Source organism: Diospyros lotus, chromosome 2 (assembly GCF_014633365.1).
Source record: "Diospyros lotus cultivar Yz01 chromosome 2, ASM1463336v1, whole genome shotgun sequence".
Lineage (NCBI taxonomy): Eukaryota > Viridiplantae > Streptophyta > Magnoliopsida > Ericales > Ebenaceae > Diospyros > Diospyros lotus.
The window spans coordinates 17,491,102-17,563,190 of NC_068339.1; the positions used below are offsets into that span (position 1 = coordinate 17,491,102).

Below are 72,089 nucleotides of genomic sequence, written 5' to 3' on the forward strand. Positions count from 1 at the left end.
TGAACGACAGTCTTGAATCCAATAGAGTTAATGACATCCTTGGAATGAAGACCTTATGTCCTGCATTATTTTTCGATAAAATTTTACCCTTTAGAACATAGTTTCCAAGTCTTGTGACAATAAGCCTTGTCCCATTGCACAACCAAATGAAATTATCAATATTTCTCAGCAACATCATTAGAATTCCAACTTTCAAATTCAACTCATGATTTGACACCCCCATAACACCTAATATTGTTAAAAAATTCTGGTGAATGAAGATCTCATAATAAATCAACATTTGTATTTGACTTGCAACTCGTATCCGAATTTAAATAGGTTTTTCCTTCAATTTGGTTTAGAGAAATCATATACTCGTTGATGGATTCGACGACATCAAGCGTCGACACTAGTATGGCCCTTTCTTGCAAATATGATATATCATCAACATGGTCTAATAAGGAAGGATATGTTCTCTCTACAACTGCTTCAAGTAAATTATCGGACCCATTTATTAGAATAACATATGGTATTTCGATAGATGCATGACTATCGTTTCTACCACCTAGTGTTCCATCACCAATTTTCATAATTTAATTGGAAAAAAATTTCAATTCCATTGATTGATCATCATAATCAAAACCTTGTAACCTCATGTTCTTTCTCAAATTCAATACCTTGTAGTGTTTCCACAGATATGAGGAATTGATAGTTGCAAGAATAATGTCTTATATACTCCTTTTTGGGATAATCGGCATAATCTGTCTAAAATCTCCACCGTACACCATTGTTTTTTTCTTCAAAAGGTTAATCCTGGCTCAGTGGATTGGTGAACCTTAAATATCCCTTATACTTTTGTCCAATGCCTCAAATCAGTATCAGTTCATCATAATGAGCTTTGACTTTGCTATTAACTCTACGAGCGGACTTCTTTGTTTAATATTGCACGTTGAATCTTTGTTAGAATTAAAAGGAATTGCATACCTCGAGTATGTTGTCTTACCACCTGGCAAAAGAAGAGATGTTATGCCGCTAAATGCCACATTAAGTATTATTTCTCCCTTTGATCGCAATCCAGCTAATAGAGTTTTCCAAAAAAACATTTTTTTGCTCCCTCCATAATTGTACACAAAAAATACACCTCCCTTATCAGCTTCTACAGAAGGCATTACAGTTTCATAAACATTTCTCTGTTTATCCATTAATTTTTGCACAAAAACCTTGTGATCTTTTGCCAAATCTTTCCTATCATACCTAAGCTCATCCTGAATTAGCCTGTTTTTAGTGAGTGATGCATCGACAGTACAAGGAAAGGGCATTGATGAAAAATCACAAAGACTTCTTCTAATGCTCCTCAATATCTTCTCAATATCCACGAGAGTGTAGTTTTTAGTTTTTTCCTCGCTCAACTCCAAACCTATTTATTACCAAAAACAAATGGAAAAAAAATTATTATTATGGGTTAAAAAATGATTAAAAAAAACGTGCATACCAAAACCCTGAAAAAAATATGATGACATTTTACTTTGGTGGTTCAAAATGATTCTTCGTCTATATAGAATATCGTCTAAAAGAAATTGCTAACATTGTTGCCATACATATTCAGGTCTTGCCAAAGATTCTGACATCAAGAGAGTTGAGAATAGAGGCACATCAATTAGATAGAACAAATAAAAGTCGCATAACATTTAGCAACAAAAGCATAAAAAAAAAATACCTAACAAAGTACGATAATAATGATGACAAATAACTTGAAGATTCTTAAATTCATGTAACATATTCTCTTGAATTCTAAAAATGTTTAGTAGCATTTGTTCATGTAATAGTATAGAATAACTTAGAGTTGTTCCTTTTTTTTCTTTTCCATTTTTAGACCCAATGCCTTAAAACAATAAAGTTTCCAATTCAACAGATGACTGATCCAATTTCTTCTAATCATTAAACGATGAAATTATAAATACCATAGCATAGAGGCATATGAATTAGACAGAATAGATAAAAGTTGCATAACATTTAGTAGCAAAAGCATTAAAAAAAAACACCTGACAAAGTACGATAATAATGATGACAAATAACTTGAAGATACCCAGAACAACCAACTATAATAGAACCTTAAATGCTTAAAGATAAATGGTCTATTTGCTTGAGAAGATTCTTTAATTTGTTTATATTTAGTCATTTTCAACTTTCACAAACTTGCAAAGCTTATTGCTCGACAACTATGTGGACGAACCCTCGTCCTCGTTTGGAACACTGCTACTCACATCATCGCACGAAGGGGGATGAGAACGCTTCGTTGGAGTCTTTTTCGGCATGTTAACCTCATTGTTTGAAACAGACCTTTGTAAAAAAATTTGAAAAATAATACCGATTAGAACTTTAAGAATGAAACCCATATAATTGACAGAATCGACACATTGTTGACATTTCAAGGCAAACAATACCTTGGAATCAACATTAATAGTATTTTCCATTTTTGATAGGAAGTCGGGTTCGTATTGATGTTACACATAATCAAACAATCATTTAGGGGTGATCATGTGCGTTAATCAAGAAACACAATAAATGATGTGAACTATAGGTAACCTGATTCTCGATGTAATTTTTTATTTGATATTTCATGATTGGGTCATTGTCATCAGTAAGTCTTATCATAGTGTACAAATCATCAGTTCCAAATAAAATTTGATCTCTTATGTGAACCTTGAACAGTAGCCTCTTATTCACCAAAGTCTCTCCCTCGCTCAAACAATAATCTTCCGTACCATCATATTAGAATCAAATTTAGGCAAATTAATGTAAACAGTAATTATCATTCAATAAAGGAAAATATTTTGAAGATAAAATATATCTCTCTCCCATGCCAAACGATCTTTTAGCTCACTTGCAAATTTCCCAATCAGTTGTAGGCACTCACAATCCCACAAAAGAAAACTTGTACTTCCCATTCCATCAACAACCTAACTCGTATCTTAAACCTAAGATTGCCTGATGTGTTGAACCTTCCACACTCCTCGCAATAGAAGCACTTTCCATTTTCTTTAACTTTTTTTGCACATTTCTTACAACTTATGTAACACCCCGCTTTTCTCTTACCGAGCGTGTCACTATGCTGGGGCCCAAAATATACATAATTTATTTTTTTCTTTCTTTCCCGGTACATAACTTAAACCTTAAGTACCGAGTCCCGAACAAAACCCCCAACAAATCATTTAAAATGCGGAAGCAATAATCAAAATCTGATATGGTACATAATCAACTCACTTTATTTATAACGTAAGAATTCGTACCATAATTAACATCATATCCTCAATATTGAAATACATAAATACATGGAGATTCAATAATATTCTAACAATGCTAAATATCAATAAAGCGTCAGCTAAAATATATCCGAGTCAGCTCGCTGAATCCATCGGCTACGCCATCACGTGCCGCCATATCAAAACCTGGTCCTTGCCCTAACTGCAAGTCTAAAACTAGAACATGGAATGTTCCAGGGGCATAACTCATTAGAAGATGAAACTTCTAGTGAGGGTCCAAAACATATATATATATATATACGAATGCATGATGCAATAACATGAACGACATTTGCCTTTAGTGTAACTTCCCTGGCCCGCAAGCCTTGCTAGGAATCCTAGGCAAATCCCGAACATCTGCAGGATAAGCCTAACGTTATTCCCTCAACGCCTTTGAGGAATTACGGCTACACTCTGGGGGCGACATCCCATTCCCATGCACAAATATCAATGCGACAGTAATATCGTGTCATGCAATTATCACGACTTTTCATGTAATATGACAAAATGAATCATTTCTTTCATAAATATTATGCATATATAAGCAATCATATATTTCATAAATATCATGCATAATAAACAATCATATCATGTAGGATAACAAAACTTACAAAACCATGTTTGGTATAAAATTACTCATAACTTAAAACCAAGTTTTTCAGTAGAACACTCACATTTGCCCTAAAGATCAAGACACCTTGAAAAGCGTGCGTCGCCTCAATATGCGTACATGCCTTGATTTTCGTGCCAACTCTCAAAAGTTACACCAATCACATCATCTCGATCTCCTCAATCATAAAATAATATTTAATTACTAAATATCCTCAATATTCCATTTATTTCCTTTTATTTCCTATTTTCCTTCATTTTTCCTTGTAAAAATCCCAATAATTACATCAACACTATTCCCTCAAATCTATCTTCACAACAATTCATAATATGCTATAAACTTCAAAGGAAAAATACTGGACTTACCCGGATGATGTGTTTTCATGCAAAATGAGGTTCTTTGGCTCGAAAACTGAGACATCGGGAATCCCAAATTCAAATCTTTTTACACGGACCTCCGTAAAATAATTTTCTGGATTTTTCCAAGATTTTTTCAGAATTTTAGAAAGCTCCACGCGCCCGTACGTGCCCACACGAGCTAGGGCAAGTGGCGGCGTGTGAGGAATAGCACATGCCGGCCACGCGCCGGTCATCTTCCCCGGCCACGGCAATGCCGACGATTTGAGATGACTCCACCTCCTTGCTCGCCTCGACCAGTCGATCACGATGGGAGGGTTTTCAGGCCGAAAGGAACACCGAAGCACCCTCAACCAGACGGCCAAAGCCTCGGCTTGGCCGTCTGCCTCCTTTTCCGGCGAGGCATCAAAACCCCACCAAACCTTCACCAAAACGCATCAAATTCTCCAGAATGCTTTTTCAAGCCATGGGAAACAAAAGCCCTATGATTTAAGCCTCCAATTCGTTCATTAAAGTGCCCGATTTGAAGCTCAAACTTACCCATTTTCGGCCAACTCGAAAACCCTATTTATAGGCATCTTCGATGCTCCAAACGCTCGAGATTGGTTAGCCCATGAGCCTTAGAGCATAACCCTACCCCGGATCGATCTTGAACAAGTCGCATCCGACAACCAAAAGCATTTTACAGGTACTCGATCGCGTGGCCACTTTCGGTGGCTTTTCTACTTTTTCCGACCACCACGATGGCTGTTGTCGGCCAGGCCTTTACAAAAGTTGGTCCCACAACCACCCTCGTGCTATCCCTGTGGCCAATTTCGGCCATGGTCGACCAGCCATGTGCTGGTCATTGGCCAACTTTAAAAAATTACACTTTGGCCCCTCAACTTTTGGTATTCTCATTTTGGCCCATTTTCACTTAACCCTTGAACTTTTCAATTTTACCATCGAGTCCCTCAAGTCCTAAAACATTCATTTGACCCTTGATGATTCCGAAAAAATATCGTTTCGGCCTCCCTCTAGCAATTTCTAAAAACTGCACTTAGGCCCGAATCTTCGTTTTGGCCCTAAACCTCTTCGTTTCTTCCTGAAACCACTGAAGGGTTGTTTCTTATGAAAAACTAAAGCCCCCTCAAGCTTTCGTTGACTTCCGGGAAGTCGTCTACAATAATTCGGTATTGCAGCCTAAATGACAGTTGTATTTTTGCTGTACCGAAAACTGTTCCCGATCCAATTTCTTTCGGCACCATAAATCCTATCTCAGGGTGCTTGTCAATGCCACATCATTTTTTTGGCATCTCGGCTCCAGGGCACTCCCGGTAGTCGATTTGGTCTATTTTTCGGGTTATTCAGATACCAATTTTCTCTGAAATCCCATTTCTCTAATAAATTGCTTCTTTTTAATTAACCCAAATTTCTCGGGTAGTACAAATTAGATACCACCAATCTCGATTTGATTCAATATCAATAATTATACAAACTACCCAATAGCAATCAGCCTACGCTTCGATACTTTGTTAGATGGTTGCATTGTGTGTAGTGTTAAATATACAGGCCTAACAGATTGAAATTACCTCAGTAGACTCAAGTAATTGTTCCATTGTTTTGACTTCACACGTTCCACTCTCTAAGTCATCAGTTATAGAATATGTAGATGAAAAATATGTAGATGAAGAAGAAATTTGACTAATCCTTTGTGAGAAACACTCTACACCGTCCAACAACCTAAAGTTTTATAACAACATTGGTTATATACGATAACAAAGCATGATAAATGAATGAATTATAACAATAGCTTTGAAGTGCCCATACTTATTTTGGAAATCCTCAACCTAAAAATCTTGAGCGGTGACAAACACATTCGTTAGGTAATATGTTCTTATAATCCTAATTTCTCTTCATATTTTAAATTAGGTCATCACTCTCCCATGCCACATGTTTAATAGTCTAAATAGTCGAAATTTAGAAATAAGGAATTAGCATATATACCCTTAAAAATCTTTGTGTGACACGTCTGAAGTAGAAGAATAACAAGTTCATATTTAGCAACTTTAAGGTGAGAGTTTACTAGATCAACGTGATCACCCCAGATGGTACATGGAAGACGATTTTTTCTAATTAAGGAAAATCTATTTACTAAAATAGATAAATAAACGTGATATATAGATGAAATGTAAGAATTTTCGTATTCCAAATCTTCTATCACAACATCAATTGAATTGGTATCAGACGCAGATGATGCGTGGACCTGAGCACTATCCTTAGCTACAATTTCCCCTATCAAATCTATTTTTTACAAAAAATAACAATAATAACGTGAACCATAGGGTTAAACAATGTGAAGGTAAGAAAAAAAGAAAAGAAAAAAAACAAAATGTTAAAATTAAAACATACCAAAGAGCCGTGTCTAATCCACGTTTTCCTCACTAATATATCATTAAAAGCTTTAAAAGCGAATATAGTAGTAAGAAAGGTTTCGTCGTGCAACTCAATTACTTGGGTTGTTTTCATAAAATTTAACTTGTATGTGTGCGACGTAGTCTTGAATTTCATGGTGTTTTGAACAACAACAAAGTTCCGCATGACATAGACTAAGTTTTCACGGATCTTATTCGTGAAAGAACTTATAAGAGTATTTTTTATACTTACATGCATCCTTGTTCCTTGTGAACATAAATAATCGATATTTCTATGATAAATGTTTGAACAACAACAGTGTAAGAAAATCATGATATTTTATCTTTATATTGCAACAACAGTATAAGAAAATATTATATTTAATTACAGGGTAAAAAAATTCTAACTGCTATTGTTGTAGCCCGGAAACTAGGACAATAAAATTTGTTCAAGGTAAGGGGAAACCGTCGCTCAATGACAATAGAAATTCAATGAACAATAGAATTTGTTCAATGTTCAATAGATTAGCCAACATGGGAGTCATTTCGAAAAGAGGAAGCTGGGCTCTTCCGGAGAGAGGAAGCTGAGTTTTTCCGAAGAGATGAAGCTTCTCAAAAAGAAGAAGTCCTCTCGGAGAGAAAGAGCTCTCCGAAAAGAAAACTGGTCGAAAGAAGGCTTGCGGAGAGATCGCCAGCCTTGTGGAGTGACTTTCTTCTGGAGCTCTTTGAGAGTTGGGGGCTTTTACTGTAATGGTTCTTGGAGACATTTTGATCGGCTTCCGTAGAGAGTTGCGATTCTCTTGGGAAGGTCTCCTGGAGGACCCGGATAGGGTAGACGTTTTATCGGGGGAATCAAAGGGGCTTTGGCTACTTTTTCGGAGAAACTGCGATCAAAGATGAACGTTAAAAGAAGGAATCCCCGCGAAGACCCTCCAATAAGCAAGTCAGCACACAGAGGGTAGATCAGTTACCCAATGTTTCAGTCCTCGCAACTGTGTTATGTCTCGCCTTTTATAGAGGTCTGGTGGTGAGTCAACTATACGTCTCTCAGAAGGCATATCTATAGGATGATTCTTACCCCCAAGGCAACATCCCTAAAAGGTTCTCTCGGAAAGAGCCTCTCCGAGATCCCTCTCGAGAGCGTTTCTTGGGAAGGGCCTCCCCGCGAGACCTCTCGGGAGTCTCTCAGAGGCGGGGTACAACAACTATACATGACATTTGTGTATATAACCTTGTAAATAGTAGGGAAAAATAATAATATCAATTTAAATAGTAGATCAAAAACCACATAAGGAGTACTTCAAATAAAATGAATGAATATATATCGAAAAAAATATTGTATTTAATTGCACTCTAAAAAATCCTAACTGATATACATGACATTTATGTATATTGCATTGTAAACAGTAGGGAAAAAAAATAATAATATCAATTTAAATAGTAAACAATAGGGAAAAAAATAATGACATTTGTTTTTACTATGACATTTGTGTATATAGCATTATAAACAATAGAGAAAAAAATAATAATATTAATTTAAATAGTAGATCAAAAACTACATAAGGAGTGCTTTAAAATAATTAATGAATAAATATAAAAAATAATAATATATACCATGAAAATAATAGTATAAAAAAACATTATATTTAACTAAAGTCTAAAAAAATCTTAACTGATATACATGACATTTTTGTATATGGCATTGTAAATAGTAGGGAAAAAAATAATAATATCAATTTAATTAGTAGATCAAAAACTACATAAAGAGTAATTCAAAAAAAATTAATGAATACATATAAAAAATAATAATACATACTGATAATCCTAACTTAAATGTGTGCAACTTGCCACGTAAATCTTAATAAAAAAAAAATAATGATTTAGATAATTGAACAAACACTACATAAGAACTGCTAAAACTAACAAAGATATAATAGGCGCACATTCTGCCAATAAGAGGGAAAAAAATATATCACTGTAATAATAATAATTTCAACTGGTATATAGTTGGCATGTATGCACGACACTAAAAAATTCGAGGATATCGGGGTTATCTAATATATATATGATTTGATGCTAATACTTTACTTTGACATTTATTAATGTTAACATTAATATTTGCAGGTTGATTTACAATTTAATAAGTGGATACAGCAATAAGGTGACCGAATAAAATCAAATAGATGAACAAATGAATACTATCAATGAAGAACATTCATAATTAAATGGGATGTAAAAAGATAGAATAGGTGCGACTATTATCCATACAATTTTTTTACACACATAACAATAAAAAAAAAAACTTACCTCATGGTCTATTAAGACCATTCCTTGGAGTTAATCTGAGACTCATCTTCGAATCTTGACAGATCTCACTTGCGCACCACGCGTACTTTGATTGTCCAGTTAGCTCGAGTAGAATTCACAAACTTTAGCATTTGGAACAAATGAGCCATTTCAAAATTGGATACAATATTTACGTCAGGTGATATGAAATAGAACTGAACAATGTGTTTATCTCAGAAAATGATTGTTATGGTTATGTCAAAATGAAGTAATATTTCAAATGAAATAGGATATATTTTACACATATGAATTTATCTGCATAATTACAAATGGAGAAACGTGTAACTACACAAAGAATAAAAAGGGGGAATTGCAAGAGTTGTGTTCCTTTTGATAGAAAGTAACACACAACATTAGTTATTGTTGATATACACTTTTTAATTTTCAATATCAGATAATAGAGTAGCCTATGCATCAAAATTGAACAGTCTATAATTTGAATATTGTATAATACGTTTTTAGAAGAATTCAATAACATGTTTTTAACTAGAAGGAATATTATTTCTTGAAAAAAAAAAATTAAAGACAACTTTTTAGTAGAAAATAATGTGCTTATCTTAGAAAATGGTTGTTACGACTATGTCAAAATGAAGTAATATTTTAAATGGAACAAGATATATTTTACACACATATGAATTTATTTGCATAATTACAAATCGGGAAATGTGTGAGTACATAAAGAATAAAAAGTGAGAATTACAAGAGTTGCGTTCCTTTTGATAGAAAGTAACACACAATATTGGTTATTACTGATACATATTTTCTAATTTTTAATATCAGATAATAGAATAGCTTATGCGAGAAAATCAAATAATGTAGAATCTGAATATTATATAATATATTTTTAAAGTGATTCAATAACACGTTTTTAACTAAAATGAATATTATTTTTTTAAAATAAAACTAAAGGTACTTTTTTGGTGGGAATCTGTACGTAGGAATTCTGTTACTTTAATATATATATATATATATTAAGATTAAGATTAAGATTTAAAGCTAATAAATGAAAAATTAAAAGATTAAGATGAAAGTTTGATATTTAAAAAAAATAATATTCGTTTTATTTATCCCCTTCCCTGAACTGGCAATGTTGTCTCCTCGACGCTGTTACACGCCGGTCGTGTCTCTCTAATTTCCAGCCCAACAAAAGGTCAAAAGACAGAAAAGAGCTTCCACACACTGAGAGAGAGAGAGAGAGACGACACAGTAGAAAAGTTGCAGCCCATCTCTCCCCGATGCGAACCCCTCCAAAAACCCTGCTTTTTAGCATGCAATTATACATATAAAAAGTTATATACCCATCTTGAGAGAGAGAGAGAGAGAGAGTAGTGGGAATAGTGTTCCAACAAAGAGTGATGGCTGGGTACAGAGCGGAGGATGACTATGACTACCTCTTCAAGGTGGTTCTGATTGGAGATTCGGGTGTTGGCAAGTCCAATTTGCTTTCGAGGTTCACTAGGAACGAATTCAGCCTCGAGTCTAAGTCTACAATTGGTGTTGAGTTCGCTACCAGAAGCTTGACTGTTGATGGCAAGGTCATCAAAGCCCAGATTTGGGACACTGCTGGTCAAGAAAGGTCACTTTCTGCTCCGGGTTCTCTTTACACCATATAGATTTGTGGGGTTTATGCTTTTCTAGTTAATTTCTGTTTTAGGGCTTCTATTTTCTAGTCTGCTTAGTCAGTTTGATTTTGTGATCTGGGTTTTTCTTATGCTTCATAGACTTCGTGGATTTGTAAATATTTGGGTGAGGGTTGTTCTATGTAAGGCTTGGGGATTGTTCGTCTGTTTATGACTTGGGTTGGTTTGGTTTGGTTGGTGTTTAATTGGTGCAGAGAGATCTGAAGAGTTTAGGGCGCAGCAGTTCTCATCTATTCTTGATCTGGATGTGCCTGTTGATCTAGGAGACTAGCCTGTTTAGAAATTAAATTTATGGTACTTGCTTTTGGTTATGATGGTTGGAGGAAGGTTTGAATCTTGATTTGTTTCATAGATTGATAGATCTTGTCAATAAACTGTTTGGTTCTTCAAATTTTCCTCTTATTTACCTTCAATGAGTTGGAAAAATGAGGTCAGATGACTAATGTTCCAACTATTGTTTTTGGACTACTGTAAGTATGCTCTTTAAGATAGTATGGGGCTGTTTAGTTGTGGAAAATGATTTTCTAGTTTCCATCTCCAATTTTCTATAAAGTCCCTAGTTTTCATTGTCCATAGAAAGTTTGGAAAACACGTTCAAATGTCAAATGTTAGAAGTACAAAAACTAATTTTTAATCTAAAAAATATGAACATATGTTAAAAAAAATTTGTAGTAGAGAAGGAGAACCGCTTTTTTCCAAATCCCCACATTAGTGAGAAAAATTTGGAAAACTCATTTTAGGAGTTCTCCAAATCTCCATTTTTTATTTGAATTTTTTTTGTTTTGTTTTTGAACATGTTTTCTAATTTTCTATTTTCTGTGGAGTAATTTTCCGAAAAACTGAGGCTGTTTTCTACAACTAAACAGCCCCTGGCTCTTCCTATAGATGACAAGATCACAGCCAAGTTCTTTCAGTCGATCAATCTCTTAATTGATGTGGCTTTTTCTGATATTTGCAAAAATTGGATCAACTTGAGTCTAATCCGTTGGATTTCTTTGATACTTTATATGCACAATGTAGTTGGTTCAATCTTATTGTGTGTTGGTTCACACGTGATGGTTTATGTTGTGCCTTTCTTATGGATACCAATGGGATGCAACTGCCCTGGAATTAGGTACTGCTTGCTTTTTACACAGTGCTGAACTTGGGTAAAATTCAGGAGCTTAAGACAGTTTGAATTTGATAAAAAGATCGACTATTGAGGTTGACTTTGGATTTAGGGAAATCCAAAATATTTACCTTTTGGGGCTGGGTTATTTAGTAAAATGAATCATCGATTTATATTCCTTGCATTACAGTGAATCAGATGGTATAGATAAAAATGCAGTCAGACATGATTTACGAGATAAAATACTGTTAGGAATTTGGATCGAATACAAACCACAATCAAATCATCAATCACACACACGAACACAAAGTTTTATGTGGAAATTTTGTGTCTAATCAAAATTTTGGACGGCCTCAAATGGTTTCCCAATTAGATACTCAAGCTTATTTAGCCTCCCTAAATGGTTCAAATGAGGTCTACATGAATGAGCTAGGTTCTATGTCTTCTCTCACAGATTTTGTTTGGCTCGTTGATTCTGGAGCCACAAATCATATAACTTCTAGTCTTAGAAATCTTTCACTTCATTCTCCTTACAATGGCAGTGATTGTGTTTCTGTTGGCAATGGTAAGCAGCTGCCGATTTCTAATATAGGTTTTGGACGTTTGTACACTCAAAGTAAACCTGCTTCTTCTATTTCCTTACCTAATGTTTTGTATGTTCCTAACATGAAAAAGAACTTAATCAGTGTCTCTCAACTAACTAGAGACCATGACCTTGTTGCCGAGTTTAATTTTAGTTCTTATTTGATTAAGGACAAGAGTACTGGGGAAGTGCTACTCCAAGGACATCTTAAGGATGGGCTACCAGCTAAGTTCAGCAATTGCTTCTGCTGCTTCATCTTCTCCAGCCTAGTTTATTGAGTCTCAGCCTATAGCTAGCAGTACATCTTCTTTGCAAAGTGCTTTTTCTTTTGAAAATAAATGTAAGAGATAGCTTCTATTTTGTCATGGACTGTCTCCTAATGTTCAGTTAGCATGTAAAGAACAATTATATCGTAGATGGCATGCCAAATTAGGCCATCCATCTTCCAATGTACTACACTCGATTCTTAATAAGATACATCTTCCTTCTTCTTGTTCAAGGGCCGTGTTTTTTGATTCTTGTAAAATTGACAAACTTAGTCAATTACCTTTTGCTGATTGTCCAATTACAATTACCAAACCTCTTGAATTAGTCTACTTTGATTTGTGGGGTCCATCTCCCGTTTTGTCCATTGAAGGATATCGTTATTATATCATATTTGTGGATGCTTATTCATGATGCACATGGATATACCCATTGGAACTTAAATCAGATGCTCTTTCCATTTTCAAAATCTTTCATAAACTTGTTGAAGTCCAATTTCAAACCAAGCTTAAAGCTTTACAAATTGATAATGGGGGAGAGTTTACCCTATCTTTATACCTGTGGGATTCAACCTCGATTCACATGTCCTTACACCCATCAGCAAAATGGGGTAGCAGAATGTAAACACAAGTATATTGTGGAAATGGGGTTAACTTTGTTATCACACTCTCATGTGCCACTCAAATTTTGGGTTGAAGCCTTCCGAATAGTAGTATTCATTATCAATTTACTGCCTTCTTCTACTCTTAAATTCCAAATTCCGTTTGAGCTTCTCTTTCACAAACAACCAAATTATCTGATGTTGCAACCCTTTGGCTGTGCTTGTTTTCCTTACTTGCACCCTTATAACAAGCACAAATTTGAGTTTCATTCTACTAAATGTGTTTTCATTGGGTATAGTCATGTACAGGCAGGGTACAAATGTTTGCATCCATTTGGTCGAGTTTATGTCTCTCGGCATGTTCAGTTTAATCCTGATGATTTTCCATTCATCTCTTTGTTTTCTCTTGGTTTTGTTTCTAAGTCTTGTTCTCCTAGTTTTTCTACTTCATATTTTGAGTCTATTCCTTTGTCAACCTTTCCTGAAGTAGCACAACCTGAGTCTTCCTCCTTGTCAAACTCAAGTCTCTTCTCAATCCACAAGATCTCTTTCCAATCAGGTATCTGATTCTTCTATTAATCATGTATCAATTTTACCTGTACCTCAATCTTGTTCTCAACCTATATCACATGTATCTAAATACACAGCTCCACCTCTTCCTTCTATTCATCCTATGCTTACCAAGTCCAAGGCCAAACAGCTGCAATTAAATTCTCCTCATGCCCTCACCAATTCCTTAGTTCCTAGTTCTATACATAAGGCCTTTTTAGACCTAAGATGGGTTAATGCTATGGAGGAGGAATTTACCGAATTGAAACAAAATGGCACTTGGGAGCTAGTTCCATATTCTGACAGTATGGACCTCATTGGGTGTAAATGGGCGTATAGGGTTAAGTACAACCCTGATGGATCAGTCCTCAAATTCAAGGCTCGGTTGGTAGTCAAGGGATTTCTTCAAACACCAGGAGTGGACTATATGGAGACCTTTAGTCTAGTAGTTAAAGCTCCAACCATACGGGTTTTATTCACTTTGACAATTATCTTTGGTTGGGATATCCAACAAGTGGACATTAACAATGCATTTCTGAATAGTGATTTGATTGAGGAGGTATATATGTCTCAGCCTGAGGGCTTTGTGAATATGAATTGTCCCTCACATGTTTGCAGATTAAGAAAATCCCTTTATGGACTTAAACAGGTCCCTAGAGCCTGGTATACAAAGTTGCGATTGGCTTTGCAGTCATGGGGTTTTGTGAGGGCAGTGTCTGATGCATCTCTGTTTGTTAAACGCACCTCTCAATTTGTCCTATTTGTCTTGATCTATGTTGATGACATTTTGGTGACTGATTCAGATTTGCAAGCTCTTTCGACTTTTATTCATGATTTGGATAAAAATTTTGCTCTCAAGACTTTGGATTCAGTGCATTATTTTCTTGGGTTTGAAGCACATAGAACTAATGTTGGAATTTATCTTACCTAGTCCAAATATGCACTGGATTTGTTGGGAAAGGCTGGTATGATGGATTGTAAGCCTAGTAATACTCTTATGAATTCATCTAATTCTTTGACTGAAGAGGGTGAAGTGTTTGATAATCTCTCTCTTTATCGTACCATCATTGGCTCTCTTCAATATTTAACATATACTAGACTAGATTTATCCTTTGTTAAACTTAGCCAGTTCTTATCATCCTCTAAACAACAACACTGGGTAGCCTGCAAGAGACTTCTACGGTATGTTAAGGGTACCTTGGGTCTAGGTCTGTTCTTTGCACCAGCTCCTCTTGATTTACCTTTGGTAGTCTATATGGATGCGGATCATGTTGGTTGCAAAGTCAGCAGGAAATCTACAAGTGGGGTATGTGTTTTTATTGGTCAAAACTTGATTGTTTGCAGCTCCTAGAAGCAAATAGTAGTGGCTTGGTCAGTTGGAGAGGCTGAATATGGAACTATAGCCCAAGGGATAATTGAAATTTTATGGCTGCAATCACTACTCTCAGAGTTGGGTTACAGTTGTGGTCCTACTCCTATAGTGTGGAGTGATAATATGGCTGCAAAGAGTATTGCTGAAAACTCGGTTTTCCACTCCCGCACCAAACACATTGAAATTGATGTTCACTTTGTGAGAGAAAAGGTTGAAAAAGGTGCTGTTGAAATTCGGTATATGCCTTCATTACATCAGTTGGTTGACATATTTACTAAGGGATTACCTAGTAGCAGATTCAGGTTTCTATGTGAAAGGCTCAATCTAAAGAAGTCACCTATACAATCAGACTCAAGCTTTAATGGCTCTTCAAGCAAGCAACCTGACGGAGGAGAGTCACAATTGAGGGGGAATGTAAAAGGAAGTGTTACTTGAAGCTGTGTCTCTACTGCTTTATGTTGTGCTTTCTCCTCTTTGTAATTATATTGTACTGCTATATGTTGGTAGTCTTAACTAACGTAATTTCTTATGATAGTGTTTTGTTTTGCGCACTTTATGTTTGTGTGCCTTTTATCTGCTTAGTCGTTGAGTATATAATCAACAACTCTTCTATTCTTTCTAATTCTTGATCATTCTAAATTCCAGATTTCAGTTCTCAAATTCTTTTCTTTGTTTGCCCTAGTTACTAACCCTGTGCATACTTTTATAGTTATAACAAAAGTGATATTGCCACCAATGTTCTAAAACGCGCTAGGCGCTAGTCGGGTTCTAGATTGGGGCCTAGCGCCTAGGTGGGGCCTAGGAAAATTGTTGTTGTTGTTGTTGTTGTTTTTTTTTTTTTTTAATTTTTTGATATAATTTGATATTATTTTTAGGTAAATCAAAGTTGAAAAGACAAATGAAATCTGGAAAAATAAGTGAAATATCCAACATCTAGTAGAATCGAATTGCAGGTTCAACATAAACATGTGCGAAGAAAAACTTGTTGATTCATAATGAACTTCTTAGGATGATAGATGATGAAACTAACAAAGACATGCTTATATTGGGGTGTGTGTATAATGGCTTATATTGGGTCATGGCGCACACAGCAAAAGAGCTCTGCACGGTTGACGTCAACGGCGATCTCGTGGCAGCCCAGATACTAATATATCGTTGATTGATCCTTGATGTCCGATTGGTGTTGGCACTGACTCTCTAGTCACTACCATGCACTATTTCGGTCTCCTTCGTTCACTACTCCTTCGTACTCCTTCTTCGGCAATTGAAGCTTTGCATATTGTTGCATATGGCCGGATTTGCCGTCCTGAGCCTGAAACCTTGTCAGATCTGGTGTGGATCTCATTAAAATCAGTCAGATCTAGTCTTTCCATCTTTGGAACAAGTCTGAAACTCGTTGGATCTGGTGTGGATCTTGTTAAAAATTAGGCGGCTGGGCTTCGATTGGGCCTGGCGCCTAGGGTGTCAATTTGCATGTATTCGTGGCGGGCAGGGGCCGCCTAACACCTTGGCAGCGGCCGCCTTTTTGAACATTGATTGCCACTACAATAGTGATATAGTTGCGACTAATTCCAAAGCATTGAGCACCTATTTATATATCTAAAATCATCTATAGATGTACACAGAAAATTATATCCTGATCAGAAAATAATTCATGAGGATATTCCTTCAGAAGAGATAAATCACAGTCAAAATTGAATTTGATAACATCCTAATCATAGTCAAATTTGAAGTCATAGTCATGGTCAAATTAGGAATTCCAATCTCAGTCAAATTTAAATTCCAGATCACAATTATAACAAATACATAAAACTCCGCAAGCATGTATAATGAGGTAGATTTTGAGTGCAAGCTCTGACAAGATGTGAAGTCAATTAATTGATTGGAGGAAATGGACAAATAAAATGGAGATTGGGTGGAGCAACATTCAATTTAGGGTTGAGGATTGAGACTGCGGGACGTTGGAAGTTGTCTGGAACCCAAATTAGAGTAATGGGTTTATAGTAATCATAGCGTTGAGATGATTCCAACGGCATGGCCGATAAGCAAATGGATAATCCAGCAATAGAAACCCAAACATAAAATGAGGTAAATTTATCTATGAAATATGATGAAACCATGATGTTATTTGACAAGACAAGTCAATGAATGAGCAAACATGATCTTTGAAAGATAGAATGATTTGTGACATGACTGGACTTGATAGATTGAATAAATAGTGGATTGAGTGATGTTGGAGAGAGAAAATGAGGTTGAGGGAAAGAAATGAATGGCAGGGCTTGGAAAGAGGATGCATGGCTATAAGACATTGTGTATGGCTTGGGATATGTGATGACTTGAGATGAGAGATTTATGTTTCAAAAGCCAAATAATGGCTTGAGTGTAGGAGAGGTTATGCAAGAGATTGCGGTTGTCAGCAGGAGAAGTAAAATGAAAAATTTTGGTTTGTAAGAGAAAGGGTATGGCCAGCTATGAGGAAGAGGAGATTTGTCTCCTCAAATGTACATGTGCACGCACACACACATAGAACTTGGAAATTAAAATAATGGAGAAATGGATTTTCTAAAACACCAAAATTCCTTGCTTTAGTACTAATATAAAAAGGGTATTTGACATTTGAGCCTGCATTCTCCCATTTTGCAACTGAGAGGGAGGGAGTCTGGCCTGAACAATGATGTTTACATGATGCATAATTTATGGAAGCACGAACAATGTTGTTTAAAGGGCATCAACGTTAGTTTTCTACTCTCATTACATGAAACCATGGCCATTGGTAATTTTTTTGAGTCCTGGTAGTACTGTTTTTTTACCATGTTTGAGTTAGTCAACATTGAGCATGGGAGCTGTAGATCTGGGTGCTTAGGATGGTGAATATGATGAGAAGAGTTTACTCCTCCCATTGACTAGTTGACCTTTTCATGCTCATTTCACACATTCAATGTGATTAGATGAATCTGATTCTCCCAAAGGAAAGGAAATAAGTGGAGTGAAGAAGAAATGGAAGTTTTGCCTTGAACGAAGATTTTGGTATTTCGTAATGATAATTTTTGTAAAGATAAAAAACCATAGCATGGGAGTGCCAATGTGCCATATAGATTGTTCATTTTGCATTTTTGAACACAAAATGAGGACATATATGTAACTCACGTTGAACTGTTTTGGATGAAGGAAGATTCATTTGGCACGTAAATCCTTAAATGTTTGGAAAGGTATTGTTGTTTTAGTGAAGAGAATGACTTCTATTTTACGGAGAATTCTTGTGGATATTTAAAGAGTTAGATGTATGTTCTGAACAAGTTAGGAAGGTTAACACACAAATTTCAAGGTTTTTGATATTTTTGGAATCTGGAATTCAGCTTCATTGAGCCATGTTTGAAACCAAGGCTCTATGATTTGAAACTTGTGCTTAAAATTGGGTTGGAAGCAGAGGCATGCTTTGAAACAGAGGAGTTACTTAGGGGGGGGGGGGGGGGGGGGGGAACCCTTTAGGAGTTGAAAATACAGCTTGGGCCCGTTAACTCTATGCTGCTTTTTTTTTTCTCCCATCTTCTTCTCTCTCTCTCTTCGCCAAATGCTCTGTGTGCGCATGTGTTTTAAAATCCGAGAATGGGGCCTTAAGTTCTCTTTTTATACTAGTACCAAAAGCAAGGGTATTTTGGTCTTTTGAAACACACACACACACACACACACACACACACACACATATATATAAATCATGAATTATATCTTATCCTAACCAAGGTAAAGTTGGTAGCATAACATTTATAATGTCAATTGACTTCTAGATGCCACATTGATAATATGAACCCCATGCAAAAGAATAGTGTGGCAAAATTTTACATCGGGTGCCCTTCCTAACCCGACCCTCCAGTGATGGCATTATGTATATAGGACAAATTGACTATTCATCCTCTGAACTTTAGACATTTGCCTAGACATCCTTGCAATTTATTTTTACCCTCTAGTGAGGGAATATATATAGGATAAATTGACCATGCGCTCCCTGAATTTTAGGCCTTTGGCCTTGACACCCTTGCAATTTATTTTTTTGTTGAAAAGGTCCTTGCACTTTAAATTGGTAGGACACCCCTTCTGTTAGAAATGATGTTAATTGAATTGAGGTTAAGTTAACGTAAGTTAAATTTAAAACAAAAAACAAAATGAGATTAGGTTTGGGAATGATTGGAACAGTTGACAACGATGGATTTGGATAATTGGTGGCCACTTTTGATTTTTTAGATTTTATTTCTATTTGTTTTAAATTTTATTTTATTTAATTTAATTTAATCTTAAGTTAAAATGTCATTTCTAACAAAAGGTGTGTCCTGGCAATTTAAGGAAAGTACAAGGACATTTTTGATGGAAAACAAGGTACAAGGGTGCCCTGGCCAAAAGTACCAAAGTTTAGGGAGTGTATGGTCAATTTATCCATATGCAAAGTATATTTTAGGAGGCAAATCTCCTCTTCTCCATAGCCAGTTAGACGCTTCCTTTACAACACTAAATTTTTCATTTTACTTCTACGCCTGACCACAATCTCTTAGATAACCTCTCTTACACTCAAGCCATCATTTGACTTCAAATGAGAATCTCTCTCTTCAAGTCATCATCACATTCAAGCTATACACAATGTCTTATAAAATTTTATAAAATGCCTACACAACACTGATCACAGGAAGGATAGAGGTTTTAATCTATTTTATTTTAAATAAGTACAAGGAAGTCTAGGAGCTAGTTACAATCCCCTAGGTTGAGCTTTGTAGTAAGTCAAAAGTAGAAGAAAATCTACTACATTTCCTTGAAATCCATGAAAAGTCTAGATAGGATTTTAATCCATGAACAAGCCATTTAATGCCCTCTATTGAATGAGATAAAAACAAGGAGAGAAAACCTTTTGGTTTATTAAGAATCAATTACCCCTTTTGTACATAGACAATTGAAATAAAAAAGGAAAAGGTTAAAACAAGTCTATCAACACAAATTATGCCAATCAGACAAATCGTAGTCCCTAATTTAACTATCATATTCCCGTAAGTTAAGGCTGCTAATTGCACAAATTAAGACTATCAATCCATATCTACCAACAGAATGTCCTCTATTCCGTTCCCTCCAAATGCACATCATCAAGAAAATAGCTGCCAAGGTCCAAGACTCTTAAGGTCACAAACAAGAATGTATTTGACCCAATCAAATGCATTGACTAGTTTGATTCTATTGAATGATAATTTTTTTTCACTATTTTATTGTGGTTGAAACCATCAGTATTTTTTTAGAGCTCATGCATTTTTCAGCAATGTGTTTTCTTAAAGAAATTCTTGTCAATGCAATTAATTCTCTCTAAGGATTATCTTCTTTACAATTGTTAAAGTCTTGACACCTTTTAAATCAAGTATCTAAAATTGTAGTACCCTTATGTTACCATCATGTATGTTGTATATGTAGAATTTTATCCATTTTACTGATTTCCATTTAATTGGGTGGGTAAACATTAATCTATTTGCCTATGAGGATGCGAGGCAGAGAAGGGGCAAAAGAAGAAGAAGCAAGGAGAAGAGCAGGAACTGAGGAGGAGTTACCAAAATGGTTATCTAGCAGGAGAGGAGAAGATAGAAGAATAAGAGAAGAAATAAGTACAGATATTAGGGGAAGGGGTGTGCGTGTTGGTTTTTTTTTGGGGGGGGGTGGGGGGTAGGGTGGTGGAGGGGAACAAAGAGCTAACATATCTTCCAAAGGATTAAGTTTTATTCATACTTAAAAATAATTTTCAATTATAATATTCAGTTATATTTAAATGCTAAAACTTGTAAAACAACTAGAATTCTTTCATAACTGAGGAGGAGGTACCAAAATGGTTATCTAGCTGGAGAGGAGAAGATAGAAGAATAAGAGAAGAAATAAGTACAGATATTAGGGGAAGGTGTGTGTGTGTGTGTTGGTTTTTTTTTTCTTTTTTTTTTTTTTGGGGGGGGGGGGGGGGGGGGGGGGGGCAACATATCTTCCAAAGGATTAAGTTTTATTCATACTTAAAAATCATATTTTTCAATTATAATATTCAGTTATATTTAAATGCTAAAACTTGTAAAACAACTAGAATCCTTTCATAACTGAGGAGGAGGTACCAAAATGGTTATCTAGCTGGAGGGGAGAGGATAGAAGAATAAGAGAAGAAATAAGTACAGATATTAGGGGAAGGGGTGTGTGTGTTGGGTTTTTTTTTTGGGGGGGGGGTTGGTGGGGGTGGTGGAGGGGAGCAAAGAGCTAACATATCTTCCAAAGGATTAAGTTTTATTCCTACTTAAAAATCATATTTTTCAATTATAATATTCAGTTATATTTAAATGCTAAAACTTGTAAAATAACTAGAATTCTTTCATAAATAATCCTGTCTAATGTATTAATTCCAATACCGCTTAAAGTCTATCATAAAATCTGACACTTCAAAGTATAAAAATAAAAGCTTTATCATATAAGCAGATAAAACTAAAAATCTTAATAGAAACCAATCATGATCTTATCTAATGTTATGCTTGATATTCTTATCTAATGTAATGTACTATCATAAAATTTGTCTATGGATTTTATTAATACGAACTAATCTCCACAGCACTAAGGTTGTAAAAATTGTAATCTTATCTAATCTATTAATCCAATACTACTTAAAAGCCTTTCATAAAATTTGTTAAAACAATAATATGACCTCCCTCCCTCTATGACATAAGCAGATAAAACCAAAAATCTTAATTGATGGGTCCCACTTGTCTTGACTGCATCATTTGCATGTCACAGTAATGTTTCAGTCTCCTGACATTTGTGCTATGGAGAACCTGTTCATTCTTGGATCTTGGGTTTCTAATATTGTGTTATAGAGGTAGGGGATTTATTATGTAAAACAAAATATCCAGCATGCTTGTGTTATGAGCTTGCCAGAGAAAACTTGCATTTGTTGGCTTCCAATTCCATCAGTTAATTCATATTAGTCATCTGTATTTTGCTGACCAGCAAATGACAACAGTTATTGTCACCTGCTAGGAAGCACAGATATTGACATTTTATGCAGACACAACACAGCACTGATACCTTGTGTGATTCTTTTGAATAAAAACTGGGTGAGATACAATAAGGACCCACCCATCAACATATTAAACCTTAATCCCTCTGCATGGGATTGGCTACATGAGTTCCAACTCGGCAATCATCTCTATATAGGCCATATTTTCTATAAGGATTATATAACTCATATCCTATCTAAGAGTTTTTGACCAAGTTTTTTCTAGCAATTTTGCTAAAGTCCAATTCCATTTCACCTGCCCTCCTCACTGGTGTTGAAGTTGCATTTGTCCCACATCTCCAAGTTCCTGGACTGTTATGTTATTTATATGTGGTTTGGGCACCCTCCTCTGAGCTAGCTTTTAGGAGTGAGTTCTACCAATGCCCATTTGACATGGTATTGGAGCATGCTTTTGTTTGCGGTGTTGGATTTGGACTCTGCTCGTATGTATTTGCACGCTACGCGTGAGGGAGGGTGTTGAAGTTGCAATGTCCCACATCACCAAGTTATTGGACTGTTATGTTGTTTATTTGTAGTTTGGGCACCCTCATCTAAGCTAGCTTTTAGGAGTGAATTCTACCCAGGCCCATTTGACAACCAGAACCTCTATTCTTCTTCTTTTCTTATAACTAAATCATCTTAATTGTATTTCATGCATCTAATCTTCAATAGGAGTTAACTTGTCCTTATTATGAATAATCTCATTCATCATGGCATCCTCATCTCTATTGCACTCATATTTTGCACATGTCGGTGATTTAGCGCCCAACATTTAGACTTAGACAACAAAGTTGGTTTTATAGCCATCTTATAGAAATTTCCTTTCAACTTTGCTAAAAAATTTACTATTGTATAAAATGCCAGGCACAATTTTCCATTTATATGAGAGGGTGGAAGCTTTACCACCAATATTGTGGAAGTGAGGTTTGCAATTGCTTACTAATTGATATGTACTAGGTGTTATGCTTTGCCAGAATAGTGAATATGTTGGAGATTGTTGCCACCTTCTTGTACTTGGTTATGTTGGAGAGGTTAATATGGAGCTAGGGATCAAGGCTATGAAGCTGCCCTTTGGCTGTTAGTGGTATTTTGGTTCTATACATACTGAAATATGTATGCATTATGGGTTCATCTAGTTGAATTACTGTTTGCATGAAATTTTTAACTTCTAGCTATGATAATACTGTAAAGAAAGATCTGCGTGCATGTGGTTCGGAATGGCAGGTGGGCTTCACGTCTTGGTTTGTTTTTTCCTATTCTTCAAACTTTCATGCTGCCATAAGCGTTGGTACCATTGGTGAGCTGTGAGTGCCATAATACACCCACACCCACCCACACACAACACATACATACACACCCCCAATTGCCAGTCTCTGATTCACTGAAAGTGCAATTTTGATTGTCGTAATTAGTTTTTTGCTCTGGTTTTCAACTGATCTCCAATATCAGTGAAATAAATGTATCCTTAACCAGATTGAATGAACTGATTCATCATGTCTGCTGGTAATATATATGGCTGAAGTACGTGCCAATTTGATTAGAGGTAGTTGTATTGTATTTTGTTGTTTGATATCCACCATCCTGGATCAGATAACATATGCTTTTACGTGTTGATAATTTGGAGTAGCTTTTGTAGAAGAATGAATGGAAGACGTTGCTTTGTGTATGGGGAAGAACGCTTTTGTTGCCCCAAGATGGTATTGTATGGTCAAACGATACAACTTCAAGTAGATTTTGTGGACTTGGTATAAATTGTGCTGTCAATTTAGTAAACAAGTTAAATGGTTGATGATTGCATGGATTCTCAATTTTCTATGGATGCTCCCTTCAATTTTGTATCTTCATTTCTCTTGCTGATTATCGTTGCAAAAACCATTGAATTTCTTAGTACAAGTTACCCTATATTCTTGGGTTTTGACAGCTGCTCATCGCTTTGCTGCTTTCAGATATCGTGCCATCACAAGTGCCTACTACCGAGGCGCTGTGGGTGCACTGCTCGTGTATGACGTGACACGGCACTCAACATTTGAAAATGTCGAAAGATGGTTAAGGGAGTTGAGGGATCACACTGATCCAAACATCGTTGTCATGCTGATTGGTAACAAATCAGACCTTCGGCACCTTGTTGCCGTTTCAACCGAGGATGGGAAGTCGTTTGCAGAGAGGGAGTCCCTCATTTTCATGGAAACTTCGGCTCTGGAAGCAATCAATGTGGACAATGCATTTGCAGAAGTCCTCACACAGATATACCGCATCGTCAGCAAGAAGGCCATGGAGGCTGCCGAAGATGGAGCAGCAGCAGCAACTGCTGTGCCTTCCAAGGGTGAGAAAATTGATGTGGGTCAAGATGTTTCGGCCTTGAAGAGAGTTGGATGCTGCTCAAACTAGGGTTTTGATCCGAAATTGATTGCTTTAATGTGATGCGGCTGGTTTGTTTTGCCGCATGATCTGCTCGTGTAGAATTTTTGCAAAAGATGGTGGCTACATTAGGAGGAAAGCAGGGAAGGGATTGCTTTGTCTATTCGATATATATTCTTTTGATTGAGCCAGACCTATTTCTATTTGTCATCTAATCTATGGTCAAAGTAGAGCTTCATTAGGAATTTCTCTCCATTGCTTTGGTTCTCTTGGTGGCTACTGGCTAGGATATCGCCTAGTGGTAGGTTGGTGGTACTATTAGGGAGCTTCTTCTTGTTTTTAAGTTGGACTCTCATAAGTAAGTTTTAGCGTCTCTTATACTCTATGTTGCATGATACTCTATGTTGCATGGAAACGAAAACGTTTCTGATAGGAAACGGACATTTTTCTAAAAAAATAAGCATAAATAGGGTTCGAAACGAGAATAAGAAACGTTTCCGAAACGTTTTGGAAATGGGAAAATGGCACCTATGAAGTGTTTCCGTGTAATATAGTTTATACTAAGACTTGAAGTACATAATTTTATTTATTAACAAAAAATAGACGATGTTTTCAAGTCACGGGTATCTCTTTGCGAGCGTCTACGAATTATGTTTATTTACAATTTTTGTTTTTTTTTTTTGGGTTGAAAAAAGAAGCTATTTTTATAACTTAGAGGCGGGAAGAATGCAACTTCTTATTCCATCCAATAAGCCACAAGCAGTAAAATTTTCTTCTTTAAAGGAAAAATTAATTCTTATTCATAAATTTAATTTTAAATAAAGGGAATTTAAATTATGAGACAGATGATCAAAGCGGGCGGTGGCGACCTTTTATTGGTTAACACACTCCACTCCACTCCACGTTACACAGGTTAAGACTTAAGACATCTAAGTCAAATATATAAAAAAAAAAAGAAGAAGTAAAATAAAGGAAAAAGCACCCCATGGTTATTGAGCTGCTCCATGGTTGTTCATGCGGCGTACCCCGACGTGGCAGCAGATCTCACCCTGTAGTGGCTAAATTGCACCGCCGGCACTCCTCCTCCGCCCTCTCCAACACCCGCCGCCGGAACACTGCCGAGCACTCCGGCAGCTCCTCCAGGTCTGCGAACAGCCACTCGTCCTCCTCCTTCATCGCCCCTTCACCCATTCTTGGACTCTCCAGCCAGGTAGACGTCGTCGTTGCCGCCGCCGCCGCCTCAACTTCCCAGTCGGAAAACGAGTTGAATTCGTACCCTCCGATCAGATTCGCTTCTCCCAAATTGGCAAACTTCTCGTCTGGCTCAAGCTGCAATCGACTTTCACAGGCCGTCGTGTTTTTCGAAGATACAGTTGATTGTACCGGTATAGCGTCGGCGGTGGAGGTCTCTTGATTGTTGTGGTGGTGGGTGTTTCTGGCGGCCGGCCAAGGGTGGTTATGCTCGCACGAATACGTAACAACCACCATGTTGGGATCCGCGCGGCTTCTCTCTACTTGTTTTCTGGCCGGGCAGCCCTTGGAGCTACTGCATCTGTAGTACCCTCTGCCAAATCACATAGTAGACAAAAGCCATAGAGATAAATTAAGAAAAATTTGGTGACAGCTTGTATACTTGAAAATTAGGATTCCTTAATCATCTCAGAAAGTGGACTAATTGCATTCTATATGTTTTTATTGTTTGATTGAATTTGTCCTTCAATTCATTTTCACTGAGAATATGATATTCAATCTGAATGGCATGGAAATGCTCAATTCATTGGCCGACTAGCTGAAATAACGAAAATACTCTTATGGAAATTGTTATCACTAATAACCCAAGAACATTTTAGTCATTCTGGCTGATCAACTAGCAAATTCGGCCTTTTTGGGCCCGAAATTATTGTTCTTACACCATAATAAAACTCTGGGACAAGTTACCTGGGGTAAGGTGACCCTTTGATGGGTTTTTGGCCGTACTTCCGCCAAGCCCATCGATCGATCGACGGCGGAGCACCGTCGCCTCTCAGCCTTGACCCTTCAACGTCTCTGATGGGCACTGAGACCACTCTTTTCTCTATGCCGCGCCTACTGAATCACACCCCACAACCTTCTCGTTTTAAATTTTTTATCTCATTCTCAAGATGCACCATATATATACTTGAACTGCAAAACCAAACCCCAATTTTATGTAGCAAACAAATACCGCGTACTAACCTTCTCTTAGGGGAGGAAGAGGAGGCCATCTTGTTGTCGTTGGACACGCCGGAGCCAGGCGAATCTCCGCTTTTCTCGGGCGAATTTTCGTCCTCTTCTTGCTCAATTACACATGGATGCCTCTGAACCCGCCGTCCATGTTAGGAAGCACTTAGAAGTTGCAGGCAGTTGGACTGAAATTGGGTGGGTCTGAATTGTTGCCAGTATTATGATAATGATGATGATGGTGGTGACCGTGAAGGTGATCTTATGGCCTGCAAGACGGCTTAAAGATAGAGTTTGGAGGAAGAGAGGAAGAAGGAGAGATATAGCAATAAGAAATGGGTCCTAATGTGACAGATGGCCAGTGGAATATTAGTTTAATAGAGAGGACGTGCAAGCAAATATGTTGAAACCATCCAAAACTTTGCGTATTTTATTACAATTTGAAAGCGATCCTTGTGTTGATATTTTGATTAGTCTAATCAAAGGGATATGGGCACTTCATGTATTGGGGTGTCCATTCCTTCAAACCTCAAGATCCAGTTTCTCATGCTGAAAAAAAAAAAAATAGGCTTGTCTTGCAGACACAGTGATAAATCAAATCTAGCCAACCCCCATAGCCAAGCCCTATTTGTATAACCGTAGTATTTTGTTTTTTATTTTTGCTCAACTGGGAGATGGACTAAGACAATGGCCCTCGATCGAATCTTGCACAAAAGATCATCCCAGTTCCATGAGTTGATTAGGGCTTTCTTCCCAGTAGGGATCCCATATTCTTCGCTTTAAGGAAGTCACCATGTTCAGCTTCATCATTGAAAACAGGGCTAGAATATGCGCTTTCTAAGCAACTCAGAACCCATTCCTCGGAGTCGGATCGAGGGGATACAAACCCATCGGCTACTCTCCAGGAGAAATCGCGCAGTGGTGATGTAGGCTTCCATTTGTATCCAACGAATTCCACCTGAAGATATATAAAGAGACCCTGAGTTTCACGGACAGGTCCAAGAATAGGGATCCGAGAGAGTATAAGGGATTGTGGAAAGAAGGCGACAAAGGTGGAAGAGTGAGAGAATGGAAGGGAGATGAATATGAAAGCTAATTAAGAGAAGGAGAATGGGAGAAAGGGCTGACTATATCCGTCAGCCTGCAATGCATATCGCAGTTGCAACCATGAAGCTTCCACAGCTTATTGATGAATTCCCTATTTTTGTCTTCCTAATTAATTCGTTTATTCAAGTTTTTTTTTTTCTTTTTCTAAATAATTAGCGGGTAAGTTAAAGAGATGCTTCTTGAAACAGAAATAGGGATTTGAGCCTTCCTTAGGGGGTAGGTTAAAAAAATAAAAAATATATAGAGCAATTTGTCTACGGGAATTGATGGAAAATATATTAATACCATCATCATATTTTAATATTAATTAATTATTTTCCATATAAAACATCAACCACAACATCAGTAATTTTTTTTTTTTGAAAAATTATAATATATATAGTACTTGTGCATGACCATGCCAAGAGTGCCCTAACCATCAAATGCCACTTCTAATATAAAACAATAATCATATAAGAATTAATAAATTGAGTTCCTTGACCTCTCCGTTCGATAAAAGAAGAGTCCAGTTTGTTGAATCCACATGGTCTTTCGCTGCAAGCAAGCAATGGATATATATGGAGTAGGAGTATTACGTAGTAATGGATGGCACTAACATTTTGGTTTCCAATAAATTAGTAATAGTTTATAAATATAGGATCCCTTCTTCTTTGTTGACGATCTCAACAACTACTTCTGGCATGGCTCAGTTCCACCCTTCATTTAATTAAACCCTACTTTTTAAATCTACTTAATTATATACCCACAAAAGTCAAATGAATCCCGCCCTGGCAAACGGCAATGGCTCTTATTTGTGGGTTAGCTGTCCTTTTTAATGACGTCCATCATTGAGGTTGGTGAGTTGATGAACGCCCCAAAGGTTTACAACCCACATTAATTTCCTAATTTTTAATATCTAGCAATAATTTTTAGGTAAAAAATGTTGGGATCATTTGTCAATTAGATTTTTAGTAAATTTTAATATTTAATATTTATTCAGAATAATAAAAAAATTGTTAGCATATATCAGTTGAGTTTCTGAAACCTAATTATGGGTTCCAAGCCATTAATAACAAGAATTGTTATTTAATTATATATAGACATACATTGATATAAATTTTAAAATCATTTTATTATATATCACATGATTTTAAAATTTATATTAATTAATGCATGTTACAAAATATAAAATTTATCCCAGTCTAATTTATCATTATATATCCTATATATCATCTGCAAGAATTTGGTATCCTCTAATTAATGCATGTTCAAATTTACGCCATTGTTATGCAGATTTTTGGATGCTCGATCTGCAACGGGCCGGGCATTCTTCAGATCATAAATTAAGTTATAACCTGGCATTGCTATGCGACATCTAAGGATGCATTTAACCAATCATATTATACAACCATGCATTTGGCTGAATCATGCATGTGTGATTTTTTTTTCCTTGTTAATAATAAAATTTAGGTCAAAATTCAACAAAATTGACATTGAGAGAGAGGACACAGCCTAGGGAAGGTATAGGTAGGGGATTTGTTTTTTTTAATCTGATTTTATATTGACTTTTTTATTTTTGTCTTCATCTCCATACTTGTATCTGTACGTATTTTTATAGAGTATCTTGTTTAACTCTTCATCTCCGTATCCATAAAACAATGGGTATGTGCCTAATATATTTTATTCTAACAAATTTATATTTATAATTTATATAACTTTATAATAATTTGATAATAAAAAAAATCTAACATTAATACAAGTGAAAACCTAAAAAACAATGTCTGTAATATTTTATATTGTTTCAATGCATTAAGTAATAAAAAATTACCACTTTAATTTGTCAGTAGTGAAAGTGAAAGGCAAGAGAGGCCATAACTAGGTTAGGTTTTAAATTTGTAAGAACATATCTTATTTGTTTCTTTTTTGAATTTATGAATTATAATATATATACACATATTTGTAATAATTTTATTGAGATAAGACATGGGTAGAGGGACGAATCCCTACCATCTTACCCATACCTAATGGCTATTTTAAATGCCTCACATGTACCGTCCCATTGGTATTTTTTTATGCTCAAACCCTCCCCCATCAATTAAGGTAAGAGTTTTACAGGTACCTACAAAATAGGATACTTGTTCTAGGGAAAAACCATGTGTTTAATAGCCAATAAATTAAGCAACAAAATAAGACAATAAAATCAGGTTACAAGCATAGAAGAAAGTAGCTTTAGTTGGAGGCTTAGATGAAATAAATTATCACAAGACTCTCGTTATGGGCAAGAGGGCTACTGAAATGTAGTTAGAATGACCCAATAAAAGGTGAGAAAATTATCCTATAAGGGGCCACGGCTACGGCTTGGTTGAGGGTAAACAAATGACTAGCCAAAGTCTACAAGGCAAAGGAAACCTTGTGAAAAGCTTTTTCAAAAGTCACAGTGAAAAGACAATATGACTGCTAAACTAATGAAGAAACGATATATAGAAGTACAGCAAACATACTTTAATTCCATAAAATAAATGAGCAGGAAAAGTATAGAAACCCTAAAATAACAAACATATATTTGGTCGTCTACTGTAGGAGCTTAAACAAAATCAAGAGAAACAAGTATTGTCAATCGATTGAACAGGGTGCATGATGAAACCCTATAAAGCCCTTGAGGATCAATTTTCTTGGGGCATGCAACATTTTTCAACTGGATCATATGTGATTAATATAACTAATTAAGATATATAGAATCTTCTTCATCAATTCCTTTCCCTAGTATAGAAAGAATATCATATATAGGTTGTTATTGAATGATTTTCAGGCGAGATTAATTATATGGAACATGACTTTCTTCAAAACTGTATAGTCTAGCTATGAACTATCTGGCTTGAAAGGAAGGTGACTTTTAATGAAAAAGAGCTTTAAATTAATTAATTTGATAGTAAGTTGTTGGATATGCATGATTTTTTCAGCTTAATGGGGTTTTTTTTTTTTTGGTTCAATGTCATTAATCATTATCAAGGATATCCTATTTATTAGCCAAGATTTAAAATTAATGCTCGGTGGAAGAGATAGCTAGAATATTCTTGTTACGAAAAGTGAAATTAATATTGACAAAACCCCCATTGTTGGCTCAGTTGATGGCACATCATGCATGGCTATGGCTTGCTCAAGTGTACTCAAATGTTGTGAAAACTCAGCTTTAATTACTTAGTAACATGATATTGATTCAACTTTCTAATAGTTCAATATCTTGAGTTTTAGTTTAATAAATCTTAGTTACTCTGTTTGTATTAGGTTTTGACTCTTGAATGTATAATTTTTACCAAAAAATAAAAAATACTTTTAGTTACTCTGTTGTAGAAATAATGAAGGATTTCCCACACAATATAAAGAAATGGGCAGTGGAGAAGATAAGACAAGCAGCAGACTTCTTTTCATTTTTGCCGTAGCTTTTGTACTACAACCTGTTAACAGACGGTCTCCTGGAAAAAGCCATTTTGTCGCTTGAAACACTTACTCTATGTATGTTTGGTGCGGAGAGACAGAAGCAACGGAAGAACAAAAGATTTTGCAAAAAATAGATGAAAAGTTTACTCGTTTTATGAAATGAAAGAGAATTATTTTTTTTTTCCTTTCATGATATATTTTAATTACAACAATCACATATATAAATTTCTTTTTATCAAGAGTCTCTTGGAGCTGTCGCCGCCTGCAGCTGCCTTGCACCGTCCGCCGTCCGCCTCCTCCTCTACCTCAGCCGTCCGTGCCTTCGCCTCCATTCAATTAAATAATTTTTTTTTTCCTGAAAATTGAATTTTATTTTTATTCAAATATTTAAATACTTTTAATTTAAAAATGAAAATGATAAATTTGATAATTAATTTTTTTGGGGATTATAAATATTTTTTTAATTTTATAATATAAAAAATATTATTGTCAATTGCTTATTTTTTATTTTGTATTAAATAAAAATTAAGGCATATCAAAAATGAAAATGAAATGGTGATTTAATTTGTGTTTGTATTAAATGTTATAGATATTTTATTTTATTTCTCTTTTCTGATTTCTTTTGTTTTGTCTTGTCGTAACAAACGTAACACTAGAACTAGAAGAGCTTAGGTGGTGGTGCAGCCCAAATATAAAAATTAAGACATATCAAAAATGAAAATGAAATGGTGATTTAATTTGCGTTTGTATTAAATATTTTATTTTATTTTTCTTTTCTTATTTCTTTTGTTCTGTCTTGTCGTAACACTAGAATTAGAGGAGCTTAGGTGATGCAGCCCAAATATTTTAAATTGACGTAGCTCAAATATTTTAAAAACACAAAAAAAAACCCAAGTCCAAATTAGTATCAACCAAAGAAGACCAAATGAAACCCAATTTATGAAAACACCAAATGAAACCCAACTTATTAAAACACCAAATGAAACCCAACTTATTAAAACTTTTTTTTTTCACTTTTACATTATTAAGTTAGGTCTGTTTTATGTATGTATTTCATTAGCTAAATATTGATTGGGTTTAGTGCTAATTATAGATTGTACTTAATTTCCTTTTTTTTTTTAAATATGTGATCTCTAATACATTTTGTAAACTATAAATAACTCATTTGATTGCACTTGTAAGGTATCGAATATTGAATCAAAATACATTTATATTCTTAGGACTTTTCTTTGAGAATTGTTCTCCTCTTTTCTCTTTGTGAGAATGCAAGTTAGATCAAAATTTAAAAAAAGCCACTACATCAATCGGTATCAGAGCCTTCCTTTATATTAGGCGGAGCTTTCCTGGTTACTACTTCAACACCACCAAGATATTTCAATGACCACCCTTATCACCTTACTTAGCATCTTTACAAATCACCACTATCTGCAAAAAAGAAAAGAAAAAAGAGAAAGAGAAGCCCCAATTTTCTTCTACTACTCTTATCTTGAAACCAAAGTCACTTCCTCTAACCTTTACAAACATTTCAATCCTAGCCTCTATTATCCAAGTCCAATATCTACCAAAATCAAAGCCTAACAACTACCTAATTACCATATCATATCTCAAGCCCAAACAAAATCCTACATATACTTTGGAGTTTTCTTGGCCTTTTCCTTAGAGTAAAAAAAAAGTGTCATTTTTTTCCTTATTGTTTGGAGAGTTTGTTTCTTATTTAAAAAATAAAAAGACAAAAAAAAAAAAGAAAAAAAAAAGAGAAAAATAATGTCAGGTGAAGAAACTAACTAGAGGTTTGCGACAAAGGAATCAGTAGATGCACTTAAAGGAAGATTAAAGAATATGGAAGCAATGCTTACAACCTTGACTCAACAATTCCAACACTTTCTTGGTGGACCAAACAATAACTTCCGATAATAGAGATATGACGAGACTAATCCTCATCAAAATCTCAGGCTACACAAAAATCAACTTTTTCAATATGAAGATTTGAGTAAAGAAGAAGAAGATCCAATTCCACTAGTAAATAACCAAAGGCCTCGACAAAATGACTATCATATGAAAATTAAAATTTCACAATTTGATGGTCTATTCGTGATCGAATAATTTCTCGATTGACTGGTTGAAGTAGAAAAGTTCTTTGATTACTAGGGAACAGAAGAACACCTGAATGTCAAATTGATGGCCTATAGACTCAAAAAAGGCTCATTAGCTTGATGGGACCAGTTACAATCAGCAAGAATTCGATAACACAGAAACAAAGTTTGAACTTGGCGTCGGATAAAACAATTGACGGTCGAGCACCTTTTTCCCCTGGATTATGAGTAGGCACTTTTTAGTCGCTATCAACATTGTCGGCAAGCCTACTAAATAGTGCATGAGTATGTTACTAAATTTCACAAACTTGCAGCATGTGTTGACATCCATGAATCTAAAAATCAGAAGATTTCAAAATTCATTGATGGACTGCATGCCAATATTCAAGATGAGGTGTTTAAGTAGTCGCATAGTACTCTGTCTAGTGCCAGTCAAGTTGCTTTGAAAATTGAAGCACAACTCAACAAAAGGGGAACCCGTAACCTAATGCTATCACAATCTTCTGCACCATCACAAAAACTAGATTTGGGCAAAGGAAAGATTGTGAAAAGGCCACATAATGAAACACCAAGGACAAACCCCTCTCATAGCCAACTGATTGCACATCCACAAAGGGAAACAATGAGCAAGTCCAATTCCAACGACCCTTATACCATCCCAAGGGAAAACAAATGTTACCATTGCTGGTAAATAGGTCATTACTCTAACCAATGTCATCAAAGAAAACCAATCAATTTGGTTACTTGTGATGATGACGTTAAAGAAGAAGTTTATCCGAAAGATGATGAGTTTGCGGAAGAAGCGGAACTTGAAGAGCTCACTTACGAAGATGAAGGTGTATCATTAGTAATTAGGTGACTAATGTATACCCCAAAGAAAGAAGTAGAGTTTCAAGGCCGCAACATCTTCAAGACACGATGTTTAGTCAATGGGTCTGTGATCTTATCATTGATAGCAAAAGTAGCGAGAACATAGTGTCTAAGACCATGGTGGATAAATTATAGTTACCAACTCAGCCACACCCATCTCTATATCATATTAAGTGGATCAAGGATGTGGGCAAAATAAAAGTGATGGAGCAGTGTCGTATTCCTTTCTCAATTGGCAAGTACAGAGACGAGGTATTGTACAATATTGTTGATATGAATGCTTGTCAAATGTTATTAGGTTGTCCATAGCAATTCGATTTAAATACCTTGCACAATGGCAAAAATAATACATACACATTATACAAAGACAATGTGAAATTATTCTTGCCCCGATGAAACAACCAAACAATTTAGCCTGTTCGAAGGTTAGAACCAACCTCTTTTTTTGCCGAAATAAGCTTTTATGTCTCAAAATGTACCAAATCTTGTTCGGCATTTACTAGTGGAATTCAGTGATATTATTCTTGATAAGTTACCTACCAGAATCCCTCCACTTAGGTATATTCAACACCATATCAATCTTATCCCTAGAGCAAGCTTACCTAACTTGTCACACTACCGCATGAGTCTAGTAGTTGTACCTGTACTTCTAACTCTAAAGAAAGATGAAAGTTGAAGGATGTGTGTAGATAGCCGGGCTATCAACAAGATTACGGTACGATGTCGATTTCCTATTCCTCGATTGGATGACATGCTTGATAAATTGGGAAGATCAAAATTATTTTCCAAAATTGATTTACAGAGTGGGTACCATCAAATTCGTATCCGTCCCAGTGATGAATGGAAGACAACGTTCAAAACTTGTGAAATGTTGTATAAATGGCTAGTCATGCCTTTTGGTCTATCCAACGCTCCAAGTACTTTTATGAGGTTAATGAATAAGGTATTCCAACCTTTCATTGGGAAGTCTATTGTTGTATACTTTGATGATATCCTAATCTATAGCCATAGCAAGGAAGAACATCTTCGACATTTGAAGGAAGTTTTTGAAGCGTTACAGGTAAATAAGTTGTATGCCAACCTCAAGAAATGTAGCTTTATTACAGACAACCTAATTTTCTTGGACTTTGTTGTGAGTTCTGAAAGAATCAAAGTTGATCAAGAGAAGGTGAAAGTTATTCGAGAATGACCCACATCAAAGACAATTACCCACATTCAGAGTTTTCATGACCTTGCAACTTTCTACAGGCGGTTTGTGAAGAACTTCAGTACCATGGCTGCACTACTTATTGACTATTTGAAACAGAAACAATTCATTTGGGAGGAGGCAGTAAAATAAAGTTTTGCAGTTTTGAAGGAGAAACTTACAAATGCACATGTCCTGGTACTTCCTGACTTTGGAAAACTTTTTGAAGTCGATTGTGAGGCTTTTGGGGTAGGAGTTGGAGTAATTCTGTCTCAAGAAATGAAGCCGATAGCCTTTTTTAGCAAAAAACTCAGCGGCACAAGGAAGAAGTGGTCAACATATGAGTAGGAATTGTATGTGGTTGTTCGCACTTTGCAATAGTGGGAATCATACCTAATACAAAAGGAATTTATCCTCAGCACAGATCATCAAGCTCTCAAGTAGCTTAACAATTCTTGCAAGGTCAATCGGATGCATGCTCGGTGGATTTCCTATATCCAGAGATTTACTTTCTCACTTCGATGCAAGTCAGGTTAGTTGAACAAAGTCGCGAATGCAATGAGTCGTCGAGTTTTGTTTTTGATAGCAGTTAAAAATGAAATAATTGGTTTTGATTATTTCAATAACTATATGCAGATGATGAAGATTTCAAAGAAAAGTGACAACATGCATTAATAGGGTTGCAGATAAACATCAAATACACGATGGTTTTCTATTCTTTGAAAATCGTTTATGTATTCCTCGACGATCTCTCAGAAAACACATTATTCAAGAGTCACACGCTAGGGGACTAGAAGGGCACATGGGGTGAGACAAGACCATTTCATTGGTTGAAGCTTGATACTTTTGGTCGTATCTCAAGCGTGACGTCGAGAAGTTTGTTAAGCGTTGTTATCCATGCCAAACTGCAAAGGGACAAATTTAGAATACTGGGTTGTACATGCCACTTCCTATTCTTGATGCCCTTTGGGAAGATTTGTCCATGGATTTCATTATAGGATTACCAGGAACACAAAGAAGTTTGGACTCTATCTTTGTTGTGGTATATCGTTTTTCTAAAATGGCTCATTTTATTCTCTATAAGAAAACTTCAGATGCTACCCACATTGCTCAACTATTCTTTTGGGGAGATTGTTTGTTTACATGGATTGCCAAAAATAATAGTTTATGATTTCGATAACAAATTTCTCAGTCATTTTTGGCGTACTTTGTTGGAAAAGACTTTATATGACTTTATAGTTCAGTAGCACCTATCATCCACAAATAAATGGGCAAACTGAGATTACCAATCGCACGTTGAGCAATATTTTGTGATGTTTTATCAAAGAAAACCCAAGATAGTGGGATAATGTCCTACCACAAGTTGAATTTACCTATCAACGTGCCAAATCGTTCCAATGGCAAATCTCCATTTGAAGTTTTTTATATTCATCCTCCATTGCATACTCTAGATTTGATTCCCTTACCAAAACTACTTGGAATGAGTATCATTGCTAATCATTTGATAGATAAGATGACCAATGTCTATAAAAAAGTTAAGAAGTTAGAAGAGTCCGCTGTGAAGTACATGCAAGATCATTGTTGACAAGCACAAAAGATTCAAATCTTTCGGTGAAGGCAATTATGTCATGGTTCATTTGTGTAGAGAATGACTTCCTACCGAGAAATACAATAAGCTTAAGAAGAAGAAGACTAGTCCTTTTTGCATCATCCAAAAGATTAATGATAATGCTTATGTTATTGATCTATCAAAAAGTTGTACAATTTCTAAGACTTTCAACGTTCAAGACTTGTACAAGTATCATGGTCCAAAATCAATACCTAAACCAACTCGAGGACGAGTTGTTTTCAAGAGGGGGAGAATTGATGCAACCCAAATATTTTAAAAACACAAAAAAAGACCCAATTAAATCCAAATTAATTAGTATCAATCAAAGAAGACTAAATGAAGCCCAACTTGTGGAAGCTTTTTTTTTTTTTTTTTGCATTATTAAGTTAGGTTTGTCTTATATGTGTGTTCCATTATCTAAGTATTGTGTTAGGGTTTATTTGATTCAAATTAATTGACAATTAGTGGGATATCATCTGCTTACTTCAGATGGGTGACACGTGGCTTTCTATTTGCTGTTTATTGGCTGGTTTATTTCAGGTCGTCAATTCCCTTTATAAACCCCAGATCTAACGCCTCCTGTTCATTTCCTTTTTATGTATATATATATATATATATATATGTTGGCAGTGCGATTGATCTGAAAGCATTTTGACACACACCGTGTGAATCAATAGGCAAGAACATAACTCTAATTCGTATCATCTTTTCTAGGAAAATCACTGGGGTGTGAGAGAGAGTTCAAGGAGAGGTTTGAGTGCTGGGAAATTGCTCGGGTTCTTGGAGCAACATGTACTCTGTATTCTTCTTCACGATACTGAAAGTTAGTTCTAATTCTTTTTGTATTCTTGTAATTCTTTATTTTTCATTTTAATAGATTGACTAGGGACGAAACTCCTACCTTGAGTAGGATCAACTTACGGTTCCAAACACATAAATACATGTCGCGATTGTACGGACGCGCATTGTGTTCTTGTACGCTATTCTATTTTTTCTTTTTTGGTTCTTGGTTCTGCTGTGGGTTTGTTCTGTTCATCAATTGCAGATCTTACATATTAATTGGGTTTAGTACTAATTATATGGCTGTACTTAATTTAAGTATTGAGTGAATTTAGTATTAATTATGTGGTTGTACTTAATTTTTTTAATTTTTTTAAATATGTGGTCTCTAATACATTTTGTAAACTATACATAACTCAATTGGTTGCACTTATAAGCTATTCAATTTTGAATCAAAATATATTTGTATTCTTAATACTTTTCTTTGAAAGTTATTCTTTTTTTCTTTTTATAAGAATGCAAATTAAAACGAAATTCAGCAAGTCAGTGCGTTATTAGGTGAATTCTTGTGTTGTGAATGGCAAACAAACAGAAACAGTTGCAATGAATCTCCTGCCATTGTGGGAATTAGGCCTCCAAATTGGGTTGGCTTGTTTGGGCCCCAATCTGGACTTCATTTGGGTTGCACCCACCCGGCAATTACGCAGGCAGCTGATAGGGATTGAATTGTAAAAAAGCAAATCTGCTTGTTTTTCACTATTAAATATCATTTTGACTAATAGTTTTGTCCTGTCCTTCAAGAAATGAGCTAACATGTAATGTAAGTGAATTATTCTGCATATTTGATAAATTTTTACTTACTGCTTATTTTCTTGAAATTAAGTTCATACACAGTATTATATTGTATTGTGTGCTTATTTTAAATGATATGATTTGCAAAACCCACTTTTGTAATGCCTTTAACCAGCCTACTTAAAATTTAAGAAATATCTGAATGGGCAACAAGAAGTGTAAAATGTAGTATGCAAGACCAATCAAATTAATTAATCAGTTGGATATATATATATAGTCCATGGCAAGAGTGTGTGAAATTAATTAATCAGTTTGTAGGCCCATGGTGATTCAATCTTTAGCCATCTATGTACTCATGTCTCTATCATTTTGATCACAGTTGGACACCACTCTAAGATCAACATTTGTCTCCTCATTATGCTAATATTTTTATGCTTAATTATGATTAAAAAATATTTTCCAAGGCCTGCTTTTTTCATGTGGATCGATGTTAGATGGGTGATATTTCTTGCATATATTTATATAGTAATGAAAAGATTGGTTGGGCTAAGTTTGCATCAAGTGCTTAGTTTAATTTTGAGTTCCATACATGCATGCATTTTGCACCAATTTAATATAGCATTACTGGACGTTGTTAACTGGAGGAACTAATAATGGCCTGATGAACAGATCCTATGATATGTTTGACATCAAGATGATCAAACCCCTGGTCTCGAGGTTCAACAATGGCTTCCAGGCTGAGAAAAGGGTGGGTCGAAACCCTAGCTTGCAGAACTTCCAAACCCATTCTCTCAAAGCTCTCTAGAATGGCCACCAGCACTTCTTGCCCTTTCTTGCACATCACTTTCACCAGAAATTCTGCCCCCATCTTCTCTACTTTCACCTCCTCCTGTACTCATCATAATGTTATTGTATACGACATATCATAAAACCATGCGCAATATATATATATATATATAGAGAGAGAGAGAGAGAGAGAGAGACCTGGGTAAGGTTCAGCAAGGAGAGGGGTTCTCTTTTGATTGTCTGGAGATGGAGTTTGAGCTTGTAAATGAGAAGAAAAGCATCCATGATGATGGACCTTTTCTTCGCCTTTCATGGCAAATCATGAAGATAAATTAGGAAGTTAATAGTTAGTATGTAAGGAAAACAAGTCAGGAAACAAAAGGTAAGGGAATGCACATGCAGAAAACGATTGAAAACAAGAGCAACAAGTATTACAGATTTGGAGTTGGTAAGGGTTCTCAAGATGTGAAGCTTTCTGCGCAATCTCATTCTCTTTGGCAGCTTGGATGCCATCTCTCTCTCTCTCTCTCTCTCAAAACGCTTATCAACTGTGAGTTGGATTCGATATTCAGGCTTGATTTTTATAGCGAGGGAAAGGAAAAATTAGTGATGTGCCTTGGGATCATGGAATGTAAGGAAGCTAGCTAGCATAGCATGCCCTTGTCTTATTTGGGATCATGGAATTAATGTGATTAATTGTGTTTTTAAGAAAGTTTCTTTTATTTTAATATGGCATTACAAGCCTCTATTATATGTTCTTTTTTTTTTTTAAAGGGTATGGTAATTTAGTATCCTTGATTAGAAATGTCCAATAAATCATATGGAGTCTAGAGTTTATGGGCAAATAGCAATTTTTCGCCATTAATTAATTGGGCCTCCATTAGTTGGTAATATAGTATCCTCATTTGGTTAGCAGTAAAGCCAGCCCTGATGTGGATGGTGTGTCCTTGGCTTAATTAGTTTAGAGGTTGTCTGGTTTTGTTAATTCGTTTGATGTCCTCTTATTCAAATTAGCAAAAGTGGTTGTTTTCCCCCGACGCAGTTGTCGTCACTTAAAACTGCATTTCAGTGCACGCCTCCAGCAGTGAAGGCGACATTAATGTGCTATTTCGAATGAAATAGCGTGCACATGAATCCAAGAGAGTGGTCAATCAGTTGAATTAGATTAAAAGTACATGTTAAAACTAAAAGATTAATCCTATATATATATATATATAGTCGCCAATATATAGGATTATGTTTATATATTTGCATATATACAGAAGAGTTGATCACGATTGGGGTTGGGCCATGTACAGAGTTTGCAATAGATGACGGAGCATTGATTCAGAAGGGCTAAAAGAAAGAAGCAAGTAGGACCAATACGTAGCTAAAAGTGTAGGCGAGGCAAAAGCTACGAAAGGAATATGGCGCTGCGCAGGCACCGCTGGCAGTCTCTGATCTCCCCCGCCGCCCCCCCCCCCCCCCCCCCCCCCCCCCCTCTCCTCTCTCTCTCTCTCTCTCCCGGTCCCTTTCCCGTGATGCACTGATAGTGGGGTTAGGTCCTCTGCAGGCCAGGCCAGGCCAGCCTACATTGTTGGGAATATACAACCACTTAGCAGATTTTGGAATCTTCTTTCCCAATTGCATAATCACTCTCTTCACCACTCATCCCCCCCTCCCTCTCTCTCTCTCTCTCTCTCTCACACACACACACACACACACACACACACACATTCGGGTCCATATATATATACATATATATAGGTCGATAGATTTTTATTTGGGATAATAATTAATCACTACACAAAACCATAGATTTGCCCATAAAATTATTTGAGGTAGATAAAGAATTCTCCAATGCGGTTACCAATCAAGACTTACTCCAAAATCGACTCGACCAAATCAAAATAGTAGTGTCGAAACAATAGCAAACAATATTTTAATATTTCATCTATTTTAAAATTCTACTTGATTTAACATTTTATTTCAAGTTTGATTAGGATTTATTTTAATTAAGATTTTAATTAAATTTTATTTATATCTATTAAATAGATTTGAATTAATCAAACACTATAAATATACTTAAAACTTAGAGTTTGTAATCAGTTTTTCTCAATACAAATTTCGACAACTTATTTGATTTTTTTTAGCAAAATAATTTTATTTTTGTGTATTTTTAAAAGCCAAGATTCAATCATTAAAATTTATTTTTTCAAAAGTTTATTTTAGTATATTTTATTTTACACGCACTTAGACGTTACGTCATCCGGAATGCTCTCACATCTTTAATTGCACCTTTAAAATTATTCTGATGCAAAAGGGCAACCACCCAGCAATAGTGTACATAATTGATGTCATTGAAAAGACCCATAGTCACTTTGCAAATCCATAGTCTAAACTTATATTTATTGCCTATATTATGCATATATGTTGCGGCTTCTTAGTTGTTCTTCCGCTCCTAGCCGCAGCCCCAAAAGAGCAAAAAGCAACCTTGGATTTTAGCCCTTACACGCCTCCTTAAATCACTCTATAATCCTTGTTCTTTTCTGTTAGTGCTGCATTCTGTTTTATTGGTTTCCTCCTCTCTCTCTCTCTCTCTCTCGATATATTTATATAAAAGCATTAGCTATACATATGTCAAGATGTTGGAAGCTCCTTTATTTGCTTCTGTTCGTCCATGGAATCTGGATTCACATGATAAAACTATAAGGCGCCTATGCGTATATAGAAGCTAGAAAATGGGGATCATATTCATATATAATGTGAAGTAAGATATATCCCATAATATATAATTATAGTTTATTTCAATGGATGGAGTGCCATTAACTTAAATTATGATCATATCCTTAATTTGCTTCAGAGAATGACAATGATCAATGATTTGGTGCAGTAGTAGTAGTAGTCCCGATGATATACAGACAGACAGCACGAATATTCAGTAAACTAGTTACCCAAGCAAATAAGACAGTATTCTGTTTATTTATAATAATAATAATGCACAACAAAGCTGATCTTAATTAATCAATCCATACAATGACATCTTATAATTAATTAGTCATTGATGATGTACCAGTACCATTTTTCTTATCTTTAAGTTAAGAATTTACTCTCAAAATGTGTGCGCATGACGGTTATCAATTAGGAGTTCATTAGCGAAATGTGTGAATTATAACGAATTTAAAATTTTAAATTTAAAATCCAACATATTATCGTTGACATGTCATGTAATATCCCGAAATTTGAAAATAATTAATAATTATTGTATTTATGGTGATTATTGAATATTTGTGGGTTAAAAGGAAATATTAATTTATTTGGATATTTGGAGATTTAAGAAAAATGTTTATTTATGTAACTTTAAGGAAATAGGAAATTTAGGTATTTAATTAAATTATTTGAGAGTATTTATGGAAATAGGAAAATAAATTAATTTAGTAGATTTTTTTGGAAACTTGGGGTGTATATATTAATTTCCAGAAGTTATGGGGTTTTAACTGTAATTTTCGGAAATGCAGTGAGGTTCCTTTAACATTAATTGGGTGCGTATACATATTGACAAAGGCGCAGCCAGCGCAGCTGGCTTACATGCGCGAGAAGCTAGGCACGGACGTGGGATCGATTCTTGGCTGCGCGCGCTGGAGGAATTCTTTTGGATTTTTATCAGCCTCATGCGCCCAAAACGGCGTCGTTTTGAGGCTGAGGCTGTGCTGCGCTGAGCTGCCACGCGGCAGCGTCTGGAGCTCCATTTCCTTGCTTTTAATTGCTGATTTTCAGCGAATTCGAGGGTTCATTTCGAGCAATTCCAGAGAGCAAAAATAGGAGAAGAAACAGCGCGCAGCAAGGGAAAAAAATGGAGGAATTTGAGGGAAAACCAAGATTAAACTTGGTTTAAATGGATTTTAATTAATAAGGTAAGTAAAGAATTGTGTGTTAATTAATTTGTACGGTTGGAATTTAATTTTGGGTCTAATTTTATTAATTTTGGGAGTTTAATCTAATTTACAGCGTGTATTAATTTGATGGTATTTAAGCGTGGAAATACTGTAATCAGCTTAAACGAGGCAAGTTCTCCTCTACCCTTGCGATCTATTTCCATTTGGTGCATCCCTTGTCTTCCCTTAATTCGGTTTGATTTTGCGTATTAATTATATGAATTAAGGATGTTTTTGGCATGATTTAATTTAAAATAAATATGAGATTTATTGAGATTTTGTTTACGGTATGCCTATGTGGGATTTAGATGACTAAATTAATTATATTACACGGTTAGATTTAATTAATGTGAGTCACGGGTTTTATTAATTGCTATTAAACGTTTTACTTTGCAGCGAGAGTGTAAGAAGGGCAGGAAATGGTCGTGAAAAGGCAAGTTCCCAACCCTCTCATCGTGATCTTTAATTCCCGTGAAAGACCCTATGATTTCCTATATTTTATCCTCTCCCTTACTCCAATTTGACACCTAACATTAATTATTGAATTATTATTCATTTATTGAGTATGCTTGGACACAGACATTCTAGCTTGGTTAGGTTGCACCCAACACGGCATATGCATGGCTTGTGGTTTACTATGTGGGCGGAGCATGGCCTGATGCCTGGATGTATGGGCGCCTTGTATCACGTTGATGCTCACTACGCCAATGCATTTTATGTCCATTGTATGGCTACTGATAGTATTTAGTTCTCGGACGGGAGTACCGTTCCGAGAGAGCCTATGGCTCGGCTGTCGGGAGTACCGACAGGGATACGGGTGGCGGGAGTACCGACCCGGGATAGTGCGCACAGGATGCTGGAGATATTTGTTACCATCCAGGGCAGCGACAGGTTGGTATGGGACTTGTGTGTCAAGTGTCTTATGTGGGTCCCAAGGACCGGTATGTACTTTTATTTTGTTATGCTTTTGAGTTATTGTGTTGTAGCGTCTCATGGCTTGTGTGTACCTTAGAGTTTATTCTAGGGAGAGATTTCTAGTTTTGTGTAGCCTGCAGCCTTTCTTTCCTTACGCTTGCTGAGTCTCTCGACTCACCTTGCTTTCCATCATTCCGGTAGTCGCAGCGTGCCATAGCAAGTGAGTCAGCTTTAGCGGCAGAGTCGGTATGGTGTACAGACAGTCCCGTCAATCCCTGTTAACTCTGATGTCTTAGCACGATTTACTTTATTATTCGTACTGTGTCAGGTCTCTTCTCGAGTCTCGTGTATGTTGGCACAGGAGTTTGTGTTTATTTATCTTTTAATCGCTGTGTTAGCGGGATACCCGTAGTGCATGCAGATGTTTAGCTTCGCTTCCGTTGTTTTCATTCTAGTGTATGCATGTCAGAATAGTTTTTGTCTTATATTTTATTATTTTTTTTTCTTCCGTAGGCGCTTCCGTTCAGATAGACCGGGTGCTTACGATATCTGGACGGGATACTTACATCTCATGCCACCATTGTGTCACCTTTCCAATTCAATATGCGAATGAGAAGATGGAAAGCCACGTTTGGATTGAATCAACCTCAAATTAGAAATTCATTTGTAATGTATTTTATATAGAATTTATTTATAAATAAATTATTTTATTTAGAATGATCTAATTTAAAATATAAATTTTAATTAAATAAAATTAAATTTTCATTTATTCTTACTTTTTAAAATACAATTATATAATAATCTTTTTAAAGTAAAGGAAAAAAACACATATACAGATTTTTATATTCTGCAATATATACATATATATTAAATTTAAAAATTAATTTTAAAATTGAGAATTAATTAAATATATATATTATATTAATAATTCAATAAAAATAAATATAAATAAAGTAAAGTATTAGAATAAAATTATCAAAAAAAACTCAAGTTGCAATTTTTGAGAAAATGAGTAAATTAAACACAAAATAATTTTTATTTATCAATTTATTTAGGAGCTGATCTGGGATTTATTACCTTGTAAGGCTTTAAATTTTTTTTTCTATCATGAGTTTTATCAATAAAAAAAATAAAAATATAAAAATGAGAGTTTAATGAGCTTCATATATATATTTAACATAATTCATTAATTTAAAAAGAGAAAATAAAAAATATAAAAAACGTACCATACAAATACTTTATAGCTTTGAATTTGGGTTTGGGCTTAGGCTGGTTGGGTTAGACTTGGGCAAAAAAAAAATATTATTTTTTGGCCCAAAAATTACTTCATTTTCTTAAAAAAAAAATAGATGGGCTCCAAAATTTATTTACTCGTGAGTTGGGTCCGCCCCTAAATTTATACTATCTTATTCGTAAACTAGTGATAGCTTAGATAATAAGCACTTGGTGACTTAAAAGCATGAAATTCAATTTTTACCAACCCTATACGTTTTTTTTTCTCTAGAAGTCACCTATATAATATCTATCCTTACTAATTAAATTTAAGAGATGAGAATAGACTAATAATGTTATCTCTATCAAATAGAAGAATCTAACAGCAATTCATTTCTACACACCCTGTAGTTGTAGACTCCGAGGGGCCCCGAAGCTTCTCTAATCATCCACATCGCCCGATTTTTCTCCATTATGGACCCGGAAGAGGTCATGAACCTGTTCGACTCATGCTGGTTCAATCTCGACATCTTCAAGTTACAATCACAGAGATCAAATTCTGAAACGAACCCAGATGATCACATGATCCAAATCCAAGGAAATCCAGAACCAAGAATTTCAAGGATCCCAACAATCCATGCAAGGTCCAAGAGCGAGCAGCTGGCCAGCTCCATCCCAACCCTCAACTCTGACTTTTTATCGAGAAAAGAGGTGGTTATAACACACCCGACATCTTCTGTGAAGCAGACCACGAAGAGCACAAGCTTGAGGCGAAGAACAAAGCTGACAAAGAGCTTGTCGGACCTTGAGTTTGAAGAACTAAAAGGGTTCATGGATCTGGGCTTTGTGTTCTCTGAAGAAGATACCGACTCCAGCTTGGTTGAGATCATTCCTGGGTTGCAGAGACTGGTCAAGAAAGAGGTTGGCAGTGTGGAGAAATCTTCGATTCCAAGGCCTTACCTTTCCGAAGCATGGGTGGATTTGGATAGGAGAAACAGAAAGAAGCCATTGATGAAGTGGAAAGTTCCTGATTTGGGCAATGATACCGACATGAAAGACAGCCTCAAATGCTGGGCTCACACTGTTGCATCCGCCGGGGTAGATGACGGACGGGCATAAACATTACACACTTGTAGTCGAATAGTAAGTAATAGCTGCGGTGAATCTTATTCTTAAATCTCAAATTAATTTTAGCATTGAAGTCTCAATTGCACTTTCATTAAATTTCAAATGGCATAATCTTAGTATTTGGATAAACCTTTGGATGTTGTGAAATAAATGAAATTAGATAGGACTTTCATCAGCGTTTGATGCTTGAAAATATCTGAGGAGGCCAATTTCAATGAAAGAGGAATGATTGTGAAAGTCCACCAACTGGGCATCAGCTTCCCATCAAAATATATCGCAAGTTTTCGTTTGATGTATGATGCATGGTCGATTAGTCTACCACATATTTTTTGCCCTTTCTTGTTAGTCCACCATGCACATTGACATTGCCCAAGTGTTATTTAAAGACACTCTAATCTCAATCACAATTATTTATTATATTATTGGGGTGTGATCCGTGACATCCCCATACAAATATTTATTACATTATTAATTGTTGAAACATGTGTGAATTTTTTCATAAAAAAAATAGTGTTTATCTCTTAGAGATTGTGGTCACCTGTGCATACCATTGTTCCAGGAGTGGATCTAGCAATCCAAGGTGGGGTGGGCTAAAAATAATTGGGCTGAACTAGATTTGAAATTGGGTGGGCTATTACTAAAAAATTAAAATTTTTACCTTCAAAATTTCAACTCACACATAAATCCACCATTTATTGTTCCTAAAATAAAGAGGAGACTCAATTCACAATTTTCTTTAAATTATACTACCTGATTTTTTTTCTCAAAAATCTCTCCATGATCTCATTCTCTCTCCATATTTTTTCCTTGTTTCTTCTTTTTTTCTATTACTATTTTTGTTGCTATTTAAATGAGGAAATTTGCTATTTAAATGAGGAAATGGCAGTAGTTTCATATAGAAAAAAAAAAAAAAACACCATTCAAAGGAAAAAATTATTCTTTACAATTGAAAAATTCTTCTTGTTTCTGGTTTTTCAAGCAATCAAATGGTGTTTGTATTCTAGCATTAGTGTAAAGGAGGTTCGAGACATAATTTTGGGTTGTTTTATCTTAAGGACAACAGGGCTGTTGTACTGCTTGCATAATCTTGGGCAGAGTCGTGAAACATCTTAAAGAAAGCAACCTTATTCGCGACTCAGCCCAAGATTTTTTTTTGGTAACTTCATTCTTTTTATTTTTTGTTGCAACAAGTTTTAAGACAAGTCCTTTTGCCATGAATACTGAATCTGATCATGCCACTACTGATTTGAACAATCCTTTTTGCTTTGAAGGGCTTCATTTTAAAAGATGAAGACAGAAAATGTTGTTTTTCCTACCCATGAAAAAGGTAGCATCTATCCTTAATTCTGAAAAAACAAAATTGCCTGAGGAACCTATTAATACACAAACTAAAGAATATGAGTCTTGGGTCAATAAAGACTTTCTCTGCAAAAATTTTGTTCTTAATGGTCTATCTGATGATTTGTATGACTACTATTGTTCTAAAAACATTGCAAAGGAAATTTGGGATGCACTTCAGAAGAAATACGACATTGAAGAGGCTAGAACGAAGAAGTATGCACTTAGCCACTATTTGAAGTACCAAATGACTAATGACAAATCTGTGGAGGTTCAGTCACACGAGCTACAGAAAATAGCATATGACATTATTTCTGAAGGTATGGCGCCCTCTAGATGAACAATTTCAAGTTGCTGTTTGGATTGACAAATTACCCCCTAGTTGGAAAGATTTTAAGAATGTTCTTAGGCACAAAACTAAAGAGTTTTCTCTAGAAAGTTTGATCACTCATCTTCGTATTGAGGAGGAAGCCCGCAAATAGGATCAGAAAGATGAAGTACTTGTGTTAAACAACATTAATAATAACAAGAAATCCACATCTGCTATTCTGAAATCCAAAGGGAAAAACAATAGAAGAATCAGAATCGCAATCACAACAACAACAACCAAAATTGCAAAAATCAAAACAAGAATGGTCCACGAAATCACAATGGACAACAACCCCCTTCAAGGAATGATTATGGACAGTTAATATGTTATAACTGTAATAGGCCTGGCCATAATTGGCTTGGAATTTTCGAAATAGGCGCCGTCCTGTTCCACATGCGAACCTAGCCTTATCAAAGAGCAACTTATTGCTATGATTTCTAAAATCAACATTGTTGGAGGATCCGAAGGGTGGTGGGTACACACTGGTGCTTCTCACCATGTCCGCTATGTTTAAGTCCTATTTTGAAACCGAGGACAATAAAGTGTTGTTGGGTGATTCCCACTCCACTATTGTTGTTGGAATTGGTGAGGTGGAATTGAAGTTTACTTCTAGAAAGACTGTTATACTTAAAGATGTTTTGCATACTTTAGAGATGAGAACGAATTTAGTTTCGGGCTATCTTCTCAATAAGATTGGGTTTACTCAAACTATTGGGGCTGATTTATATATCATGACTAAAAATAATGTTTTTGTTGGGAAAGGTTATGCTACTGATGGAATGTTTAAGTTAAATGTTGATGCTAATAAAATTGCACCTCTTGCTTACATATTGTGTTCTTTTAATACTTGGCATGCTAGACTTTGTCATGTTAACAAACGCATCATTAAGAACATGAGTAGCTTAGGACTTATTCCTAAATTGTATTTGAATGACTTTGAAAAATGTGAATTTTGTAGTCAAAAGTAAAATTACCGAAACCCCTCACAAATAAATAGTTAAAGAAATTGAGCCACTTCACTTGATTCATTCTGATATATGTGAATTTGATGGTGTTTTGACTAGAAATGGAAAATATTATTTTATTACTTTTATTGATGATTGTTCTAATTATATTTTTGTCCATTGTATGAAAAATAAAAGTAAAGTGTTTGACATGTTCAAATTATTTTTGACTGAAATTGAAAATCAATTTAACAGAAAGATAAAGAGATTATGTAGTGATAGATTCATTGAATATGACTCTGATATGTTTATTGATTTTTATAAAACTCACGGGATTATTTATGAGAAAACTACACCTTAGTCACCTAAAATGAATGCTAAAGCTGAAAGGAAAAATAGAACTTTTGCTGAATCTGTAGTTGCTATTTTACTTAATTCTGGGGTTACTTCTTATTGATGGAGAGAAATTTTGTTGACTGTTTGTTATGTGTTGAATAGAGTTCCCAAATCAAAAAGTAAAAATTCTCCTTATGAAGTTTTCAAAAATAAGAAAAACAATTTGTCTTATTTTAAAACCTGGGGTTGTTTAGCTTACGTTCGAATTCCTGATCGTAAAAGGAATAAGCTTGCTAGTAGAGCATATGAATGTGTTTTTGTTGGTTATGCTGAGAATAGTAAAGCTTATCGATTTTTTAACTTGAATGCTCATGTTGTTATTGGGTCAATTGATGCTTATTTTTATAAGTATAGATTTCCTTTTATATTGAAGAATAGTGGGGCTTCGACATATAATAATGTGCCTATGGGTAGTGTTAATGGATCTAATAAGGAGTTAGAATCTGAACCTAGGAGAAGTAAACGTGCTCGAATTGCTAAAGATTATGGTTTTGATTTCTATGCTTTTACCTTAGAAGATGATCCTCAAACCCTCAAGAAAGTCTTAACCTCATTAGATGCCGACTTTTGGCAAGAAGTAATTAATGATGAAATAGAGTCTAATGGAGCTTGGCATTTAGTAGATTTACCTCCAAGTTGCAAAACAATAGGTTGCAAATGGATACTAAAAAGGAAATTGAAACCTAATGGTACTATTGATAAATATAAAGCACGTCTTGTTGCCAAAGAGTTTAGACAGAAAGAAAATGTAGATTTATTTGACAACCTTTCACCTGTTACTAGAATTATATCTATTTGTGTGCTATTTTCTCTTGCTTTTATTCATGTTCTTGTTGTGCGCCTATTGAATGTTAAAACTATTTTTTTAAATGGTGATTTAGAAAAAGAAATTTATATGGACCAACCTGAAGGTTTTGTTATTCTTGGTCAAGAAAACAAAGTTTGCAAATTAAATAAATCTCTTTATGAATTAAAATAGGCACCCAAACAATGGCATGAAAAGTTTGATAATTTTGTCATCTCACATAGTTTCAAAGTGAATGAAAGTGACAAATGCATTTATTATAAAGTAGGAAATGACCTTTGCACTATCATATGTCTTTATGTGGATGCTTGCTTATTTTTGGTTCTAATATTCATGTCGTGAATAATGTGAAATCTATGTTATGTGCTAACTTTGACATAAAAGATCTCAGAGAAGCGAATGTGATCCTTGGAATCAAGATCACTAGGTTTGAAAAGGGAATTTCTTTGGATCAATCTCATTACATTGAGAAGATCTTAAAGAAATATAAATATTTTGATTGTAAATTTCCATGTACACCATATGATCCTAGTGTAAAGTTGTTTAAGAACACTGGTGATGGTGTTAGACAATTTGAGTATGCGAGCATTATTGGTAGTTTATGATATGTTATTGATTGCACTAGGCCTGACATAGCTTATGTCATGGGATCATTATTAGTGTATGTATGCCCTAGATCCAAATGTTGTTTGGGTTCTAAGAGTATAATGTACATTTTTATTATATTTAGTGCAATATCAATAAGGTAGCTTTATTATTTTCATATTTTTTAATTATTAAAACCAAGTTCACCTGAATGATAAATAGTCCTTGGATAGAACTATGTAAGAGAGTTCATAATTGTATATAATGGTTCTAATCCTAAATTTTTCCTGGTGGTACATGTAAAATAAGGGCATTTCTTGTACTGTTGAGACTAACACATGTCATGCTCCCTAAATTATGTTAGTGAGCAAGTGTTCTCACATCCGAAGCATAGAGATGTTTGGACAAATGCGTGGATGCTTGTTAGAAACAAGATATGGCTTGTTATAAACAAGACATTTGAGTGACCCGCCATAAGAACTCACATGGATAATAGTCAGTGAGATATCTCTTATGACGATTGTGTAAATTGTTCATTTGACTTGAGATCTTCACAGCATCTTGTATGTGGAGTGTTGTGTTTTAGCACTATTAGCAAGTTGCCCATCATAAGTTGCTAATGCAGTAGTGTACAGGTACCTCATATAGCATATGAAGATAGTGAGTGGATCAAGATAAGATTCACCACTCTTAATAGTAAGGGAGTATCTTAGGCCACTCAAAAGGTTGGTAACTTGGAATCCCTTACAAGGTTGAAATGGAATTAAAAATAGAGATTTTCAAATTCCAATTCATTTAAGTTAACCAATCCTCTGAGATCGAGAAAAACTATAAACAACCAATAGGGGTTGACTTATCCATACCCTAGTTGAAAGGGATATGATGATAAAAGGATTGTATTATATTGATAAATCATTCATTGATAGGTGTCATCCCAATTGTATGACTTCCTAATTATTTGGGGGTCATGAAGGCTTGCTAGAGTCGTCTCATGATCATCAATTATGAATTTAATTATGATTATGTTTATAATTAAGTTCATAATTGTGGCCAACATAGTTAGGAATCTAATGGGTCACGTGTAATAGAGACGATTTCATAGATTTAAAATGGGACACTAAGTGTGACTTAATGGAGATGATTATATGTTATTCTAGAGAGCTATTAAAGTGTTTAATAAGCCTTAAAATATAATTTTGATAAAGTTAAACATTGGATGTTTTAATGGGCCTAAGTGTTATTAGGCCTGGAGAGATAGTGGTAGCCCAAAATAGTTTTGGACTTGAATTTTTGAATTAATATAATTAAGTTTAATAAGATTAAGCTTGATTATCTTAATAGGCTAAAATGATCTTTTGGTTTGATTAAAAAAATCGTTTTGGGGCTTATTGGGCCTAACTCTTTTAGTTGGGCCTAAAGCCCGATTAAGCTCAACCCAAACTCTATATTTATTTATTTAATTGTTAAAATATAATAAATATCATAATCTAAAAGGGTTTGGCCAGCCATCATAGTGGATTAAAGAGGAGGTTTCAAATTTTTATAACTCCTCCATTAATCTCTTACAATATCTCTCCATTAACACTCTTTCTCTCTCTTATGCAAGCTTATTCATTTTTGCTTTATTTTTTTAGATTACGCGCTAGCTTTATTTTAGTCATTTTTTGGATTAAAGATGAGGCTTTATTTTTCCTTTGGTGTGCCGTGTATAAGCATATACACACTCTAAAAATTTTAGTCTTGCTTGCTTGCTAAAAAGGCTATAACATACTCATAAAGAAAAAAGAGAAGTTTTGTTTGATTGAAACAAAATTTTGGAGTTTTCAAGTCTTTAACCGAATTCAAATATCAAAGGGAAAAGGTAAATCCTAGTAGATTTAATTTTCTCAATTCTTATCCCTTTTCCTCTATAGTGATTAGGGGTTTTCTTTGGAATCATTTTGCATGGATCAACATTTGAGGCCGAACATGTGAACGACTTGCAATTGGGTGATGACGGGAATGATAGTTGTAATCGAATCTGTGTTACAAGGGTAATGGTTTTTAACCTTGTGTAATATTTAGATTCCATAATCTTTCAACATGAACATGTTTTTAACACAGGCTTTGATACCACTGCTGCATTTCTTAATTAAGAATTGTTTTCAACCCGCTTAAAACCCAACAATTATTATGCAAGTTTACCAAAAGGCCTAGCATTGAGCATTAGCATGCTATTGATAGGGTAGTGAGGTACCTTAAAAGGAACATGAACCTTGGATTACATTATCAAAGGTTTCCTGTTGTCTTAGAAGGATATAACGATGCTGATTGGAACACTCTTTCAAATGACTCCAAGGCAATTAGCAAATACATATTTTATATAGCTCGTGGAGTTGTATCATGGAAGTCTAAGAAACATACTGTTTTGGCTTAATCTATAATGGAGTCTAAAATGATAGCACTAACCATAACTAGTGAAAAATGATGATTGTAACATCTCGCATTGAGCGATAGGAAGGATCAGAACAACTTACCCTGATGGGCCTACGTGAACTTCCCAGGGGTCACCCATCCTTAAGTTTCCCCAGCTCAAGCACTGTTAATCCAAGAGTTCTTTATCTACATTCACCTCAAAAGGTATCCAATTAGTGTTGTTTTCTTCCTTATTTATCCTTGATATATACTACCCTTCTCTAGGCTCATTGGGGTATTACATTCTCCCCCTTGAGCACATGACATCTTCGTCATACGACCTTATAACTAGTCCCAAATCTTCTCCCCTCGAGGGCTGCCATCCTAGAAGCTTGCCAAGAGCCGCTCCTTGTACAGACCCTTGTGCCCCGGCACCATTCCCAACCTTTATTGGATTGCCTTCTCCAAGGGTCAGTTCTGATACCACTTGTAACATTCTGCATTGAGTGATAGGAAGGACCAGAACAACTTATCCTGATGGGCCTATTCGAACTTCTTAAGGGTCACTCATTCTTAAGCTTCCTCAGCTCAAGCACGCTTAACCAGTGAGTTTTTTGCCTACATTCAGCCCAAAAGGTATCCAGCTGGTGTTGTTTATTTCCTTACTTATCCTCGATATATACTACTATTCTCTGGGCTCATTGGGGTATTACATTCGCCCTCCCTTGAGCACATGACGTCCTCGTCATGCGACCTTACAACTGGTCCTAGATTTTCTCCCCTTGGGGGCTGCCATCCTAGAAGCCTGCCAGGAGCCGCTCCTTATATAGGCCTTCGTGCCCCGACGCCACTCCCTACCTTTATTGGACTATTTTCTCCAAGGGTTGGCTCTGATACCACCTGTAATATCCCATATCGAGCGATATGAAGAACTGGAACAACTTACCCTAATGGCCTACGCAAACTTCCCAGGGGTCATCTATCTTTAAGCTTCCCTAGTTCAAGAACGCTTAACCCGGGAGTTTTTTGCCTACATTCAGCCCAAAATGTATCCAGCTGGTGTTGTTTCATTCCTTACTTATCCTCGATATATACTACCATTCTCTGGGCTCCTTGGGGTATTACAATGATGGTTAAGAAGTTTCTTGTTTGATATTCCTTTATGGGAGAGGTCGATTCTAGCTGTCTTGATCCATTGCGATAGTACCGCGACTATTGCAAAAGTTCAAAACCATTATTATAACGGGAAAAAAAAGCAACAAATATGTCGCAAACACAGTACTATTAGAGAATTTTTCTCTATTTGAGTTGCAAGAGTGGATCGTGTACGAACTAATGAAAATTTGGCTAACCCTATGATGAAATGATTAGCTCAAGAAAAGGTTTTCAAAATCTCGAAAGGAATGAGACTTAAGCCCATAGATTGATGAGTCACTTATGATGGAAACCCAACCTCTAGACTGGAGATCCCAAGAAATAGGTTCAATAGGTAATAACAAGTCATAACGTGATATGAGATGAATCATGTTGTTATAAATAAAAGTTTTATTCCAAATATTTTACTTTAACGCATGAAATCCTGAAACGGTATAAGGCTAAGTTATTTCTATTGCTCTATGTGAAGTGGAGTACCCCACTACAAAAGTACTCTTGATAGATTCACCTAAGTGAATGTGGAAGTGTGGTCATTTCCTATGAGATAGTAAGCAAATTCTCTAGAGCATTCACTACACTGGGATACACATGCATGGCCGTAAAGCACGAGCTTTGAACTTTACCCTGATAGGGTCGTGTGTTGGATGTTGTGAGAGATAAGAGTTTAAATTTAGGAGTTACTCTAGCAAAATCTAAATCATCTACACTATGTAAGGGTTCAAGTTGATAGACACCCTTGCTTATGCACGATTTTACATTGTATTACTCAATGAAAATGTTTTAAAAAAAATTAATATTTATCTCTTAGAGATTGTGGCCACCCATGCATACCATTGTTTCTAAAATAAAGGGGAGACTTAATTCACAATTTTCTTTAAATTATACTATATGATATTTTTCCCAAAAAGCTCTCCATGATTTCCTCTTCTCCACGTTTTCTTCTTTTTTTCTTTTTCTTTTATGTAGCTATTTAAATGAGGAAAAAACAGAAGTTTCATATAGAAAAAAAAAAACCAAGTATTCAAGGAAAAATTATTCTTTACAATTGAATTGTTTTTGGTTGTTTCTAGTTTTTCGAACAATCAAGAACTGTTTGTATTCCAGCCTTCTTCAATGCACGGGAGGCTTGAGACAGAGGTGATTTTGGGTTGTTTTATCTTGGGGATGACGGAGCTGTTATACTGCTTGCATAATTTTGCGCAGAACTGCAAAACATCTTAAAAAAGATTGCCTTGTTTGCGACTCAACCCAAGATTTTTTTTTGATAACTTTGTTTTTTTTATTTTTTGCTGCAACATTAATAGTTAAAATATTTGCCACATTAATTGTTAGATTGATAAGTAAAAACTATAAATAAATTGGTGAGACAGATATAATATTGTCTTAACGGAGATATATTGCTTACTAATTAGTTGTGAGGAAAGGAGCAAGTATTCATAGGTTTTGTTGTTGAAAGAAATAAAAATAAAATATAAATTATTTTTAAAGCAATTAAAGTATTTCAATAAATGCAATTTTTTATATAAGTAATTCTTAACATGGTAAAATTAGTTTAATACTAAATAATTCATATTTTTCTAGAAGTAAAAATTTGGTTCAATTTAATACTTAAAATCAACTAATTTCATACTCATAGTTCATTTGACTAAGAGTTCATTAACTAACAATTAGTTTGACAATTAAGACAATTTTAAGAGTTCAAAATACTCATTAACTCAAAAATAATATATATATATATATATTTATAATATCAATGAGATTAGGTGTATTGATATTGAAAGGGAGATAATTTACTTGAGAGATGATCTGGTGCCCGTGAAGAGGGGTGTGGGCCCCCACCACCCCCATGGGCCTATGCCCTGTCTCTAAAATTGTCTCAAATAATATATCAATTTTGATTGCCCAATATTAATTATTTATTATTTTACACAACATAATATAATAATATCACATCCTAAAATAATTACAAAACATTTATTTGTTGTTTTACTCAAACTAGCACACTCAATTAATTTTTTAATATTATTTTTATAACACAAAGAAAATAAAGAGCAAAGTGATAAATAGGCAATTGAAATTTAATATCAAATTAAATTTATAAAAAAGACAAAATAAATTAATGTAATTTTTTGGATATATCAAAATAAATCAATGTAACTTCAAATTAGAGCCCAAACAAAACCATTATTGGGATGAAATTGAGTTAATAAATAAGTTGTATTTATTTAAAATTAAAATAATAATAATAAATTTATATTTTGAGTTGTAGTGATAAAATTTATTTAAATATTTGTTTCTAATAAGCCCCTAATGACTCATTTAAAATTAAAATAGATTCAAAAATCAAATATTTTTAAAAAAATATATTTATATAAACATAAAATATATTTTAAATATTTATTAAATATAATGTAAATGAGTAAATAATCACTCGGTCCTAACTCCTAACTATTAGTCGAACCGGCCGGCCGCCAGCAGTAGCAGCACAGGGTGACCCGAAGAGGGCAGAAGGCGGCACCATGGCGGAGCCAAGACGATTGAGAGGCCACAAGGCCACCGCCACCTGCTGCATCGCCTCCCGCCACCGCCCTGGACTTGTAGCCACTTCCGGCGAGGTACAGAAATTGTTTTCTGCCATTAGAATGATATTATTCTTCGACACACAACCCCTTTCAGAAAAAATGATAGAGCATAAAAATAGAAAAAGGAAAAATAAGCAAATAAAAGAAAGCCGTCAGCGTTAGTGTATTAGAAATTCAATGGTTGTGGAAGTTTGATTATAGTATTTTTGATTATTTGATGGAAATCAGGATGGATGCGTTTGCTGGTTCGATCTTCGGTGTAAAGATGTATTGTTTTCCATGAATGTGGGGAGTAATCCTATATCATCATTATGTTTCAAGCCAGGTAATTTCTCTCTCTACCTCTGAATTGATTTCTTTATGGTCCATTGATAGTACTGTTACTAAATTTGAGATTTCTGCTATGTTTGCCCTGTAATCTCTTGGGCGCATGCATGATACTTTACTTTCCCAGTTTATTGTTTAGTTCATTTTGGATAACATAGTTTTCTGAATTGTTCTTTAAGGATCAAGGTGGTATGATTATTTTTTGTAACTTACAAATAATATGATTATCTAATAGAAGATACTCTTTCTGGGACATAACCTTGAGATCCCTTTCCAATTACTGTCAACTCACTGCTAAATGCTAATAGCCAGTGATCAGCTATTCTAAGGTTTGGGAGTAAACAACTTGAATGGAGGGAGGGAGGGGGAAACTATCTGTTGTGTTTATTTCATACGGAATGGCTGCTTTTATACAACACATAATTTCCCAACTAAGTTAACAATTGGAACAAAAATCTGTAACTAGCCTTCTAACTAATTGCAACCACTCAGGTACAATCTTCTTAAGCAAGGTCCTTTACTTTATTTTGCCAACTGAAGTCACTGCTCCAATGCTGTGAATTTCCTTTTCAATTGGCTGTAGATGCACTTAGACCAGTTTCAGATATCTTCTGCAAATTCTCTTCTCTCAGACTGGTCTTCTTGAAGGATTTGCATGACTCTCTTCCTCTTTGCTTTCTTTTCCCACTTGAGCACCTTGATCCCCTATTTTCCACCAGCTGCAAATCATACTGTTTAGTGCTTTTTATCCAGCAGCAGCGATAGGCTTGTGTGTGTTCCTTTTTCTTCCTAAACATGGTAGAGCATTATGTTCTTGTGTTCCCAAATGTTGATGATGCCAACATTGAATTGATATTTGAGCTCAACTTTTTAGCTAGAGATTGGGAACTAGGTTCTCTATTCTATTGTATGCTTAGCATGATAATGCCAATATTGAATTGATATTTGAGCTCAACTTTTTAGCCAGAGATTGGGAACCAGGTTCTCTATTCTATTGTATGCTTAGCATGATAATGCCAATATTGAATTGATATTTGAGCTCAACTTTTTACATTTGAGAGATTTTTCTTCATTATTTATTGAGCAGTATCTCTTTATAATATATTTTGTTTACTTCAATCATGGGAAAAAAGGGCATGGCTCGAGTTTGAATTATGGCACGATTGTTACATGATGCAGACAATGAAGACATTATATATGTTTCATCAGGAACTGAAGTCACGGGGCTTGATTTACACTTGGTAAAACCATTTATGTGAATCACTGCTATTGCTCAAGTCTCTTTCTACCACTTGGCTTGAAGTTTGGATTGTTGGCAAATGGAATACAACTACTAAATTCTTTATCTTGCAATGATTGTCTTCCATCTATATTTTTGATTGCCTTTTCTTAGACACATATGCATCTTTGTATACTATAAGCATGACATTGTTGTTTTCTACAGTCTCAACGCTATACTTAGCTTAAAGAAAGAAAGCCTGCCAACTACCAGAGATTTTGCATAGCTTTATTTTTAATAGTTTGATTGGGGTAATGTTACACATGCATAACTGTTTACAAAATACATAGTTAGAATGACGTGATTTGTTTGTTTTCATTCACTGATAAGAAAGAAACCCACCATTGTGGTTTTATTACATATGATTCCCACAACTTTTTGGTGGCATTTCTACTAAAAAAATTTATAATAATATTATTTTCAATTTCGTAATTCTCATTGATCATGTCAGTGAAATGACAATCTCTTGGGAGTTTTTTTTTTTTTTTCTTGGCAAAGACATTTTGGGAGCAAATTGCTGCACTTGTAGAGGCTTCACCTGTCACTAATTTAGTCATAAGGCAAGCCTGTGCAAATATTGGAAGTTGACCATGTGGAATAGCATTAGGTAATTCAGAACCTAGATGCTATTCTAGATTACCCTTTATTTTTGATTTGTGGAAATTTCAGTTGGTTAAGGTAATATGATTAATGATTGGTAGTTTACTCATTGTGACAATGTTGATTATTTCTTGTGCTTGGTTCCATACTGTCAAATCTGGGGTTTAATTTGTTTTATTTGATTTGGTTAACCTTGAAGGGATATATTCATTAATCCGAGTCAGGTACCCTTAAATTTGTTCAGTATGGTGAATAGAAAGTCTGAGAGTTCCTCTTTTTGTCTTCCTTCATCTTTTACCAGATGCTTTTGATTGTCATCCTTTAGATATAAAAATAGCTCATCAATACTTTTAAATTATAGGCCATTAGGTTTAAGTTGTACATATTGGGAAGCAATTATCAAAGTGGAACTCTAATGTCAAGACTAAAATAAGGAGTCAAAGCCCCACTCTTACAAACAAGATGATAGTTTGCCGCCAAGTATAGCAGCTAAAATATGTGTCCAGTTTTTAATTTCACCTCAGAAAAAGAATAAGGTGCAGTTGATGAGACAACTTGATAGTTAGAATAATGATAGTTTTGGATGGTCCTTGTCATGTTATTTTTCCTAATTATTCTTCTATTTTTCGTTTTTTTTTTTCCAGCTGATACATGTTGAAGAAGAGCTGCCAGTCCTGCCAAAATTTTCCAGTGAATTTCAATAGTCCACATTTTTCTGGCACATCTCTAAAACCATACATAGACACAGATGATTATCTTTTCATTCTGGATTTTATCATGAAACCTCTCTCACTAGTTCTTTATGTCCTACAACTGGAACCTATGTACTTGTTAATATGAGTGTTTGACGTAGCGAATAGCGTGATAAACAAAGGAAAAGCAATTGCTAATCCTCACACAAGCACAAAGGCTCAAGAACCAAAGAAAACTCTCAATTGTATGGAATAAAGTTATGTTATTGAATGAATAAGATAGACTTAAGGCCCTGCTATTTATAGAGGGTTTTGCAATCCCTATTCTAAGAGAAAGGAATCTCAATGAAGAAAGGAAAAGTAAGGCTAAGTCAAAGACAAAATAGGAATCCTAAATATTCTAGAACAAGGAATTGGTTAAATCTTCCTACAAAATAGTAAAATAATCCCTAAAATAATTAAATAATTGAAATTACGAAAATTATTAAAATTAATAAAATGAAAGCTTTGCGTCAGTATTTCATATTCTTCTACCAAGTTTTTTTTTTTCCTCAACTTCCTCCCTTTCCTTTAGTTAAATATTGCCTTCTTGCTATTCATGCTTATGTCTTTAGGCAAGATGTACTTGTGTGGCACAAAATACATTTCATATATTATTACAGGCAATTCCTTCTTTTGAAATGTTGGCTTCGTTCCATCAAAAGAGATTTCATGTGCTCTGCAATATTACAATGTGGTCTTGGCTTCTCATTATTTGAATTTCTGTCTTGAAGGCTGGCTCATGGAAAAAACTAGAGAGTTACAATTATAATAAGGAGGAGATAAATCAGGTGCATGTCTATTCAATTCTTGATTCTGAAATACTTTAATAACTTTGTTTAGTTGATGTTCTGCATTTTGATTGTTGATCAAGGCTAGCTGTCTTTCCCTTCAGTTTTATAAAAGTTGAAATAATGCATGTGTACTTTACAAATCTTGTCAGAGGCTTATTGTTATCCTCTGTTTATATAGCCAAACTCAAAAATTCTATATGGTAAAAGATTTCTTGTCTATTCAGTTAGAAATTGTTTTATTAGCTTCCAAAATTAACAATTGTCCTGCGATATCTCTGTGACTTGCTATTGGTGTCTCTAGCTTCCTTGTTTATTTTATGCTTCCTATCTATTGAACACTGGTAGGTAATAATTTCTGTATAAGATAAAGCTGAAAAAAGTTTTATTAAAACATGCAATGCTTGAGTGGTTATTAGTTTCTAATCTGTGATACCACCCATTAGCTGAAAATGTGTTTGTTCTTCCAGATTTAATTTACCATAAGAATATTTTGGCTCATCTCCCCACACCCAATCTTTATACATTGCAATTCATATTAAGGGGCATCAACGTATTACTTCTAACCAGAAAGAAATATGTTGCTATTATTATTCTGTCTCTTTCAGATTACATGCAACTCAAGATCATGTTTTCTTGCTGCTGCAGATGATGGTGGTGATGTAAAGGTATAATCACTTAGTCATCTGTCTTCCTTCAACATCAGAGACATGTATGCTTTTTTCTTCCTTGACAAGTCCATCAATAAGATGTAATTTATTGAGCTCTACACATCATTTCATGATGATTCATAAGGAAATGTAGCTTTGTCTTAATTCTTTTTCAAACCTTAGTTTCTTTTGTCCTTTCACTTTTTCACATCATTTCATGACGATTCATAAGGAAATGTAGCTTTGTCGTAATTCTTTTTCAAACCTTAGTTTCTTTGTCTTTTCACTTTTTCAGGTATTATTCTCTTAAGAATTAGATTTGATTACATAAAGGAAAGGTTGCAAGGAGAGCATATTGTTTACACTTATAAACCATATGGAGGCCTCAACATTTGCAACCCTGCCCTAAATTATTCCTTATCTTCCAACCAATTAAATGCCCAGGAGGAGGAGGAGAAGAAGAAAAGAGATAAGGACAGGAGAAGAAAGGAGCAAAGAAGAAGGGGGGAAGTCTGGCAAGAGAAGAAAAATATGGGAAGAGAGGAAGAAGGAAGCAGACAAGGGGGAAGGGGAGATAGAGAGAGAGAGTGAGCTAAAAGTTCTCTCAAAATTTAACTTTTATTCTTCATCAGAACCATATTTTTGGATTACACTCTTCAGCCATATTTATACACTAAAAATCTTAAAACAACTAGAACTCTTTCAAGACAATCTAAGATGCAAATCTAATACTACCTAAAGTCTATCGCGAAATCTGTTAAAAATCAAACTTAAAAGAAAAAAAAAAAAGACTAATGACACAAGCAAGATAAAACTGAAAATCCTAATCTTATAAAACTAAAATTTATCTGATTTGTCCCATTTAGCTTGTCTACATCAACCTCCCCTTGTTGAAGAAAACTCAACCTCAAATTTGGCAGATTTGCAATACCTGATCACTCAACCATAAAGTGAGAGGTTTGATGATCTACTTCTTTTGCTGGCCACATACACATGTGTCACGAACCTAGGGCTTGTGATAGGTTAAAAGAGGAATTGGGGAAGAAATCAAAATTAAATGAAGGGGGAAATCAGTAGAAAGAGGGAGAGATATTAAGAGGAAAGGGGGGAGAAATAGTAGAGAGAAAATCAGAATTTCAATTATCATTCAACATAATCATCTCCTCTTACAATGGGCCTTTTTATAGGTATAGGTAGCTCCTTAACTAATTTCTAACAGTACCCATGTGCTCCTAACAAACAACCAAATATCTCCTAACAAACTAATATAAGCCTATTACAATATTACCCCTTTATTATATCCCTATCACAATATTACCCTTCTATTCCTCCTAGGGACATGACAATTTCCCCCCCTTGAAATGTTTCTTGTCCCCAAGAAACTTATTACCACCTATCCGTTTATTCTTTATCCAATACTCATCTTCACCTAGTGGTTTCTTCTTCGCTTTTCCTTCTTCTTATCTTGTTTTTCCCTTTTCTTTTGCCTTTTTTTTTCTTTCTCCTCAACAACAACAACATTATGGCTTGCTGCCACACCAATGGAAACATGAATGAGCAAAACATCAAGGGTCTCGGTCCTTTCAACAAAGAAGTCCTTCCCTTTCTTCCTTTCATCTTGTTTCACTTTATCCTTCTACGTCCTCCATTGCTCCAGATGCACCGTCAATCCTACAATTCCATCCTCCAACTCTTCGGGCTACAATGTTAACTTTGCTTTGTCTTGTGTGCCCGTGCCAATGACATACATGTGGGATGTTCCAAGCAAGGTGCCCGGTGCAATCCTTTGTTCCTTCTCTTTAGACTCCTTATTTTGCTATTTCAGGAGATCAATGGCATCAAGAGTCTCAGCCCTAGTGGCAGTGCTTGAGAGACTGCCAATTGATTGAGTATCATCCTCCACTTTCTCCTCCCCAATCTTTTCTTCCATGTACTCCTCAGCCTTCTCCATCGCCAAGACCAAGGGAGTAGTATGTTTAAACCCTTTCATATCTTCAGTAGGGGCCTCCTCCAATGGAAATACTTTTACTTGTCGGTAGCTAGAGTACACCAAGGATTTACTTTCAGCAAGGCTGTCCTCCTTCGGCTGCTCCACTTTAAGGAATTCCTCCTTGTTAAAACTCCCGCGATAATCATTGAAGTATGCAATGGGAAAGTTGTAATGATACTTCTTGATTAGTATTATTGCAAACTCCTGTAGCTTCTTGTGGAACATACGACCAAATTCCTCGCACTCTTCATGAATCCCACTGCTTGTTCCTTTGTCCTTGTTGCTGCCAACTAAAAATGCAGCCTTCTTTGGCTGCCATTGAAGCTCCATTCCAGCTGAAAATGAAGCATTCTTTTACTGCAATTTAGAGCTCATCTGCACCATGTATGTACTGCTCCAAATGGCCTCACGATCAGGTTGTCCCCCTGAAAATGCAACACCCTTTTGCTGCAACTGAGACTCCAATGTCCTCGTGCTTGCACTGCTGCCCCTAGCAAACTTCTCACGACCACTCGAAGGCCATAAACAGGAGCTTTATACTCCTAAATCCCTCACTTCTCTTCAGTATGTACCTCTAACAGTCACCTCTGAAGCTGATCCAACAGGTGGCAAATTGCAGGTTCTAGAGTTGCCTAAAGCTACCAATTGTCCTTACTTGCCTGCTATCTATTCCGATAGTCAAAATTCCAGCTTTGAAGCTACCACTTGCTTCCTCTCTCAAGATTCGAACAGGAGAGCCCAGCTTCACAGGCGACAATCGCCTCACGTCAACTGCCAAGGGAAGTCGCCAACCCAATCACCGTCCCTACTGGTTGCGACTCCCATTTCCACGTCTAACCCAATCTCTATCACCTTCCAATTTCAAGTTCGACAGTGCCTTCCATGCACCGGTCGCCACCCAATCATCTTCCAATTCAGAATCGCCCAGCGGAATCCATCTTCTATGCTGATCGACTCTGATGCAGTCGATACACTTTGTCGGATTCAAGCCAAAAATTGCTTGACTCGCTTCGCACGTTAGTTACGAGCAAGAATTATCGAGATTTGCAGCCAAGAGTCAATGGAACTCCTTCCAATCCCAATTGGGTGATATTTTAGATTAGAGGTGTTCAATCCGTTCGCTCAGACTGCTGGTGACGTAGCGTGTAGTGCGTGTGTAAAAGAAACACACCAAATAAACTTTTGAAAGAACAAACTTCAATGGCTAAAGTTTGGCTTTCAAGAAAACGCAAAAACAAGACTGTTTTGCTAAGAAAACCCAAATAGGTTGCTGAAATTTGATTGAGAAAAACTTGATTACAAACTCTAGATCCTAGGCATATTTATAGTATTTGGCTAATCCAAATCCATCTAATATTTGTAAACAAAATCCAACTAGAATCCTAATGGAAATAAATCCTAATCAAACATGAAATAGAATCCTAAATCAAGTAGAAATATGAAGTAGAATTCTAAATCAAGTAGAATCCTAAAACATATGAAGTATTAAAATACTGTTCTGGTGCTACTATTCTGGCGTGGTCGGCTCGGCCTTGGCTTGGGCCGGGTCTTGATCAGTGTCCGCATCATTTACCTCCACTTGAGAAGAATTTGTCCTCGAATTATGATCCGGGTATGATAACTCAACATCTGGCAAATACAAAGAAAGATCAGCAACATTGAATGTTTTAGAAATACTCATATGATTAGGCAAATCCACAACATAAGTATTATCATTGATCTTCTTTGTAATCTTGTAAGGACCATATTTCTTTGGCTTGAGCTTGTTCTGCTTCCCTACTGGAATCCGTTCATTTTTCAAGAATATCATGACTTCATCTCCAACCGCAAATACCTTGTGCTTTCTGTGCTTGTCAGTTGCTGTCTTGTACTTCTTATTCGCCTTGTGCAACTTTTGCTTGACATCTTCCTGAATTGCTTGAACGTGCTCGGCTAAGTCACTAGCTGCAACACTGAAACTTGGTACATTTGGCAATTTTACCAAATCCAATGCATGATTAGAAACTTTCATGTATACGATGGAGAATGTTGATCTTCTTGTTGAGCTATGCACGACATTGTTGTAGGAAAATTCCGCTTGAGCGATGACTAGGTCCCATTGTCTTGGCTTGTCTTTGCAAACATTGCGAATTAGATTTCCCAATGTACGATTCACTACCTCTGTCTGTCCATCAGTCTGGAGATGTGCTGTGCTGCTGAAATTCAAAGATGAATTGAACATCCTCCACAAGGTAATCCAGAAGTAACTCAAGAACCTTGTATTATGATCTGAAGTAATAGTTTTAGGGACTCCATGTAGTTGAACAATCTTCTTGAAAAACAGTTTGGCTGTAGCTACTGCATCTGCCATCTTCTTGCATGGAAGAAAGTGCGCCATCTTGGAAAACTTGTCAACCACTACAAATACAGAATCTATACCTCGTTGGGTTCGCGTTAGACCTAACACGGAGTCCATAGACAAATCTTCCCAAATAGCATTGGGAACAGGCAATGGCATGTAGAGACTGGCGTTAGAAGATTGCCCCTTAGCTGTTTGACATATATAACACTTCGCCACAATAATAGAAACATCTCTCCTTGCCCTTGGCCAATAATATCTTCCCATAACAACTTCAATAGTCTTGTCTCTACCAAGATGCCCTACTAAACCACCACCATGCCAATCCCGAATAATTTTCTCACGACTATGTGCAAGGGATGCACAACTGATTTCCCTTCATGAGAAACCCATCATGCACATAGAAATCTCCTGACGGTTGCTGAGACATGCATTGTTCCCACACGTGTTTGAAATCATCGTCTGTCACATATAATTCTTTCAAGCACTCAAACCCAACAATCTCAACACTAAGGGTCTTAATCAAATCCACACGCTTACTCAAAGCATCCTCCACTCGATTATGATGTCCTGACTAATGCACAATTTTATATGGAAATTTATCAATAAAAGCAGACCATCTAGCATGCATATCACTCCTCAATTGCCTTTGGCTACTCAAGTACTTCAGAGCTTGGTGATCTGTATAAAGAACAAATTCTTTGGCAATCAAGTAATGTTCCCATGTCTTAAAAGCCCTCACCACTGCATAAAACTCCTTATCATAAGTAGACCACTTTCTTCTGGCTTCACACAACTTCTCACTGAAAAATGCAATTGGTCTCTTCTCTTGGGATAACACAACACCTATACCCACTCCACTCGCATCACACTCAACTTCAAACAACTTGTCAAAGCTTGGCAAAGCTAAGACAAGAGCGGTACATAACCTCTCTTTTATCAAGGCACAACTTTGCTCTTGTTCTTCATCCCAATGGAACTTTCCTTTCTTTAAACACTCAGTAATTGGAGCCACAATACTACTAAAGTGTTTGATAAACCGCCTATAGAAAGTTGCTAAACCATGGAAACTCTGCACATCACTGACATTTTTAGGGGTTGACCACTCTCTAATAGCTCGCACCTTTTCCTCATCTACCTTTATGCCCTCTTTGCTTATAACAAAGTCCAAGAACAACAAGCTCTCACTCATAAAAGCACACTTCTTCAAATTAGCATAAAGTTTGTTTTTCCTCAACACACTCAATACATCCCGAATATGCCCCACATGCTCATCAATAGACTTACTGTATATCAAAATATCATCAAAATATACCACAACGAATTTACCAATGAAAGGGCATAATACTTGATTCATTAGTCTCATGAAAGTGTTTGGTGCATTGGTTAGTCCAAAGGGCATGACTAACCTCTCAAACAACCCATCTCTCGTCTTGAAAGCTGTCTTCCACTCATCTCCAGATCGAATTCTGATTTGATGATAACCACTTCTGAGATTAGTTTTGGTAAAAATCACAGCCCCATCAAGTTGATCAAGCATGTCGTTGAGCCTAGGAATTGGAAACTTATACTCAATAGTAATCTTGTTGATGGCTCTACTGTCAACACACATCCTCCAACTCCTATATTTCTTTGGTGTCAATAATGCTAGCACTGCACATGGACTCATGCTAGTCTGAATGTGCCATTTTCTCAACAATTCCTCTACCTGCTCACGCAAAATCTCATTCTCCCTATGACTCATCTTGTAGTGTGGTAGGTTAGGCAAGCTAGCACCAAGAATCAAGTCAATATGGTGTTGAATATCCCTTATAGGAGGTAGCTCATTAGGCAACTCCTCAGGAACCACATCGTGAAATTCCTCCAACAATCCTTGCACCTCCACTGGAATTTGATTAATCTTCAATGGCTCACTCACGCTCTTTCCCTTGACAACCAATAGGTGAACCTCTTGAGTATCCTTACACTCCCTCACAAACTTAGTGTGCTTATGTGTAATGGTAAGAAAATTTCGCCCCTCCACTTTAAAAGCTTTGGTTTGGTTCTTTTCCACTATGGGTAACAAAGTATAGCGCACATCTTCTTTCTCAAGCTGATATGTGTTCTTCCTACCCGAGTGCTTAGCATCCATATCAAATTGCCAAGGCCTCCCAAATAAAATATGGCAAGTATCCATATCAACAATATCACAATAGACTTCGTCGGAGTACTTACCAATAGAGAAAGGCACCATGCAACGTTCATCCACATGTATGCCACAAATTTCTTTGATCCATCCAATCATGTAAGGGCTTGGATGTTTTTCAGGAGTTAACTGCATCTTTGCCACCACGTCTCTTCTTATAATGTTCTCCTGACTTCCACTATCAATAATCAACTCAAAATTTTTTTCTTTCACCGTACATCTCGTGCGAAAAAACTTATGTCGTTGAGTAGTATCTTCATTCTTTTGAGATAGCGTTAACTTCTTCATGACACAGGTATACTCCCCATGCACATCTTTGATAAGCTTCAAACATGTATTGTTCATAGTCAGAGTATAAAAACCTACCTCTTAACAGCTGCTTCATTCGTCTCCATGTCTGAACTGGTTGTCGGACTTCCCTCAATCTCGTCTCTCTCAATCACTCCCACCAAACAGATGCATCGCCCTTCAATCTGTAAGCCATTAACTTTACTTGTCGTTCATTTGGGATTTCCATGTATTCAAAAAAACGGTCAACCTCAATGATCCAATCTAGGAACCCCTTAATATCAAGATCTCGACTAAAGATAGGAATATCAACTTTTAGTTTATACTCATCGTTGCCCCAATAGTTGTGTTGATGCGCATTCCTCCTAACCCCTCTACCACCAGGGTTAGCTATTGCGCGATCAAGATCATCCTCTTCATCGCTATCTTCATTCATTGGTCTTCTAGGATTAACAAGGACATGATTAATGGGTGGTCTTCCCACTCCGGCTTGATTCACCCCATTATTCAGGTTTCTGTCATCATCAACTCTTAGTAAGGCGCCTAATTGGTTGTTGATTTGCTCCAATCGCTATTGGATAGTACGAGTTACTTCCTACTGTTCTTCGATTGCTCTCCAAACTACGAACAACCCCTGATCATTGTCACGAGGCTGGTTGCTACCGTTACCTTCAAGATTGGCCATTTGATTGGTTGATGAACCGCTCTGATACTACCTGACGCAACGTGTAGTGCGTGTGTAAAAAAAACACACCAAATAAATCCTTGAAAGAACAAACTTCAATGGCCGAAGTTTGGCTTTCAAGAAAACACAAAAATAAGATTGTTTTGCTAAGAAAACCCAAATAGGTTGCTGAAATTTGATTGAAAAAAACTTGATTACAAACTCTAGATCCTAGGCATATTTATAGTATTTGGCTAATCCAAATCCATCTAATATTTGTAAACAAAATTCAACTAGAATTCTAATAGAAATAAATCCTAATCAAACATGAATAGAATCCTAAATTAAGTAGAAACATGAAGTAGAATCCTAAATCAAGTAGAATCCTAAAACATATGAAGTATTAAAATATTGTTCTGGTGCTACTATTCCGGCATGGTCGGCTCGACCTTAGCTTGGGCCGGGTCTTGATCAGTGTCCGCATCAGTTGGACTCACCTCGGATCCTTCCTTTGGTTCTGCCCAATCACCGACCATTGAAAATGGCCGTGACACCCACTGCACCACCGTGAGGAACCCGCTGCACAATCACCAAACCTACTACAATTAACTCAGCTGCAACACCCACTTCCTTGCCTGATCAGACCGCGATTGCTTTGAACTCCTGCACCAGTCACGACCTCCTGGCCATTAGCGTCGACCTCTGTCACCCACTCCAGTCATAACCTTTTGGGCCGAGGACCACTAGTAGATAGCTCCTTGAATTTGCTTGGGTTGCTGAGAATCGTGGCCGTATCTCACCTCCTTTATCATGATCGGATATGAAAATTCACTAGCCTGATACCATCCTTCGAAGTCGCCTCCAGAAGTCGGCAACACGCTTGAATTTCACAATCGAGCGTCACTGTTGGCTTTGCCTCTAAGAATCCACAATGCTTCCAATCACTTCCTTCAACTTGACCATCAAAGTCTTAGCCGAAGTCACTCCTCCTACTTCTCCTTCAGATCCGAGCCGACACTCACGTCCTTGTGTGTCGAAATCAATTCCGAGATTCAATGGCTGTCTTCGTCTTGAAAACTCAAACAGGAGTGCCTTTGATCTGCAATTGAATTGCCGATCAGAATCGCCTAACGCAATGGATCAACCACCTCCGCACTCTAGTTTTAATCACTGAAATTAATTTCAGTAGCCTTCTAATTGAATCGGACCCCAAGCCAGGGACAACTACAGCCCAATCACCGTCCAATCATTCCAGAGCTACTGGAATTCGCCAAACTTAGATCGTTGAATAGGATTTGACGGAATCATAGCCGAGAATCGTTGTCTCTGATACCATTTGTCACAAACCTAGGGTTCGTGATAGGTTAAAAGAGGAATTGGGGAAGAAATCAGAATCAAAGGAAGGGGAAAATCAGTAGAAAGAGGGAGAGATATTAAGAGGAAAGGGGGGAGAAATAGTAGAGAGAAAATCAGAATTTCAATTATCATTCAACATAATCATCTCCTTTTACAATGGGCCTTTTTATAGGCATAGATAGCTCCTTAACTAATTTCTAACAGCACCCATGTGCTCCTAACAAACAACCAAATATCTCCTAATAAACTAATATAAGCCTATTACAATATTACCCCTTTATTATATCCCTATCACAATATTGCCCTTCTAATCCTCCTAGGGACATGACAACATGTAAGTGGCCGTCTGAACGTGGCGTCTGCACCACTTGTTGAGTGAAGATCCTGAAGAGTCATAGAATTTTCAAAACTCTGGATCAAGTTGTTTGTGAATTGAGAGCAACCTGTTGGATGGTCTGTCTGTTTGCTTCCTGGATTGATTATTATTATTATTATTATTATTATTATTATTATTATTATTATTTTGCACACTTCAACTGGGCTAGGCTAGTTTTTCAGCTGCCATAACTGGCTTGGGATGTGAGCTTTTAGCTGCTGCTACTGGTTTTCTACTGGATTGGCTGCAGAGTGCTTATTTGTTTAATGCTTAAGTGTTGTGCTCCTAGTTGGGCAGGATTTGGAAGACTTCTTTTGGGTTTGTCAGTCAATCATCTTCTTTAGATGGTGCATGAAAGCTGCTTGAATCTTGGAGTGAAGGTAACAAGGATCTGGATGTTGCAAACGTGAGTTTAGTTATAGTTTTCAGCAAGATGACTGGAGCAAATGGTTACAATTGATTGAAGGTGGGCTCTGATACCGAATTTTATAGGGAACAGTAAGGAGGAGGAGGAGGAGAAGAAAACAGAGAAGAGAAGGAAGCAGTAGAGAGAGAAGAAAAGAGAGAAGGAGAAAAGAAGAAAGGATCATAAAAAAGGGAAGTCTGGCAGGAGATGAAAAATCCATGGAATAGAGGAAGACGGAAGAAGAGGAGTGGGATGGGAGGGAGGGAAAAGAAATAAAAGCACCTTATATAAGACTCTCATGCCTTTGCTACATGCTTGGAACTTGCACTAATGGGAGGAAAGAGAAGGGGTTACCAAGATGGCATGATCAAAGCAAAAGGGAGCAATATACAATTGTCACAAAAGATATAGGATAAAGTATGAAAATGGAAGAAAGCAAGGGGGGAGGGAAGGAAGAGTTAGATGACTTCGAAAGAAATATAAACAACTTATATAAGACGCTCATGTCTTTGCTACATGCTTGGAACTTGCACTAATGGGAGAAAAAGAGAAAGGTTTGCCAAGATGACATGATCAAAAGAAATAGGAGCAATTTAAAATTGTCACAAAAAACGTTAAGATAGAGTATGAAAATGGAGTAAAGTTAAAATTTGATCAAGAAGAATTAAGTGAAGAAAGAAAATCTTTTGAAGAAAAAAAATATTTATTTACTTAATAGTTGACTGGACATCTAGGGGTAAAGCACTGTGTCAGTGCAGGTTGTGAGAGCAGGACCAAATTAAGGCAAATTCTGAATACTAGATAGTAGTGCCTCACAACAAGAGGGTTAAAGGTTGGCTAGTCTGATCCAGTGATAAGCTTCATGTCATCATTTGTCCAATGCCATAGATTAATTTTCCTACCAATACTCATTTACTAACTCTTAGTAATAGGATTTGTGTTGCTTCTGGTTTTAAGGTTTTTTTATGCCACACTCAGTATCACCCATTTTGGATGCTTGTTAAACTGGAAAATGGGTTTAA

At 35.9% G+C, this 72,089-nt stretch overlaps 5 protein-coding genes across 8 annotated transcripts in view; 3 read left to right on the plus strand and 2 right to left on the minus strand.

Moving 5' to 3' along the window:
- Positions 1-10,084: 10,084 nt before the first annotated feature.
- On the plus strand, positions 10,085-24,892 carry LOC127795172 (ras-related protein RABA1d-like). The gene is made up of 2 exons (XM_052326674.1): positions 10,085-10,562; positions 24,098-24,892. Exons 1-2 carry the CDS (start codon positions 10,342-10,344, stop codon positions 24,537-24,539), a joined length of 663 nt encoding a protein of 220 aa, XP_052182634.1. The 5' UTR covers positions 10,085-10,341; the 3' UTR covers positions 24,540-24,892.
- Positions 24,893-25,355: 463 nt separating this feature from the next.
- On the minus strand, positions 25,356-27,775 carry LOC127795171 (probable WRKY transcription factor 65). 2 transcript variants are annotated; one of them, XM_052326673.1, is made up of 3 exons: positions 26,724-27,775; positions 26,448-26,594; positions 25,356-26,073 (listed from the first exon to the last, which is right to left on the minus strand). In XM_052326673.1, the coding sequence occupies exons 1-3, from the start codon at positions 26,750-26,752 to the stop codon at positions 25,554-25,556; spliced, it is 696 nt and encodes a 231-aa protein (XP_052182633.1). In that variant the 5' UTR covers positions 26,753-27,775; the 3' UTR covers positions 25,356-25,553. The 2 variants fall into 2 exon arrangements, with proteins under 2 accessions (XP_052182633.1, XP_052182632.1); XM_052326672.1 differs by having other exon boundaries at positions 26,448-26,597; positions 26,724-27,771.
- Positions 27,776-38,972: 11,197 nt separating this feature from the next.
- On the minus strand, positions 38,973-39,926 carry LOC127795661 (uncharacterized). Its single transcript, XM_052327468.1, has 3 exons — positions 39,784-39,926; positions 39,547-39,654; positions 38,973-39,451 (listed from the first exon to the last, which is right to left on the minus strand). Exons 1-3 carry the CDS (start codon positions 39,859-39,861, stop codon positions 39,197-39,199), a joined length of 441 nt encoding a protein of 146 aa, XP_052183428.1. The 5' UTR covers positions 39,862-39,926; the 3' UTR covers positions 38,973-39,196.
- Positions 39,927-45,776: 5,850 nt separating this feature from the next.
- Positions 45,777-46,683, plus strand: LOC127795482 (uncharacterized). The gene has a single exon (XM_052327181.1). It carries the CDS (start codon positions 45,864-45,866, stop codon positions 46,506-46,508), a length of 645 nt encoding a protein of 214 aa, XP_052183141.1. The 5' UTR covers positions 45,777-45,863; the 3' UTR covers positions 46,509-46,683.
- A 10,263-nt stretch (positions 46,684-56,946) lies between these two features.
- Positions 56,947-72,089, plus strand: part of LOC127795102 (uncharacterized) — a 22,747-nt gene continuing 7,604 nt past the window's right edge. The window contains exons 1-5 of one of the 3 annotated variants that reach the window (XM_052326555.1): positions 56,947-57,119; positions 57,315-57,411; positions 58,593-58,654; positions 60,758-60,814; positions 61,423-61,482. In XM_052326555.1, the coding sequence (XP_052182515.1) occupies positions 57,024-57,119; positions 57,315-57,411; positions 58,593-58,654; positions 60,758-60,814; positions 61,423-61,482 (372 nt within the window). In that variant the 5' untranslated portion in view covers positions 56,947-57,023. Of the gene's footprint in view, positions 57,120-57,314; positions 57,412-58,546; positions 58,655-60,757; positions 60,815-61,422; positions 61,483-72,089 lie in introns of all 3 variants that reach the window. The other 2 variants (XM_052326556.1, XM_052326557.1) reach the window with 2 other exon arrangements.

Excerpts from the sequence above, each read along its gene's own strand:
- LOC127795172 (XM_052326674.1), top strand. The coding sequence starts at position 10,342 with ATGGCTGGGTACAGAGCGGAGGATGACTATGACTACCTCTTCAAGGTG. Across the intron at positions 10,563-24,097 it reads GACACTGCTGGTCAAGAAAG|ATATCGTGCCATCACAAGTG; the intron begins GTCACTTTCTGC and ends TGCTGCTTTCAG.
- LOC127795171 (XM_052326672.1), bottom strand. The coding sequence starts at position 26,752 with ATGGCCTCCTCTTCCTCCCCTAAGAGAAG. Across the intron at positions 26,598-26,723 it reads TCTTCCTCCCCTAAGAGAAG|TAGGCGCGGCATAGAGAAAA; the intron begins GTTAGTACGCGG and ends GGTGTGATTCAG. Across the intron at positions 26,074-26,447 it reads AAAGGGTCACCTTACCCCAG|AGGGTACTACAGATGCAGTA; the intron begins GTAACTTGTCCC and ends GTGATTTGGCAG.
- LOC127795661 (XM_052327468.1), bottom strand. The coding sequence starts at position 39,861 with ATGGCATCCAAGCTGCCAAAGAGAATGAGATTGCGCAGAAAGCTTCAC. Across the intron at positions 39,655-39,783 it reads CCCTTACCAACTCCAAATCT|GCGAAGAAAAGGTCCATCAT; the intron begins GTAATACTTGTT and ends TTGCCATGAAAG. Across the intron at positions 39,452-39,546 it reads CCTTGCTGAACCTTACCCAG|GAGGAGGTGAAAGTAGAGAA; the intron begins GTCTCTCTCTCT and ends TGATGAGTACAG.
- LOC127795482 (XM_052327181.1), top strand. The coding sequence starts at position 45,864 with ATGGACCCGGAAGAGGTCATGAACCTGTTCGACTCATGCTGGTTCAAT.